Here is a 71636-nt window from a genome sequence, read left to right as displayed (position 1 = left end):
GAGACTATGGGAGAAAGATTTAAATTTGGAATTGGGGGAGGGAGAGTGGGCTAGGATTTTAAAAAATATAAAAACTGCATCTAGAGACGCAAGGGTGCACCTTATACAATTTAAGATTTTACATCGGTTCTATTGGACCCTCTCTAAATTGTATAGGCTCGGTCTTAAAGACACACCCACCTGCTGGCGATGCCATTCAGAAGATGGAGACACTACCCATGTTTTTTGGGGGTGTCATAAGATCCAAGAATTTTGGTGGAAGGTGCAGAGCTTTGTATGTGAGGTGTTGAACACTCAGATCTCGTTCTGCCTTAGACTCTGTATTTTGGGAGATGGGAGGTCACAAAATTGGTGGATAGGTACAAAAAAGATTGGGTTTTGACCAGTGTGATGATTGGTAGACAGGTTATTTTAAGGGGATGGAAATCAGATGGAGCGCCCTTGTTTCCAGAGTGGTGTGTGGAGATGGGGAGGGTGGCTGCCTTTGAGGAGGGGTCGAGCAGAAGGATTGGAGTTGGGAATTCCTTCAGTAAGAAATGGAGCAGTTATTTGGCGTTTTTGGGGGACTCTCGAAGAGAGTATAATTTAGAGTTTAGTCTATGATTATACTTGATTATTGTATTTTCCTCTTTTTTTTAAATTGTGTGTATTTTTATTTATTTTTATTTATTTATTTATTTATTTAGGATATGTGAGTTTATATTCTATTGACCACAGGGGTGTTCGTGGGGGGACCAGGGTGGGGTGGGAGGTTGATAGGGGGAGGGGTTATAGTGAGGATTTATGTTAAAATAGTTTGATTCATTATATATGTTGTTTGTCTATTTGTGTTAACTTGTGAATCAATAAAAGTGTTAATTACAAAAATTATCATTTTTAAACCAATGACACAATACCCTGTAATACCTTTTAACCCTTTGCGTGTCGTTCATCGTAATAAATTTAATAAAAAGATATTACAATAGAGAGAATTTATTATGACATCGATTTTATATCGTCACATCACCCAGCCCAATGACATTTTTATTTTATTGCATATTTCTGCATATGCATAAAGATGAAATCTTTAACGCTAATCTTCCATTGGTTACTAGATAGGTAAAAATGTGTAATCTAAAGTAACATGAAGCTTTTGTACGCTCAAATCCAGGTCATATCATGTATATGATACAAAGCACCACATCATCTTTACCCAACTATACAAACTGTAAACACAAGTCTCAACACATTTCATGAAGGAAATACAACACAATAATAGTCTCATGATCCCTAAGTATTTACAAACTCGTGTTCCATTACTTACGGTTAACACCCATTGAACCTGCCATAAACGCTAAACATACAAAAAACAAAAACAGGAGGTTAGATTCCTTATGTGCTCTGTATGGTGTGTTTATGCATAAAAACACTAAAACCATGTATGCTAATCGTAATAATCCTCATATTATTAGATGACAGGTTGAGTAAAAGTGAAAAGAATACTGACTGTGGGTAGGAATTCTCCTCTTCACCAGTGGACCTTTCACAGCTTGTCCGCTGCCCTTATGGACAGCTATGAAGGCTGTGTGAGAGCTGCTCACTCCAGACTGCTTACTCAGTTCCACCACTCTGGCCTTCAGAGCCTCTTTATCAGCTCCATCATCCTGCTCGTCCCTTTCCAGAGAGCGGATCAGAGAGCGAGCGCCCAGCCTGTGGATGGCCAGTCTGCACACACACACACACACACACACACACACACACGCACGCACGCACACACACAAAGCAGGGTAACAATTAAATGTTTTACTATTCTGTCTTGTTGTAATTAGTTAGGATTTACACGATAAACTTGACCACGTGTCTTCCATCATCTGAAGTGTTTCTGTTTCAGATTTATCAGTTTCCAATCGTCTACGTGAAATTCAACAACATATTTAAGTTAATACCACAAATCCACATGTTTTAACTACATATTGTTCATTTAATTTCCAGATAACTCTGAATGACTCAAATCCTCCTTAAACTGCTAGCTGGTTCCGCTTATCGCACTAAACTGCCAGAGACTTTGTTACTATAAGATATAGTAGCTCTGACTAATTTTGAGTGCTGTAACCAAGCTGATATTTATGACTGTGTATGAAAGCTAAAGCCACCCAAGCTAGGGTTTATTATAAGATTACATCAGAAATGAGACAATCAAAAAGACAAAAATGCTTCCTTTAAACATTACAGAGTACTTGTAGCAGTTACCCGCTCTCCTCAGCCGGCTTCAGGGAGAAGTGGACGGTGTTCGTTACCTCTTGATCTCCTAGGCGGTACCGCACTGATATTTTCCCCTTAGAGTCTGGGTTCTGACATTCCTAGGGACAGAGAAAGAGAACGGTGATAAGTAGAGCAATTAAACAATTGCAAACTCACAATTTAAACAATTAGTTTTTTTTAAATGCATTAAATTATGCATAAATAATGGAAACTTCATGGCCTGATGAAGATAAAAATGAAGGGAAAGCATGCAAATCAATTTCCCTTCAGCATTATCAGATTCAGAATCTGAAAAAAAAAGTTTTCATATAAAACAGTGTGATAAACGTCTCACCTCTCCTTTCAACTGGGCATAAATCAGTGCTCTTTGACCATGGAAAAGTGAATTAATCGGGGGGCTCAGACGGGTGAAAGACAAACCAGTCCAATCCTCAGTGATATCAATCACTGCTGGTTGCAAAGCATAGCGAAGGGACTGCATTACCTAGCATTGGGAATTAAAGATAAAGAATATTCATGGAAATTTCAAATTTATCTCTCAAGGACAGGTATAATTATTTGATGTACATGCTGTTAATGAACCACCAAATCATTTCAATCAAATTGTGATTACAAAAGTGAGAAAATATTCATTAGTTGACGCCACTAGGCTAAGGTATAAATTCCTTTTATTTCTATTTGTTTCTTTGTTGCTGTTTGAGAAGAACCCGGTCTTACTAGTGCCTGCATGCGCTCTTTTCCTGAGATGAACTGGGCGTGGCCAGAGCTGTTCTCAGCCAATCCTGTGATGAGTGCAGAACTTGTACCTTCACCAATCCCAAATGAGAAGCATCTGTTTAAACAAAGAGGTGGATTATAAATCCTTTATGAGCCTTCTACATATAGAAAATTATCAGAAAAAAACTCATTATAAAACACGCTAAGTCCGGAATAAATAACAATTGGGCATACTGCTTTATCCATAAATGTTAAATAAACCTTTTTTATTACAGAAAGCATCACCGTAGCAACTGTTACACGGGTTACTTTGTTAAACAATTTTTTTCTCTTTTAAAATACATTTATTGTTAGGGTTGAATAATATTTGCTTCTGCTACACAAGTCCCTGTGAGTAAGTTACTCTAGAAAAGATCAACTCCACTCTCACATGCACATACATACACACATACAAGTGGGGAGAGGAAAACAGATACCAGGCATTACTAACAGTCCCAACACTGCATAACTGTGCTAAAATTAGGTGTTAAAAATTAACACCTTCTGAGTAATTGGAATGAAGAAGTCAACAGTGTTGTGGTATGATACATTTTCCTTTTTTATATGGGAATCTGGTCCACTTTAGGGGATTATTGTTTACAATTCTGAAAATGTCATGCTAATTCTCCCAAAGTAATCAAATATTTGTACCTCTCAGTTAGCTACATGTATTAGGAATAATTTAAATGCTTTGAACATTTATACTTCTAGTTCTAGCTACTCAATTTTTCCGAAAATAAACTGTATACATCATGAATGTTTTAAGAGAATGCTTTAATGCTTTAAAGAGCACATGCCTGTGGACATCAGCATTGCTCTTCACGCAGTGAAGAACATCTTTGGTGTTTCCTACTTCACCATCTGTAAATATGAACAACTGGAAAGAGAACATCCAGGGAAATTGAACATCCAGAGGAAAAAAATACTAAAGATGAGCAACAGTTGTTTACTTTTTTCCTTCAATAATCCTAATCCTTACATTTTTAGCAAGATTCGTTTGTCCCAATCTGAGGGAACCCTACAACAGTGCTTCTGATACTTAATTAAGAACACTTAATTATCCAACGAACCCTTAAATAACCCTCAAAACACCTTTTTCCCTCTAAGAATGTAGAAAGCGTACCCTTCAGATTTCTCACTGTGAAGCATGGGACTTTGGAGAGAGTGGTGATCTATTGGCCTTGACTAGAAATATAAATCTAAACAGGACATGTTAAACAGGTAAATATACATATTCTGCTCATCACTGATAAATCACTGCAGGTTTGGATGTAGAATAATGTTACCTGTCTTGGGTGGTTGGGGATACAAGGCTGTTTGTAAATGTGCTCCAGAGGTTGCAGAATCTCCGTGCCCCCCATGTCTGCTTGCATCTCATTTACTTTCTTCACAGCCTGCTCCATAGTGTCCTGACTGTACTGCACACTTTTCCTAAAGCCGGGGAATCACACAACACAACAAAAACAACACAGCACATCTAACATCCCTCGATCACTCTCACACACTCACTTTCAGTAATCACTTGATTCAGGTCAGCTATCCCAAAAATAATGGGCATGAGGTGGGAACACACCCTGGATGGAACACCAATCCTACACCGATCAACATGCACACATTCATTCACACATTCTAGGGGCTTTAGTTTAGCCAATCCAGCAACTGGCATGTTTTTTGGGAGGTTGGAGTAAACCAGAGAACCCAGAGAAAACCCACATGGACATGACATGAAGCTCAAAATCTGGACCTGTAAGAAGCAATGCTACTAGTTGCTACCACCCAGACCTGTATCATTTCATTTCATCCATGTTTGTGTCTGCATAATGAACTGAGTGACAGAACTACTCCTTATTCACTGGTTCATGTTCGGGTTACTCACGGGAAGAAGGATTCATAGTGAGAGCCAAAGCCATAGATGTTGAAGTAACAGTCCATGGGGAGACTCTTCAGCAGCAGGAGCAGAGTGTCCTAAACACATCATTATTCACATAGTCAATATTATTATTCTTTTTAGTATTATAATTCATTTTTTAATTCAAGCTTAATTCATACGAAAAGAAAAAATCTTAAAATTTTTTACATGGCAAAAAGTTGTTATGGTGAAAAAAAGAAAAAATATCTACAGAACAGTTAAGTGTTGAGTCTTACCCTGGCACACTCGATGCGTTTTTGTACACCTCGTCCATTATGCATGGCGCGGATCATACTGCCAGATCTGTCCATAACAAACACAAACTCGCCACATGACGACATGGAGGACATCACTGACTCAGGAAACTCTGGATAGAAACTGACCATGACCACAGGGTCTCCCAGGAGAGTCCCTAAAAAGAAAGATAAATGAACAGAAGTGTAATGAAAAGAAGGCAAGAAAAGAAATAATACACTTCCATTTTGTTAAATTTGCGTTATTCAAACTATATTACAAACATGAAATTAACACCCGCAACCAATATTAGCTTATCTTTTGTTCTTGTTTTTAATAGTAATTTTCAAAAGGGCTCAATGATTAGTTTGTTTGTTTTTTCAAATAAGTGTTTTATTTGAAAAAAATGATTTGTGACATTCTGAAAAACATGGTTTTCTTTGTTTAATTGATATTGTGGTTGAAACGCTGTCTTTTGGGAAGGTTTTATTTTATTAAACAGAAATATTGTACCTGGCTGTGCTGCGGGAGATCCAGCTTCCACTATAGCAGTGAGCTGATGAGGATTCTGATAATATAGATACAGCTCGACATCTCGATCAAACATATGACCTGCACAAAGGCTTACCTAAACACACACACACACACTATACAAAATGTTCTGATAAGAATTTCCATTTAAAAAGAATCCTATTAAAGATTACATGCAGGTGAATGGCTTTTTAAGGCAAAATAAATAAATACAAATTTTAGTTAAAAACATTCTGCAAATTTTAATGCGCAGTTACTTTATATTTCATGGACTTAAATTAGAGAAAAGTAAAAGTACTAAGCAAGACCTGTTTGGTGTGTATGATATATGTCAGTGTGTAAGACTGTGAGGGACATTTCAAAAGTCTCATCTTGCGTTTCTTGAAGGTGTTCCTGGTGGATTTAGGTCCCAAAGCCAGTCTCATTTCAGTTTTGATTTCTTGACTGATTTGTTTCCTGAATTTGATGATATTAAGTGGAATCCATTCTTCCATCTACCTGTGCAATGTTTCATGTGCAACTGGCTGGCACACAATTTTAAAGCACAACAGATCCATTCTCATGAGTAACAGTTGGCAAATTGTTCTTTCTACCAAATGCCCTTTTCTTCTTTGGTGATGATTTTACGCATTGTGCTGCTGCCACATGATTGAATGATTAGATAACTGCATAAATGAGCAGATGTACAGGTGTTCCTATTAAATTAGACGGTGTAAAAGGCCAATTCTATTTTTTTTCCAAAATACACTGAAGACATTTGGGTTTGAGATCAAAAGATGTATATGAGACAACAGATCAGAAGTTCATATTTACATCTAGATGTGTTAAACAACTTAAAACATGGCGGCTTTTGTTTGAACCCACCCATTTTTTCATGTTATCAAAAATATTGGAACATGCAACCTACAGGTGTTTAATGCTGCCCAGGTGTGCCTTGTCAAATTGATTTGCCTTGTCAAATTAAACTGAGCAGCATTTCACCTCCTGAAGAGGAGACTGAAGGGAAAACCCCCCGAATCAAACAACAACTGAAAGACGCTGCGGTACAAGCCTGGAAAAGCATCACAGAAAAAGAATGCAACAGTTTGGTGATGTCAGTGGGTCACTAGTTTGATGCAGTTATTGCAACCAAGGGATGTGCAACTTGATGTTACCTAGTGTTATTAACTTTAAGACTATCTGTTCCAATACTTTTGCTCAACTAAAAACTGCCACCAAAAGTGTCAAGTTCTAAGTTGTTTAATACATATAGATGTAAATATCTGGAAATTAATGCTGAAATTCCAATTCATCTTTTGATCTTAAACCCAAATGTCTTCAATTTATAACAAAAACAATAGAATTGGCCTTGCTGTTCCAATACTTTCAGAGGGGACTGTATACATATACACAGATACAGCAGTAGATCCTATAAGTTTTGAGGTGGGGCCTCCATGGGTCAGACTTGTTTGTCCAGCACATCCCACAAATGCTCGACTGGATTGAGATCTGGGGAATTTGGAGGCCAAGTCACACATTGAACTCTTTGTCATGTTCCTCAAACCATTCCTGAACAATTTCTGCAGTGTGGCAGGGCACAATACCCTGCTGAAAGAGTCCACTACCATAAGGGAATACCGTTGCCATGAGTGTAATTGGTCTGCAACAATGTTTAGGTAGGTGGTACGTGTCGAAGTAACATCCACATGCCAGGACCCAAGCTTTCCCAGCAGAACATTGCCCAGAGCCTCACACTGCCTCTGCCGGCTTGCCTTCTTCCCATAGTGCATCCTGGTGCCATCTGTTCCCCAGGTAAGCAATGCAAATGTACCCGGCCATCCACATGATTTATCACACCAAGCCACCTTTTTTCCATTGCTCAGTGGTCCAGTTTTGATGCTCACATGCCCATTGAGGGTGCTTCCGGCTGTGGACAAGGGTTAGCATGGGCACTATGACTGGTCTTCTACTAGGCAGCCCCATAGGCAGCAATCTGTGATGCGCTGGGTGTTCCGACACCTTTCTATTGTAACCAACATTAACTTTTATAGCAATTTGTGCTACAGTAGCTCTTCTGTGGGAGAGGAACAGACAGGCTAACCTTCACTCCCCATGCTGATCAATGAGCATTGGGTGCCCATGACCCTGTTGCGCTTTCTTGAACCACTTTTGGTAAGTGCTAACCACTGCTTACCGGGAATACCCCACAAGGCCAATTTGGAAATGCTCTGACCCAGTCGTCTAACCATCACAATTTGCAAGTAAACACTCTGTACTCATAGTCATGTGTTGGATGCAGGGAAAATAGGCAGGCATTAAGATCTGAGCTACTTAGACAAGGGCTAGATGTTATGGCCAGATGACTGGTTTGGACCATGGGAGCACCCAGCAAGCCTTGCCAAAAAGTTTCTAAACAATTGTATGCTAGTCATGCAAAAGTGATATGATAGATGCCTGTATTTGCTTGCCTAATACACCCAATGCTAAATCACTGAATCAGTAAAGTTGAAATTGATCTGGTTCAGTTAATCATTACACCTCTAAGATGTACAGCTCCATATGGACACGTACATGCTACCTCATATCTCTCTCGCTCTCACACACACACACACCTTTGCCTTTGTGTGGTCTGTGTTGAGGAACATCAGGGGCTCTAAAGGACATTTGGACTCCACTTTAGTGATGGGGTTTGGAGAGCTCACGTGTGCAGTAAAAGAGAGAGAGTAGGGAATACCAGAGGAACTTGATGTTATCTCTGAAACTATACCACCACCTGAACCTGAAAATAAATAATAGGAAAACAGATTATAGGATTCATTTACCTGATGGATTATACATTTAGCGAAGTGCATGCCTGATCAGCAGGAATACTTACATTGAGATGTAACAGTGAGGTGTGTCAGATATTTTTTCAATAACGTATGTTTAGTATGTGACAGTATGGTGTGTGGTGGTGGATGTGTGTGTTTAGTACCGGCTGGTGTGTAACGGGGGTTGAGCACTGCAGGCAGGCTGAATTGCAGTGAATGGTCAGCCTGTACACTCAGCTCAGCGATATAGATGAAGGTGACGGCGGCGCTCTGGCCTGGCGGCAGAGAGCCTACACTCATCTTGAACACGTCCACAGACTCCTCACTCTCCTCCAGCAGAAAGGCCTGTTGACCTGAACTCACTGCATCATCGTACTGCTCCCGCGCCTGACACACAGACAAAATACATGTGTTAATGTTACATTCCCTCTCAGTGTGAAACATGCGGATTACCTACAATCTACAATCCATGCTGCACTGACATTCCTGTTAACTAGTCTACAGAATACTGCAGGTAAGATCATTAGTTTATCATTTTCAGGAAAGCACAGCTTCACTCACCTCCTGTTTCTCCTGCACCTCAGCCACTATCTCCTGGTCTGCAATCTTGGCGCTGAAATGGCAGAGAGCAGCTCCTGAAGGCATGGGGAAGACAAACACAGCCTCCAGGTGGTTCTCTTCCTCATTTATATACTGCAGGGTGGAGGTCACCGTCGCTACATGCCCCTGAACCTGCAGATCCACCTCGATGTGCTTCAGTGGAACTGAGTCAAAAACATACAAAGATGGCAGGAGTTATGATTTATATCATATTTGGAGTTTTTTACTGAAAAGTTTACAATGCCTGATAACATGTCCGCAATCCACCTGCACCATCACATCATCATCAAAATACAGAAGGGTGCCCTGTATAGATGACAACGTTTTTAAACGTTTAAATGAAGACATTAACAACAACAAAAAAAATCAGCCAACAGAACAAAACTCTCTGGATAAAATCAGTGATTATTTCCCCACTGATGGTCAGTGAAGTGAAGGAGCAACCTGGCTCCAGTAAGTCAAATGTGACTTATACCCAAACTGATGAGACAGAGACTCATGATGATCCAGATCATCAAAATGATTTCCTATTGTAAACTGACCTTATTAAAAAAAAATGTCATTAATGATAATGATGACATTAATGATTTCCATAAGTAGGTTATAGGCAGGGAGTCTTTAAATATCAAGTATCTACTTTTTTTTTCCTTCTGGGGAACTTTATAATGCTGGATCTTTATTTCTGGTTGAGATTTATGCAAAAGAGAAATGTAAAAGATAAATGCCTGTAGTTTTCAGAACAGAACAGCAGAACAGTAATCGTCAGTATTTGAACATGTGAAGGATTTTCCACACAAATTTAAATTTATTTGGCTTTGTGTTTGTGTCCACATGGTATCATTTTCATTTATCCAGGTCTTTAACATGTATTTAACCACAACAGACTGTTTTGCAGCCAGAGAGCCCCAGAGCTGCCTTTACGTAGCATTTTTTAATTTTGACCCCTTTTTGCCACCATGACAAATAACGAACTGTACTTGAAGCTTTCGTAAAAATTAAAAGTGTAACACCCAAAGCTGTATACGGTACCATAACAAATACGAGCTGTAGCTTGATACGTGAAATTCTGGCGAGAACGTCGGACGGCGTGGCGTGGGGACGTAATGACGTGAGCCGTTAATCGATCCATGTTCTATAACACGTAAAATGGGAACATGAAAGGAATATTCTAAAAGCAACTCATGTAAAAGCAACTCTAAAAGCAACTCACAATATTGTCTTATTCAGAATAAGGTAATTAATTAGATTACTGCTGTCCATGTAAATGTAGTCATTTTCAGAATTGACGACTGCTTGAAGCCATGGGCTGCGTCCAAAACCGCATATTTACCTACTATATAGTAACTGAAATACATGTATTTCGCCTACTATATAGTAGCGAAGTACGCGGTTATTTATTTTAATCATAATAGAACATAGGAAACATTTTAAGTGAAAAAATAAGGTAATTTTGAATTTGATGGCAACAACACATCTAAAAAAAAAATTGTTGGAACGAGACCATGTGTACCACCGTGTAGCATCCCGTCTTCTTTTAACAACAGTCCGTATACGTCAGGTAAATGAGGACACCAGTTGCTGGAGTTTTGAGAGAGGAAGGTTGTCCTATTCGAGTCTGATACAGGATTCTAGTTGCTCAACAGTCCTGGGTCTTCTTTGTTGTATCTTTCGTTTCATGATGCGCCAAATGTTTTCAATTGGTGAAAGGTCTGGACTATCAAAACTCTAAAAGGTGTGTGTTATAGCTGACACCTAGATGAACACTTTACAGTTGGTTTTGTGACTGCAAGTCATTCCCTTCAAATGCTATTGAGCTTTAAATGATGGTATATTTTGTGTATGAGTCCAGTTGGTAGTGAAATATATGGCAATATTTACACATGATTTGATAGTTTATTTTATTAAGTATCAAAAATCTAAAAAGTGTGCGTCATAGCCGACACCTTCGTGAATACATTACAGTTGGTTTTGTGACCGTAAGTCAGGGGTGTCCAATCTTATCCGCAAAGGGCCTGTGTGGGTGCAGGTTTCAGTTGATCCTGGCTTTCAATAGACTCAGGCGTGGTTTCTGATTGGTTGGAATGAACACCTGCACCCACACCGGTCCTTTCCATATAAGATTGGACACGCCTGCTGTAAGTCATTCCCTTCAACTGCTATTGAAGATAGAAACGTGTATATCAATGTCGTCTGTAACTTTAGAGACGGTCCCTTAATTTCTGCGAATATCGACTTTACAACGTCAAGCCGACTTTACTCCAGTGTTTGGTCATCCTTCGGGGTGTTTACATGTCGCATATCCAACCAATAACATCTGATAAAATGTGCGTTCATGTGTGAAGGAGGATTTTGCAACACAAACACTTGTGTCTGCTGCAGCTGAAGGTACCAAAAGCAAGCAGGAAGTTTACAAGGAATATAAGCTTCCATATTATTAATACAGAAACCTATATTAACATTTTGCTCTGCTGAATGACTCAGTGCTTCCGGGATAGTTTCTGGATGCACCTCAGTGCTGTCTGGATAAAGCTGTTACTGAAAGTGGGTGTGAGTGTGTGTGTGTGTGTGTGTGTGTGTGTGTGAGAGAGAGAGAGAGAGAGAGAGAGATGTTTAATAAAAAACAACACACACCCCTCTAAATCCTACCTGGCTCATTCTTGTTTGTCAGCAGGCCACAGTTCATTTTGTCCTCCTTTTGTAGGTAATCCTAACACACTGTTGATGTGAAATCCTGGAAATAAAACTGTAATTACACACTGAGTGTCTGACACACACATGAAGAACGGATAAACACAAGACTGATAGTAAAAGAGGAGGAAAAACACCCTACCGTTTGCAGTCAGTAGACACCTGCAGCAGGGTTAAATTAAAGCTCTGGTCCGTCAGACTCTTGAAGAATGTTTGGAACAACAACACTGTCTCACTGCGGGAATCAGACAATGATTTCTTATTTACGACGCGAAAGCGAGGCGCCGCTGTGACTATGGTAAGCCAAAGGGTTCATGAAGATTCGAAATGCAGTTTTTTTGTTTTTGTTTTTTTTTGCATTTAAAGGGTCATGAAACATTGAACATTATTAAGTTCACAGATGACACGACTGTGGTGGGTCTCATGAGCAAGAACTACAAGTCAGCATACAGAAAGGGGGTCTAGCGGCTAACGGACTGGTGCAGAGCCAACAACCTGTCTCTGAATGTGGACAAAACAAAAGAGATAGTTGTTGACTTCAGGAGAGCACAGAGCGAACACTCTCTGCTGAACATCGACGGTTCGTCCATGGAGATTGTCAAGAGTAGCAAATTCCTCGGTGTTCACCTGGCAGAGAACCTCACCTGGTCCTGAAACACCAGCTCAGAACAGCAGCGTCTCTACTTTTTGAGAAGCCCATCTCCCACCAACCATCCTCACAACATTCTACAGAGGAACTGTTGAGAGCATCCTGAGCAACTGTATCACTGCGTGGTTCGGAAATTGCACCGTATCGGATCACACACCCATCACACAAACTCTTCATCCTCCTGCCGTCTGGAAAAAGATACTGAAGCATTCAGGCCTTCACAGCCAGACTGTGTAACCGTTTCTTCCCCTCAAGCCATCAGACTCCTCAGTACTCAGAGACTGGACTGACAACACACACACACTGAACTGAACACCATCCTACTCCCCTTGCAATTTTTGCCCATCTCTGTACTGACAACCTGCATTTTTGCTGCTAATGTACTCATAAAAAATATCATATTTAATTTCTTGTGACTATCATACTCTTTACCTGGCTGCTACTGCAATAACTGCTACGTCCATATATGTTATAAGCTAATCTGCTGAATACTATGTCATGATATGTTATGTTTACATTCACAGCATTTTTTTTTATTATATTGTTACTCTTTTGTACTATCTGTTGCACTACCTGTTATATCTGTCACTTCCACAATAGAACTGTGTACTGGTCAGCGCTACACTGTCACTGTGCCTATTGTCCTGTTTTAGTAGTACTGTAGTGTCTTGTGTTGTTTGCACACGTTTGCATTATAGGCCTTATTTAGTTCTGTGTCGTCTCATGTGGTTGGTGTGTCTTTTTATGTAGCACCATCGTACTGGACGAAAGTTGTTTTGTTTCACTGTGTAATGTACCACTGTGCACTGTGTAGAAATGACAGTAAAGACACTTGACTTGTTTACATGCACATCAATATTCCGATATTAATAGGAATTTGGTAATATTCTGATTAGTATTGCGTCGTCTAAATACCACAAACCGATTGCCCCGGGTCAGATTAAGACAACATTCTGATTCCCCGAATTGTGATTCTCACCCCTGGAATACGCCCGTTTTAATCAGAAATTTGTTCATGCAAACACCTTATTCAGAAAATCCACTGAAAGGAGATATGTGCCCACACCCAGTCCACAAGGAATTGTGGGTGCTAACAGATGCTTAGCTGTAGCCTAGGTATTTAGGAATGGCAACTCAGGCATACTTACAACAACCATGTATACAGGAATATTCCAATGTCAGTATGCATATAAACATCATATTTAGAAAATGGCTGCAACCCAAATATAGACGTTAATCAGAATTTGATGTGCATATAAACATATCCAATGATTGCTTAGTTGTGCCTCCTCTTGGCTAGAGACACCAAACTAGCCTTGTCTCATGTTAGATAGCCAAAAGTTTTTATATTTGATCAGTCTGGTAGTCCTACAAACAGTGATAACACCCGAGGCAAATTTTATGATAAATCCAACTTTTTGTCCAATTTTCAAATTCTTTAAAGCAATTAGCCCTCACATGCAAGAAAAAAATGCCTGGACACGAAAAAAAGTTTTTTGATGCAGAAGAATTTGGGATAATTAACATTCTAGATAACGCCCCTGGGCAGGCTCAGAAAAGTAGAGGACAGGGAGTCAGAAAACATTTGCAGTTGCCAAAGTTTATTTTCTGGGACCTCTAAATAGAGACCAATATCTTACAATTATTTGAGGCATTTAATTTACATTTCTGATTTCTGAGCTCCTTCAGAAATTCCGTAGTGCTCAGTGAGAGCAGCAACATGCTGTATGCTGCTGTAACTCTTCTATATGTGTAAGTAGGAGTTTGTGATGGTTGAGACAGTGGTTGTGGTTGAAGAGAACACTTCTGTCATAGGCTCATGGTGGTGGCTATAGCCAAAAATTCTGTTTTAACATATGTAGGAGGTGCAGAGGATAGAGGAGTCAATTTTGGATAAAGTAGCAGACACATGCTCGTGAAAACTTACATATTTAGATAGGCTGCATCCTCCTTCCAACAATAAACAATGTGTATTACAAGCCCACAACTTTGAGCAGCCCACTGCATTAGCTGCAAGGGCTGTAACCCTACTGTAACTGTAAGGGTTTTTATTATTATTTTTAAAACAATAATAATTATTATTATTATGCCCTAAAACTGGTCGTGTTTCCAGTGTTTTATGGCCATGCAAGTAATTCCACTGACAACATCATCTTATATGTAAAGGCATGCTAATGTAAGTAAAAATAAGTAAAGTAAAGAAAGAGAAATTATGCCAAGGTTTTTGTGTGGATGCTGTAAGAGGGTGAAGTCTTCAGATCCCAAGAGCATCTTCTTTAACCTGACAGCCCAGTAGAGCATTACCTACCCGTACACACTCTGAGTGGTTGACCACTGAAACACACACACACACAATCATCATCATTCTCATCATCATCGCCAAGACAATGTAAAAGTATTAGTGTTAAATTTGGTAATGTGCTGGTTAGGCATTCTTTTTCATCAGAAAACTGCTTAATCAAAATGTGGAATTTTCTGAGCAGGAAAAAGTCAGTTGTGTTGTTTAATATGTTTCATTCTACAGTTCACTGACTGATTGCAGAAATGTAGAGTTTACCTTTCTGAGTGCGGATCCATGCCACTGCTTTCATGGCCAAAAACTGCCACTCAACCTGTACATCGATCTTAAAGCCATGTAACCAAATCAGAGCCAGAAGTGTAGCCCAGACATCTGGCTTCACCTGCACACAAAACCAAACAGGAAACTTACATACTGTACATACCAATGATGGATAAAATCAACTATTTATAAGAATGATCTTAAACTATCACTCCTATACTTACTAGATGCTTTTACTTACAGTAATTAATGCAGAATACAAGCGTATAACTAGAGCAGTTGAGGCTTTGGGGCCTTGTTCAAGGCCATATGGCAGTCCGAGGATTATATTATTCTATGTGTATTTCTACATAAGTGTTACGTACATTGTCTTATGTGTATATGCCTTAATATATACGGTACGGTTAAAAAGAAACAAAAATATTTAACAAAAGTGCTAGGTGTATGAGTAACAGGTTGGTGTCAGACTACCGAAAAGCATTTATGGAACATCCAACCTGGACACTTCCCCTCCAGACTGCCAGAGGGTGCCTTCCCTGAATTTTGAACTGCTTCTTCAGTTACACTGCTCATTTGGACTATTTACAAACCACATTAACTTGTCTGTTGTTAAAGCTTTATGGTTTGTCAGTTATCTATGTGATTATATTGAGCCATATTTATTTTGTCTATTTGCATCTTGTGTATTGCCTTGTCTTGTTTTTGCATTTGCCTAGGCCTTTTGCCTTGGTGGTTTTTCCTGATATCTGGTATTTTAACCCTGCACTCTTGTTTGAGCACATTTTGGATATTGTCTTGGATTTGTTTATCTCTTGAATTTTTTGGTAATGACTCAGACTGATTTAACTGTCAATAAACTTCATGCGTATGGGTCCTTACTCTGCCTCTGTAAGTTACATTACTAAGTATTAGATAACCTTTTAAACATAATTTAGGCTTTATGGGTAAAATTGCATCGGGGTCACACATGTTATATAGACATATTTAGTGTGTATTAACCTGTGCAGGAATCTGCTCGAGCAGCTCTTTTTCTGTCCTCCCGAACACCTGTGCCAACATGGACTCCATTTCCCAGCAACCCAAAGCCTTCTGGAGGGAGACGAGTTGCAACAACGGGTCCTTTGGAGACTCAGAAACTTCTACAGAGATGTAAATATAGATGTACAAACATATGTCGATCTTACTATTTAGTCATTTAGTTTAAATTTCATCAGTAATTTGTAATAAAAATGAGAAGTTAATTAAACCACATCTTTTTTTTTTCATTATAATGTCTGAACATTACCTGGGATAATGCCAATACTTCCTTCACCTAAAGCAATGAAAATTGTTTTACCACAAGCATTTGAGAATTGAGTTAAGCATTTGAACTGTTGCACTACATTAACTGCAAGTATTTTTCAAGTATCACTTAAATAATTTTCCACTACCCAAGTGGACACATTGCAGATAATATTTTTAATGAATTCTTTTTTTAATGATCCAGTCCTGTCTATGATCTAAATGCTCTCTTCAATAAAATTAGAACAGGGTTGTTGGTACTGTGAGGAAAATGCTGCTAAGACTGAAGAAAAGAGAACAAGGTATCTGTTGTGTCATTTTATATGACAGAGCTGTTGAATTCACAAATCTTCAGAAAGTGTTTAAATTTCTTTGTACCACAGCATCGCTGAATGCTCGAATCTGATTGGTCAGAATGTGTGCATAATTTAGCAAAACAGCACAGGTAGTCCAGGCTATAACATGAACAAAAGGTTCATATTAATGCATTTGTTCTAAAATGTTTGTTTCTATAATCTACAACAATCTAAAAACAATCTACAAGACTTGGGTGTCAGTACTTTGTAATGGTCAAAGTTTTTGAACATGGGAAGTCTTCAAGATAGAGGACTTTCGGCTTTCCTGTTTCTCAGTAACATGACAAGCTGCATTTTTTTTCTTTTGTCTAACTAACTTCGAGAAAAAAGAAGGTGATGAGGGAACATTATAGGAATGGACTCTTGGGGAACTATAACAACATTAAATATAACTCTAAATGGTAAAAAAAAAATCCTTTTGCTCAATAATAAATGAAAAACTGTAATTGTAGGCAAATTACTGTGGTATATAAGGAATAATACATGTCGGGGCATGCTGTTACAGGAAAATTATCTCCACTTTGGAATTGTAACGCCTCTCCATTTTGTGTTGGGCCACGTCACACCACCAATAATTTCCTATAACAGCACATCCTCTCGTGTTTTATTCTTTACCTAATTTGAGATGAAAAAATAAATAAATAAATAAAATTACTTCACTACAGTGAGAATTTAACAACTCATCAATCGAACTTGGTTAAACAGTCACACTTACTATAATCTCTTTATTCTATTCAACTTCACTAACAAAGTCAGAGAAAAACACGATGTGTATACTTACTTTCTGCTACTGGATGATATTGTCCAAGAAAGAGAGAAGGTCAATTAAATAGGAAAAAAAACAGAAAAGAAAGAATGTAAAATATTAGTTTCGTATTCTACAAGTGTTTGAAACTTCCAGAAACTAAAAGACATCATTGTTGCAGTTTCCTGTAGGTTCTGTAGATTTTGTATTAATTCATAATACTTTTTACTGTAATTTTGTGGTTATATATGATGTACGAATAACAAATTCCCATAATCAGTAACTTACTAGCTGGAATTACAGCACATCGTAACACTGAACAGGTTTCATCCTGATTAATCATGTCCTCTGGATATATTATGTGATAAATCATTGTCTCATCATGCATTTTATTGTACATTGGTGGATCTCAATGATATTTCAAAGCTGTGCTCCTATACTTTTCTTAATGGTTTTGTACTTCACAACAAGAAAATCATACCAGTGCACTGACAAATGTTTATTCAATCCATGAATAAAAATTAGTCTACATACATTATAGCATGTTCCTAAATATTTACTTGCTCATTTGTAATTACTTATGCTGTAATGGGATTGGTTTTTGTTAATGAATGTGTTAAATATAGTTAAGGGAACCTCAATTTAAAGTGTTACCTGTTTTATAATCACAGCTGCAGTCTTGACACAGTAGACCCTGACTCATTACAAAATGGTTAGAAAGCTTGCAGATCATGCAGCCTTTAACACGGTGTAAACATTTTCTAAACCTTTACCAAACATTTCTTATAAACATTTCTATATAAGAAATAAACATTTCTTATTTTTTATAATTTCTTATAAGCTTTTACTGTAAAAGTTCCACTCCACATGAAGATACTTTACTTAAATATAATCTTCTTTAATTCCAGTATATTAAAGATTGTCACTGAGATTTTTTCAGGGTCAGAGAATAGTGCTAATAATAATTTAGTCACTTTATAAATTTTTTCCAGCTTTTCATTAAATCACATATATGTAGTTATAGTTGTATGCAAAAGTTTGTGCACCCCTGGTCAACTCTGATATTTTGTTGTATATGATGTATTTTGTCTGATATTACATAAAAGCTGCAGCAAATTATATATTCTAAAAAATTCTGTAAATGTACAGTTATTATATTTGTTTAAGATTTTAAAAGTAAATAAATAAATAAATAAAAGTCATTGTGACGTGCAAAAGTTTGGACACCCCACTAAGTAAATTCTTAGCGCCTCCTGTTGCAGATATCATAGCTTGTCTTTCTGTTCTTGTTTTAGGTATTTTCACCAACTAATCCTTCCAGGATGCTTCTAGATTTGAGATGTTCTTGGGCTGTCTTGTATGCACACTATCACGAATCGTGACGGTGCAGAGATAGGACGGATGCAAGTGCAGGATGAACAGTTGTTTATTAGAAAGAGAGACAGGCAGACAAATCCAAAACGTGATCCAAAACGTAATCCACAAACATGCAAGAGGTCAGGCGATTGGCAAACAGGCATACACGGGGCAAGGCAGGAATCTAGGTCGATAAACAAAACAAGAAACGAACTATGTCGAGGGACTGGAAGCGGATAATCCAGCGCGAACTAACTCCAACCATGGACCGTAACTGACTATGATACGAGCTAAACCAACTCCAAACATTTAATCTTCTGCGTTGTGTGCTGGGAGGCGCGCGGTATATATGCGGACATAGTCAGCGTCTAAACTGCTAGCAGCTGAGAGCAATACAGACCCACGTGAAATCCCAGCCAATGACAGAACAGGGAGGAGACATGACAGAAACATAAACAAAACACATGTGTCCAGATGTCACTATGGTCAACAACGGGAAAGCAGGTGCTCGCGCATTCGCGCTTAGAGCACGCTGCTTCAAGGGGGAATCGTGACAGAACCCCCCCCCCCAAAGGCACTCCTCCTGGAGTGCCATGAGTCATCCCATTTAATTGGCGGACCCGGCCCCCTGGACTGAATGTCCCAGGCAGAGCCAGGAAACTGCACGGTGTTCTTGGCGGCGCAGGGAAGTGGAGCGACGTCCTCGGCGTAGCAGGGAAGCAGAGCGACATCCACAGCCGGGCAGGCGGGCTGAGCAAAGTCCTCGGCGGAGCATGAAGGCAGAGCGACGTCCTCGGCGGAGCATGAAGGCAGAGCGACGTCCTCGGCGGAGCATGAAGGCAGAGCGACGTCCACAGCCGGGCAGGCAGGCTGAGCGAAGTCCTCGGCGGAGCATGAAGGCAGAGCGACGACCACAGCAGGGCAGGCAGACTGAGCGAAGTCCTCGGCGGAGCACGAAAGCAGAGCGACGACCCCAGCTGAACTGGAAGGCAGAGCGAAGTCCCCTGTAAGGCCAGGGAGAGAAGCGTGGGTCTCCTTGAAGCAGTAGGGGGGAACGACGTTTGCCTTGGAGCCGGAAGGCTGAGCGACGTCCACAGCTGAACAGGCGGGCTGAGCGACGTCCACAGCTGAACAGGCGGGCTGAGCGACGTCCACAGCTGAACAGGCGGGCTGAGCGACGTCCACAGCTGAACAGGCGGGCTGAGCGACGTCCACAGCTGAACAGGCGGGCTGAGCGACGTCCACAGCTGAACAGGCGGGCTGAGCGACGTCCACAGCTGAACAGGCGGGCTGAGGCTCTGAGGTCGCCGGGTCAGCAGACTCAGGCGCGGGCGGAGCTTGGCTGGCCGGGTCAGCAGACTCGGGCGCGGGCGGAGCTTGGCTGGCCGCGTCAGCAGACTCGGGCGCGGGCGGAGCTTGGCTGGCCGCGTCAGCAGACTGGGGCGCGGGCGGAGCTTGGCTGGCCGCGTCAGCAGACTGGGGCGCGGGCGGAGCTTGGCTGTGCGCGTCAGCAGACTGGGGCGCGGGCGGAGCTTGGCTGTGCGCGTCAGCAGACTGGGGCGCGGGCGGAGCTTGGCTGTGCGCGTCAGCAGACTGGGGCGCGGGCGGAGCTTGGCTGTGCGCGTCAGCAGACTGGGGCGCGGGCGGAGCTTGGCTGTGCGCGTCAGCAGACTGGGGCGCGGGCGGAGCTTGGCTGTGCGTGTCAGTAGTCTTGGGCGTAGGCTGAACTTGGGCGACCGGGTCGGTAGACTTGGGCGTGAGCAGCATTTGGTCATTAGGCTGAGATATTAGCAGAGCTTGGTCAACTGGATCTGCAGGCTTGGACGTGAGCTCAGAGACTGGAGGCTTGGCTCGGACGTCAGAGACTGGAGACTTGGCTGGGACCTCGGGGACTGGAGACTTGGCTGGGACCTCGGGGACTGGAGGCTTGACTTGGACCTCGGGGACTGGAGGCTTGACTTGGACTTCAGAGACTGGAGGCTTGACTTGGACTTGGACCTCAGGGACTGGAGGCTTGACTTGGACTTGGACCTCAGGGACTGGAGGCTTGACTTGGACTTGGACCTCAGGGACTGGAGGCTTGACTTGGACTTGGACCTCAGGGACTGGAGGCTTGACTTGGACTTGGACCTCAGGGACTGGAGGCTTGACTTGGACCTCAGGGACTGGAGGCTTGACTTGGACCTCAGGGACTGGAGGCTTGACTTGGATCTCAGGGACTGGAGGCTTGACTTGGATCTCAGGGACTGGAGGCTTGACTTGGACCTTAGGGTCTTGAGACTTAACTTGGATTTCAGAGTTGAGCTCTGCATGAAGTTGCCTATAGTAGTGGGTAAACGGCAGGGCAGGTTCGCCTGCCAGACTTACCCCCCTGAGAAGTTGTTCTAGCTCATCCTTCGCCTCCGGACTCCCGAATCGCATCATGAATTCCCCCACAAACTGTTCTACACTGTCCAGGTTCCTACAGTGCGTATCCAGTTTGAGCTGCACCCATTGACAGGCCGGTCCAAAGAACCGGGACCACATGAATCGGAGCCATTGCTTCTCCTCTGGTTTAGGGTCTAACAGGCTGGCGAAATAGTATTGACAGTCTACCAGAAAATATTCAGGGGCACCGAAAAATCCATCAAATGGATCAGGAAGCTCCATAAATGTCCATTGTGGGAAGTGGACGGAGTCCATAGCGGGGACGGTTGGCGTCGACTTCCGGGTTCTGCGTCTCCTCCGTTCTCCTGCTGCATCCATGTTTTGGCGGAAGATTCTGTCACGAATCGTGACGGTGCAGAGATAGGACGGATGCAAGTGCAGGATGAACAGTTGTTTATTAGAAAGAGAGACAGGCAGACAAATCCAAAACGTGATCCAAAACGTAATCCAAAACGTAATCCACAAACATGCAAGAGGTCAGGCGATTGGCAAACAGGCATACACGGGGCAAGGCAGGAATCTAGGTCGATAAACAAAACAAGAAACGAACTATGTCGAGGGACTGGAAGCGGATAATCCAGCGCGAACTAACTCTAACTATGGACCGTAACTATGCCTATGATACGCACTAAACCAACTCCAAACATTTACTCTTCCGCGTTGTGTGCTGGGAGGCGCGCGGTATATATGCGGACATAATCAGCGTCTAAACTGCTAGCAGCTGAGAGCAATACAGACCCACGTGAAATCCCAGCCAATGACAGAACAGGGAGGAGACATGACAGAAACATAAACAAAACACACGTGCCAGATGTCACTATGGTCAACAACGGGAAAGCAGGTGCTCGCGCATTCGCGCTTAGAGCACGCTGCTTCAAGGGGGAATCGTGACACACTGCTGCTTTAAAGTTTCTGAACCCTTAACGATTTTCTATACTTCTGCATAAATATGACCTAAAACATCATAAAAGTCACACAATGATAAAAGTCCTAAAAGTATATAAAGAGAACCCAATTAAATAAATGTGACAAAAATATTATACTTGGTCATTTATCTACTGAGGGAAATGATCCAATATGACATATCTGTAAGTGGCAAAAGTATGTAAACCTTTGTTTTCAGTATCTGTTGTGACCCCCTTGTGCAGCAATAACTGCAACTAAATGTTTGCAGTATCTGTTGATCAGTCCTGCACATCAGCTTGGAGGAATTTTAGCCCATTCCTCAGTACAGAACAGCTTCAACTCTGGGATGGTGGTGGGATTCCTCACATGAACTGCTTGCTTCAGGTCCTTCCACAACATTTCTGTTGGATTAAGGTCAGGACTTTGACTTGACAGGATTTTCCTTTCTCCAAACATAACCCTTCTTATTTAAGCCAAAAACTCTATGTTGGGCTCATCTATCTACAAAACATGTTTATTAGCCTTCTAGTTATTCACGTGATGTTTAGCAACTGCAGATGGGCAACAATGTTCTTTTTGGAGAGCAGTGGCTTTCTCCTTGTAACCCTGCCATGCACGTTACCCTGGGTTCCAATGTGACCTCACAGACTATTACACGTCTTGCTCTTGGAGTGGTCTTTGATGGTCAGCCATTCCTGGGGAGGATAACAGTCATCTTGAATTTCCTCCATTTGTACATAGTCTGTGTGACTGTGGATGGGTGGAGTCCAAACTCTTTAGAGATAGTAATCTTTTCCATCCTGATGAACATCTGAGGTCCTCAGAAATCTCCTTTTGTTCATGCTATGATAGATACACTTCCATAATCATGTGTTGTGAAGATCACATTCTGAGCAGGATACCAGAGTTTTTCCACTCCAATCTTGGCAAAATATGTCTTCATGGACCTCGCTTTGTGCACGGGGCACAGGCCCCTTAGCTCCAGCGATGGGAAATTTTAATGTTACAGCATACAAAGGCATTCTAAACAACTGTGTTTCCGACTTTGTGGCTACAGTTTGGGGAAGGAACACATTTGGGTGTGACAGTCAGATGTCCACATATTTTTTGGCCATATAGTGTATAATCAATGATCAAGTCAGGGAGTGGACAGTGAGGGCCATTTCAAAAGCTTAAGCTTGCATTTGCTGAAGTAGTTCATGGTGGATTTCGATGATAGGTTTGGATCATTGTGCTGTGGCTGTGTTGATGCTTTGTTGCTTCAGGGCCTGGGCAACTTGCAATAATTGAGGGAAATATGAATTTTGCTCTCTACCAGAAAATCCTAAAGGAGAATGTCCGGTCTTCAGTCTGTAAATTGAAACTGAGGTGCAACTGGATTATGCAGCAAGACAACGATCCAAAGCATAGGAGTAAATCCTAGTCCTAGAATTAGGTGAAAGACTGATCTCCATTTATCGGAAGTGTTTGGATGCAATTATTGCTGCTAAAGTTGGTAGCCAGATTTCAAGTTTATGGGGGTAATTAGTTTTTCACATTGGTGATGGGTGTTGTATAACTTTTTTTGCTTCAATAAAATAAATAAATAAAAATTCTATTCTGTGTTTACTTTTTTAAAGAACGTTTGCCAGAAAGGTTCATAGGGCATCTGGTTGGGATGGGAGTGTGCATTGCATGGTTTTTACTTTCATGGAGGTGTAAGCAAGTAGTCAGATGTGAAGCTCATGGGACAAAGAAAGACTGTGTTCATTAACATTAAATTATGTGTCACGTAACAGGGCTGAAGACAGAAGCAGGTGCAGATCAAAGTCTTTATTATACACGTAAATCAATAAACAAGGAAAACGCAGTCTCAACAGGAAAACGAGAAACTGGATGCGAGGCAGGAAACTGAACAGGACATGAAAACCCGACCGCTTAGCACAATGAACGTCTTCACCATTCAAACACTCAATCAACATAAATACTGCGCGAAGTGCGCAGCCACACGAGGGGTTTAAATAACAAACACAATCAATCTGAAACATAGACACTTGGCTCAAATCAAGACACACCCTCGCATATCAGCCAATGTCTAAACAGAAGGAGGAACGAAACCAAAAGCCAAGGAGCGTGTCCATTTTACAGTTCAGTCACATGCACGCGCGCACTCAGAAGCTGCACCGCAGTGCCATCTGCTGGCGAGGGCGTAACATTATGCAACTAGTTTGTTTATATTTTGAGAAATATGAATAGAACTAACTAAATTCATTACAAAATATATCATGGGCAGGTGTTAAAATAATAACTGCACAAGTTTTCCAGTGTTTACAGGGACATAGTGTATGGTTCATCCATCCATCCATCTATCCATTTTGCGTTCAAACAAATTTACTTGATATCATGCAAACTCCACAATATTCGGAGAAGCTTGCAATTTTTCAAAATTGGCCCACAGATTTGGGCTAAGACATGTCATGTGATATAACGCGCATACAGCCAAAGCCACCTTCAAGTCATATATATCGAACATAAGTACAGCTAAAGCAAAGTAAAGTAGTTTCCCACAAAAAAAACAACAAAAAATAGCTAAATCAAGAATTTATGGCCACAACAATCACAAAAAAAACCTCAGTGAAGTCCCCTGTTAAAGGGTGAGGTATTTTATGCAGCAGGTGCACAGTCAGTTTTCAAAGTTGATGTGTTGGAAGCAGGAAAAATGGGCAAGCTGATGAAAGGATCTGAGAGACTTTGACAAGGGCCAAATTGTGATGGCTAGATGACTGGGTCAGAGCATCTCCAAAACGGCAGGTATTGTGGGGTGTTCCTGCTTTGCAGTGGTTAGTACCTACCAAAAGTGGTCCAAGAAAGGACAACCGGTGGCATGGGGCATGGGTGCCCAAGGCTCATTGATGCACGTGGGGAGTGAAGGTTAGCCTGTCTGGTCCAATCCCACAGAAGAGCTACTGTAGCATAAATTGCTCAAAAAGTTAATGATGGTATGATAGGAAGGTGTCAGAACACACAGTGCATCATAGCTTTCTGCGTATGGAACTGCGCAGCTGCAGACCAATCAGAGTGTCCATGCTGACCTTTGTCCACCACTGAAAGCACCTACAATGTGCATGTAAGCATCAGAACTGGACCATGGAGCAGTGGAAGAAGGTGGCCTGATCTAATGAATCCCATTCATCACATTTTCTGATGAATCACACCCTGCCACACTGCAAAAATTGTTCAGGAATCATTTGAAGAGCATGGCAAAGAGTTCAAGGTGTTAATTTGGCCTCCTAATTCCCCAGATCTCAGTCCGTTCGACCATCTGTGGGATGTTCTGAACAAACAAGTCTGATCCAAGGAGGCCCCACCTCACAGCTTACAGGACTTAAAGGATCTGCTGCTAACGTCTTGTTGCCAGATACCACAGCATACCTTCAGAGGTCATGTTGAGTCCATGCCTCAATGGGTCAGAGCTGTTTTGGTGGCACAAGCGGGACCTACACAATATTAGGCAGGTGGTTTTAATGTTATGGCCGATCGGTGCATGTAGATACAGAGAAAAAAGTTAAGAATTACTCTTTGCCTTTGTAAAAAGACAGTTTACACTAACACTGGGAAGATCAGTTTTTTTAAGAAAAGTAAGAAATAATACATTTAGAATATGTTTATGGCTATAAACTTTTCTCTTTTTTTTTTTACTACAAAACAACTCAAATAAATCTTATTCATAAGAAAATTATACAGTAACAAAAAGATATTAGTATGATATTAGTCTCATGTTAAACAATAAATCTTTAGGAAGTATAATGTTCTTACAACTAATGAAGGAAACAAAAAGGTTAGATATGACCAACCCCAACAAAAGGCTCGAAAAGTAATTGTTACTAAAAAAAATAGGGGGAGGTTAATTGGCAATAGGTCAGTAACATGATTGGGTATAAAAAGAGTATCTTAGGGAGTCTTTCAGAAGTAAAGATGGGCAGAGGTTCACCAATCTGCAAAAAACTGCATCTACAATTTGTCGAATAATTTCAGAATAATGTTCCTCAATGTGAAATTGCAAAGATTATGAATATCTGATCATCTACAGTACATAATATTATCAAAAGATTCTGAGAATCTGGAGAATTCTGTGTGCAAGAGACAAGGGTGAAAATCAATATTGCATGCCCGTGATCTTCAGGCCCTCACTGCATAAAAAACAGGCATGATTCTGTAATGGAAATCACTGCATGGGATCAGAAACACCTCCAGAACTCATTGTCTATGAACACAGTTCACCCTGCCATCCACAAATGCTGGTTAAAGCTCTATCATGCAAAGAAGAAGCCATATGTGAACATGATCCAGAAACACCACTGTCTTCTCTGGGCCAAAGTTCATTTAATGAGATTTGCAAATCATTTTATGAGATTTGCAAATCATTGCATTCTGTTTTTATTCACATTTTACACAGTGTCCCAACTTTTTTGGAATGGGGTTGTATTTCCAATCTTCCTCTGTCCAGTTCCGATGAGCCTGTGCCTACTGCAGCCTCAATTTCCTGTTCTTGGCTGACAGGAGTGGAACTTCAGCATTAATGCATTTAGTTTAACCAAGTAAGTTAATTGACTTTGTAAATTAAATTATTTAAATGTTAATGAAGTATAGTGTCCATTGACTAATGTTTATTCAATCCATGTCTCCAATCCACACCAATTAGCAAAAGTTACATTATTGGATGTTCCTAAATGTTGATAAATTGAAGTTGAAATTTAGTATTAAGTCTTGATTCTGAATTTTGGCACTTAATAACGTAGTGGGCTTCATGTTTCCACATTGGTGGGATAAAGAACAATTCATTTTTGTAAGGCTTTTTTGTAAAGCTGCTTTATGACAATGGCCATTGTTAAAAGTGCTATACAAATAAAATTGAATTGAATTAATGTAGGTGTTGACTGTTTGGCTTATTTGGTTTATTATTTTAGACAAATCAATCCATAAGTTATTTTGTTAATGATTGTTGTGGTGTAAAGCTGAAGTTTATTGTTTCTCAGGTTAATTAATGTGTTGATGTCAGCTAAGGAAAACTTAATATAAATCATTACAGAGATACTTTTTTTTAATATATACATTTTAAAATTAATATAGTTGGAAAGTTACTGGCTCTGAGCATTTACTCTACAAAAGTAATTTAAATAAGCCTTTATCATTTGATAAGTAAACAATTCCAGGCCTCTCGATCTGACAAGCACCATATTATATCATAAATTATTGCCTGGGTAGTTCGAAGTCTGAATCAAAAAATACTGGAGACCTCTTTAAAAGTCCCAACAGTAGGTGCATTTTACAGATGAAAGGAAGTACACAATGATTTTTAAGAAGTATTTAGTCTAGCATTCACTTACAGAAACTAGGAAGACTCATTTGTGCAGCCACCTGACTCATCTCTATACAGAGGCAAACAAAAACAGCATGTTAAATGATTCATGTGCTTTTTATAATGTATATATATAGAAAAGCTCAATTTTTGTAATAATCTTATTTGAACATTTGTTTGTGTAGAAATATGTTCAAGTATTTTGAAACTAAAATTTGCTATTTGTATTTAGGAACTAAACAGAATCAAACAAGGAGGTTAGATTCTCAATGAGCTCAGTGAAAGTACAGCAAACCAGCTATGAGGTTCCTGTAGAATTTTTTTTTTTTTTAAAATTTCATTTATTATACATGTTTGCATATATTAATGACTAAACCAAGATAGGAATGACATATCATTTCTTTTATTTTACATTCAGACATAGACAGTGGCTTTCCAACATACAAGGATATGCAATACAATTAGTCTCATTACTAATTGTCTATCATGAAAATAATTGTATTGCATATATTTGTATGTTTGAAATTTGAGGGTACAGTTTTAAGACAATGATTAAAATAAGTATTAACAAACTCCTGTGTTCAGTTACTTACGGGTAAATGCCCCTGCAGGTTGTCTCTTGCTCGGCACTAAACCTATACAGGCAAAAACAGGAGGTTAGATACTTTATTGGTGCTGTATGCTGTTTAAAGTTATTGTTATCTTAGCTGTATACCACAGTATATTAGAGATGAAATTTAATATGAATATGAGCTTAAAGTGCAGACTTAAAACTTTTAATTTATTAAAAAATGACACACTGCACATTTGAATGGTTTATAGTTAGATTTTACATTGTGGCACATCCAAGAGACAAGTTAGTTCCTGCCATTTTACCAAGAAATGAGAGATTGAGAGTGCTTACAACAGACTCCTTCAGTAAATGTTAAATAAATGTCTCATAACTAAACTCCACCACATCAAGGATTATAATTTTGTTAAACAACCTGTTTTTAAATCAATTTATTATTAACTTTAGACTGTGTGGAGCATCCACTGAACAAGTGCCAGCATAAAATCTGTTACTATTGTAACAATTACTATTCGAACCAGTCCATTAAAATATAAACCTATCGCTCATGTTATAGCCAGAACTACCCATGCTGTTATACAAAAATAATGCACACCTTCTAACCAATCAGATTTGAGCATTTATCAATGCTGTAGCATAAAAAATGTACATACTGTATTTCCTGTTATAAATAAGTATTGAAACAGTACAAACATTTAACTTACACATAATGTCAGAGCACAAACAGTTATGTACACTTACCCAGGTCTGCTACATGCCGAATTCCACCACATTTTAGACAAGGTTTTTTAAAAGAAAAAGAAAATATGTTAGTAAATATTTAGAAGAGGTATGCAGGTATGGATGGAGGAGGTTAGATTCTCAATGAGCTCAGTGGAAGTACAGAAAACCAGCTTCCTGTAGCACTTTTCTTTAAATTAAGTTTTTAATTTATTATGCATGATTGCATATTTTTCATGACTAAACAATGAAAAGAATGATATATCATATCTTTTATTTTACTCTGAGACCTAGACAGTGGCTTTCCAACATACAAGGATATGCAATACAATTAGTCTCATGACAAATTATCAATCATGATACTAGTTTTATTGCATATCCATGTCTGTTTTAAATTTGAGTGTACAGTTTAAAATAATGATTAAAATAAATATTAAGAAACGCCTGTGTTCAGTTACTTACGGGTACACGTCCATGCAAGTGGTCTCTTTTTCTGTGCTAAACCAATACAGACAAAAACAGGAGGTTAGATACTTTATTGGCACTGTATGCTCTTTATGAATAAAAGCACTAAAACCATGAATTCTCTTTCTCTCTCTCTCTCTCTCTCTCTCTCTCTCTCTCTCTCTGTCTGTCTCTGTGTGTGTGTACAGTGTTGGTGAGATTGGAAAAAGACCAGGTGACATATTTCCAAGCTTCCTCTGTCCAGTTTCGATGAGCCTGTGCCCACTATAGCCTCAATTCCCTGTTCTTGCTGACAGGAGTGGAACCTCGTGTGGTTTTCTGCTGTTGTAGTCCATCCATCTAAAGGTTTGACTGTATTTTGAGATGCTTTTCTGTGCACCATGGTGGTAACAAATGTTTATTTTAGATATAGTAGTATTCTTGTCAACTTGAACCAGTCTGGACATTCTCTTTAATCAGCAAAGTATGAACTGTCACTCACAGGATGGTTTTTGTTTGTTTTTTGCAACATTCTGTGTAAACTTAAGAGACTGTTGTGTGTGAAAATCCTAGGAGATCAGCAGATTCTGAAATACTCAAAGCAGCACAACTGGCACCAACAACCACGCCACGGTCAAAGTCATTGAGACACATTTTCCTCATTCTGATGTTTAGTGTGAAGATCAACAGGAGCCCTGACCAAGTATTGAGTGCATAAATTAACATAATTTCCATCAGGTCCACATTTCTGTATTATAAATTCTTTATTCTAATATTTTGAGATACTGGATTTTTGATTTCCATGAGCTATAAGCTGTAGTCATCAAGATTAAAACAAAGGCTTGAAATATTTCTCTTTATGTGTAACAAATCTAGAAAATATGAAAGTTCCACTTTTTGAATTAAATTACGGATAAAAAATGAACCATTCCACAATATTAAAATTTTTTGAGATGCTCCTGTATTAGAGTTTAAATTTAATATGAATATGAGCTCAAAGTGCAGACTTACAACATTTAATTCATTAAAGAATGACACATTGCACATTTTAATGGTTTATAGTTAGATTTTACATTGTGGCACATCCAAGAGGCAAGTTAGTTCCTGCCATTTTACCAAGAAGTGAGAGATTGAGAGTGCTTACAACAGACTCCTTCCATAAATGTTAAATGTCTCATAACAAAAATCTCCACCACATCAAGGATTATAATTTTGTTAAACAACCTGTTTTTAAATCCATTTATTATTAGTCAGATTATGTGGAGCATCCACTGTACAAGTCCCAGCATAAAAGCTGTTACTATAGTAACAATTACTATTAGAACCAGTCCATTAATATCAGGTCACTCATGTTATAGCCAGAACTACCCGTGCTGTTATACAAAAATAATGCACACCTTCTAACCAATCAGATTTGAGCATTCAACAATGTTGTGGTATAAGAAATGTACATACTGTATTTCCTATTATAAACATGTATTGAAACACTACAAATATTTAACTTGCACATAATGTCAGGACGCAAACAGTTATGTACACTTACCCTGGTATGCTACATGCCGAATTCCAGCACATTTTAGACAAAGTTTTTTAAAAGAAAAAGAACATGTTAGTAAATTTTTAGAACAGGTATGCAGGTATGGATAAAACATTAAAGTTCCCTTAACTAACATTAATTACTACATTAGTTAATATTATTGCAATGGTTAATACTGACAAATTATAAACTTCAGCATTAATACATTTAGTTTAACCAAGTAAGTTAATTGACTTTGTAAATTAAATTATTTAAATGTTAATGAAGTATAATGTCCATTGATTAATGTTTATTCAATCCATGTCTCCAATCCACACCAATTAGCAAAAGTTACGTTAGTGCATGTTCCTAAATGTTGATAAATCGAAGTTGAAATTTAGTATTAAGCCTTGATTCTGAATTTTGGCACTTAATAACTTAAAAATGAAGATGTTGGTTCATATTTGTCATAGTGGGATTCATTTTTCCTCATTAGTGGGTTGAAGAACAGTTAATTAGTGATATTGTCACAAAGCTGCTGTGTGACGATGTCCATTGTTAAAAGTGTTATACAAATAAAATTGAATTGAATTAATGCAGGTGTTGACTGTTTGGCTTATTTGGTTTATTATTTTAGACAAATCAATCCATAAGTTATTTTGTTAATGATTGTTGTGGTGTAAAGCTGAAGTTTATTGTTTCTCAGGTTAATTAATGTGTTGGTGTCAGCTAACGAAAACTTAATGTAAATCATTACAGAGATACTTTATGTTCACATTTTTGTTGAAAAAAATTATATATATATTTTAAAATTAATATAGTTGGAAAGTTACTGGCTCTGAGCATTTACTCTACAAAAGTAATTTAAATAAGCCTTTATCATTTGATAAGTAAACAATTCCAGGCCTCTCGATCTGACAAGCGCCATATTATATCATAAATTATTGCCTGGGTAGTTCGAAGTCTGAATAAAAAATACTGGAGACCTCTTTAAAAGTCCCAACAGTAGGTGCATTTTACAGATGAAAGGAAGTACACAATGATTTTTAAGAAGTATTTATTGTAGCATTCACTTACAGAGACTAGGACGACTCATTTGTGCAGCCTGCTGCTGCTGTATCCCTATACAGAGGCAAACAAAAACAGGATGTTAAATGATTCATGTGCTTTTTATAATGTATATATACAGAAAAGCTCAATTTTTGTAATAATCTTATTTGAAGATTTCTTTGTGTAGAAATATGTTCAAGTATTTTGAAACTAAAATTTGCAGTTTGCATTTAGGAACTAAACAGAATGCACATCCAAGAGGCAAGTTAGTTCCTGCCATTTTACCAAGAAATGAGAGATTGAGAGTGCTTACAACAGACTCCTTCCATAAATGTTAAATGTCTCATAACAAAAATCTCCACCACATCAAGGATTATAATTTTGTTAAACAACCTGTTTTTAAATCCATTTATTATTAGTCTTAGATTATGTGGAGCATCCACTGTACAAGTCCCAGCATAAAAGCTGTTACTATAGTAACAATTACTATTAGAACCAGTCCATTAATATAAACAGGTCGCTCATGTTATAGCCAGAACTACCCGTGCTGTTATACAGAAATAATGCACACCTTCTAACCAATCAGATTTGAGCATTCAACAATGCTGTGGCATACAAAATGTACATACTGTATTTCCTATTATAAACATGTATTGAAACACTACAAATATTTAACTTGCACATAATGTCAGGACACAAACAGTTATGTACACTTACCCTGGTATGCTACATGCCGAATTCCAGCACATTTTAGACAAAGTTTTTTAAAAGAAAAAGAACATGTTAGTAAATTTTTAGAACAGGTATGCAGGTATGGATAAAACATTAAAGTTCCCTTAACTAACATTAATTACTACATTAGTTAATATTATTGCAATGGTTAATACTGACAAATTATAAACTTCAGCATTAATACATTTAGTTTAACCAAGTAAGTTAATTGACTTTGTAAATTAAATTATTTAAATGTTAATGAAGTATAATGTCCATTGATTAATGTTTATTCAATCCATGTCTCCAATCCACACCAATTAGCAAAAGTTACATTAGTGCATGTTCCTAAATGTTGATAAATCGAAGTTGAAATTTAGTATTAAGCCTTGATTCTGAATTTTGGCACTTAATAACTTAAAAATGAAGATGTTGGTTCATATTTGTCATAGTGGGATTCATTTTTCCTCATTAGTGGGTTGAAGAACAGTTAATTAGTGATATTGTCACAAAGCTGCTGTGTGACGATGTCCATTGTTAAAAGTGCTATACAAATAAAATTGAATTGAATTAATGTAGGTGTTGACTGTTTGGCTTATTTGGTTTATTATTTTAGACAAATCAATCCATAAGTTATTTTGTTAATGATTGTTGTGGTGTAAAGCTGAAGTTTGTTGTTTCTCAGGTTAATTAATGTGTTGGTGTCAGCTAACGAAAACTTAATGTAAATCATTACAGAGATACTGTATGTTCACATTTTTGTTGAAAAAAATTATATATATTTTTTTTAATTAATATAGTTGGAAAGTTACTGGCTCTGAGCATTTACTCTACAAAAGTAATTTAAATAAGCCTTTATCATTTGATAAGTAAACAATTCCAGGCCTCTCAATCTGACAAACACCATATTATATCATAAATTATTGCCTGGGTACTTCGAAGTCTGAATAAAAAATACTGGAGACCTCTTTAAAAGTCCCAACAGTAGGTGCATTTTACAGATGAAAGGAAGTACACAATGATTTTTAAGAATTTTTAAGTCTAGCATTCACTTACATAAACTACAAAGATGCCTTTTTACAGCATGCTGTTGCTGTATCCCTATACAGAGGTAAACAAAAACAGGATGTTAAATGATTCGTGTGCTTTTTATAATGTATATATACAGAAAGGCTCAATTTTTGTAATAATCTTATTTGAAGATTTCTTTGTGTAGAAATATGTTCAAGTATTTTGAAACTAAAATTTGCAATTTGTATTTAGGAACTAAACAGAATCAAACAAGGAGGTTAGATTCTCCATGAGCTCAGTGAAAGTACAGCAAACCAGGTATGAGTTTCCTGTAGCACTTTTTTTAATTAAGTTTTCAATTTATTATACATGTTTGCATATATTAATGACTAAACAAAGACAGGAATGACATATCATATCTTTTATTTGACTCTGAGACCTAGTTAGTGGCTTTCCAACATACAAGGATATGCAATACAATTAGTCTCATGACAAATTGTCAATCATGAAACTAGTTGTATTGCATATCCTTGTGTGTTTTAAATTTGAGGGTACAGTTTTAAATTAATGATTAAAATAAGTATTAACAAACTCCTGTGTTCAGTTACGGGTAAATGCCCCTGCAGGTGGTATGTTTCTCACCGCTATACCTATACAGACTCCTTATGTGCTCTGTATGGTGTGTTTATGCTTAAAGGCACTAAAACCATGTATGCTAATCGTAATAATCCTCATATTATTAGATGACAGGTTGAGTAAAAGTGAAAAGAATACTGACTAGGGGTAGGAATTCTCCTCTTCACCAGTGGACCTTTCACAGCTTGTCCGCTGCCCTTATGGACAGCTATGAAGGCTGTGTGAGAGCTGCTCACTCCAGACTGCTTACTCAGTTCCACCACTCTGGCCTTCAGAGCCTCTTTATCAGCTCCATCATCCTGCTCGTCCCTTTCCAGAGAGCGGATCAGAGAGCGAGCGCCCAGCCTGTGGATGGCCAGTCTGCACACACACACACACACACACACACACACACACATACTCACAAAGCTGAATGAATAACAATTAAGCAGATACATCTAACTGCTATTCTGTCATTTTGAAATTAATTAAGATTTGCGCTATACTATAATCTTGACCATGTGTCTTCCATCATTTGAGATGCTTCTGTTTCAAATTTCATAGTTCTCAGTTATCTTAGAGTAGTTCAGCAAAACCTAACAAGTTAATACTACACATCCACACATCTCGAGTAAATATAACATTTCATTTTGAATGACCCCATGACCCAAATCCTTCATAAATTTCTAGCTGCTTCAGCTTATCCCACTAAACTGTCAGGGACTTTGGTACTATGCATGGATACTATCAGATATAGTAGCTTTGATTAATATTTGAGTATTGTAAGCTGAGTACTGAGTACTGTAAGCTAGTATGACCGCTAAAGCCACCCAGCCAGGGGTTATTATCTGATTACACACATCATAAGTCACATCTTAATAAGATGAGATACTGGTTGCTTGTACTATTTGTAGCAGTTACCCGCTATTCTCAGCAGCCTTGAGGGAGAAGTGGACAATGTTTGAGACCTCTTGGTCTCCTAGGCGGTACTGTACTGATATTTTCCCCTTAGCATCTGGTTTCTGACATTCCTAGGGACAGAGAAAGAGGCTATATGATTATGAGTAGATCCAGTCATTTCCTTGAACGAGACTTGCAATTTAAATAAATGTTTGAGCTGAATTTTCTCTCACTCATGTTGTACTTTTTCCATTATGAAATGTGCATAAATAATTGGACTAAAATATAGAAATAAGGGAACGCATGCAAAACAGTTTCCAAACAGTACATTCAGATTCAGAATCTGGAAGAACAAAAAAGTTTCCTGTAAAACAGTGTGAAAAATCTCTCACCTCTCCTTTCAACTGGGCATAAATCAGTGCTCTTTGACCATGGAAAAGTGAATTAATTGGGGGGCTCAGACGGGTGAAAGACAAACCAGTCCAATCCTCAGTGATATCAATCACTGCTGGTTGCAAAGCATAGCGAAGAGACTGCATTACCTAGCATTGGGAATTAAAGACAACGAATGTTCAATAATAAGTGTGAAAATGTAGAAATATTTCTCAATAAAGCCCTCTTCTGTTTGTTAGTGGGAAAGTGAGAGACAGAAAACAGGCATAATTATCTGTACATACACTCTAAAAAATTTTTTTCTATCCAAACACTGGGTTGAGCCTTTTGGGTCATTTAATTGGGTTATTTTCTCAGTCTTGGGTAGTTTTTGGGTAGTGTTGTGTAACCCAACTGCTGGTTTAGCTGCTGGGTCATTTTCACTGACAGTTGAATCAACCCACCCCTCCCCCACCCTGACGCCTCAGCCCAGCTCCTTGGGTCAAATTAACTCTGTTTGAATACACCTCAGATGGAGGTAGTGGTTTTCACACAGAGAGACTGTTAGATTTATTTTCAGAAACAATATATTTATCCATGAAACCATTACTGAACACTAGAAAAAGCAAAAATGTGCAATAACTGTCCAGTTTACATGACACTAAATGCACCGCTATCTTCATTAGCTTTGGATTACTTGTTTGTAACACTCACTGGATCATAAGTTGGTTACTCAGTTTTTGGGAGGTTTTAATCAAAATCTGAAGTTATTTGATCAAAATCTGAAGTTTTCATCTTAAATATACAATTCATTCGAGTCATTTTAGTCAAAGTCTATATATAAACACCACTTTAGCAGATCTAGCAATATATTTCTAAACACCTTCTTGTGTATAAATAAAGGAGACACCATGTTGGCATATTTGTTTATAATGTGGTAGATTTTACATTTTCAAAAGGTAAATATAAGTGAAAATATTAACCCATTTATGAAATAAATTTAACCCAGCGTTTTTGTAAAAATGAAGCTATCCTTTGGGTTGAAAAACAACCCATTCACTGGGTTAAAATGAACAACCTAACTTGATGGGTTAGTTTAGCCCAAAATGTGTTCTATCCTATATTTACCCAGACGTTGGGCTAAAAATGAAGAGTGTACTGTAAATGACCATAAATTACAAACATCAAATAATTAAAATGAAATTGTGACTACTAAAGTGAGAAGTGATTCATTATTTGACACCATTATATTGTAGTACAAGTTACTGTTACTTCTATTTGTTTCTTTGTTGCTGTTTGAAGAACCCGGTCTTACTTTGGCCTGCATGCGCTCATTTCCTGTGATGAACTGGGCGTGGCCAGAGCTGTTCTCAGCCAATCCTGTTATGAGTGCCGAACTTGCACCTTCACCAATCCCAAAAGAGAAGCATCTGTTTAAACAAAGGAGAGGATTATAAATCCTTTATGAGCCTTCTAGATATAGAAATTTATCAGAAGAAAACTGAAACACACTAACTAAGAAGTAAACAGAGTGAGGCATGCTCTTAAATAATTAATAATTTTTTAAAATAAATAATTTTCCTATAATCTTCTTTCTCTCTCTTAAATTTAGTAATAAAAAAGCAACACAGTGGAAAACTACAAGCTAAAGCTTTACCTCTGACTGTTACATCGCATTACCAGAGTCTCCCGTCATAAATGTTAAACTTTATGCTTACAGAAAGATTTACCATAGCAATTGTTACACTATTTACTTTGTAAATTAACAAATCGTTTCACTTTTAAAATACATTTATTGTTAGGCTTGAATAAAGAGTGTCTGCCGTACAAGTCCCTGTAATCTGTTATTGTAGAAAATAAACAGATGACTGAACTCTCACATGCAGCAGTGGTGTGGTACAATACATTTTCTTTTTTGATGTGGGTATCCGGTTTGCTATAGTTATTTGCTTTTGCTTTTGTTATTTAAACCAGTTTGCTCTTTAGTGCAATTCTGAAAATATAACACTAATTCTCTCAAGGTAATAAAATTAGAAATAAGAAATTGTTTAAATGCTTTAAATATTTATCCTTTTAGTTACTCAGTTTTACTCAGAAAATAAATTGTGTATATCATGAATGCTTTAAATCGCACATGCCTGTGGAAATCAGCATTGCTCCTCACACAATGAAGAACATCTTTGGTGTTTCCTACTTCACCATCTGTAAATATGAACAGCTGGAAAGAGAGAGAAGACATTGGAAAACATCCAGGGGAAAAAATATCCGCAAAGATGAAAAAAAGTCTTTTGCAACATGTACTTTTACAGCTCTCCCCGGAATTGTGTGTTGACACTGTATGATACTTCATTGTCTAGTCGAGCTGGCCTGTGTCAAAGCCAAACCTCTAGCATTTGCTATAGATTCTGTAGTCAGTTATGAACCCTACACAGGGCGCATCAAAGGTGGAGTGTCCATGGCAGCCGTTTATATGGTCTTTCCAAACTAAAGTGAAAAAGATTTGATTTGATTTTCTGTTGAATGAAATTATGACAACAATGACAGGGCAGCTTAAATATAGGTCTAATATGTTAGAAACCTTCTGTTTAATGGTGTGTGGAAACGGGGGCATGCATGCTCCAGCACCAGTTTGTGAATGGAGGCGAGGGTCGGAGAAGGTGAGTGGTAAGGAATGCACACCTGTGGAGAATTCAATTAATGAATGTTCAGTGTTGCAGTGAGTGGTGGCGACGATAAAAGAGGAGAGAAAGCAGAGAGAGAGAGAGAGAGAGAGAGAGAGAGAGAGAGAGAGAGAGAGCGCTGGAAAGAAGAGGGCTCTGTGTGGGCCTGTGTGTGTTCACGACATACAATTAAACTGCACCACTGATAAACAAGTAATAGAAAGTGAAAGTAAATAAATGAAAGCTGCTTCCTGTGTCCTCGTTTCCCCAGGTAGGGATCTTTAACATAGTGTTAAAATGTAAAATGTAGTGTTAGTAGGGTCAGCAAATGAGCTCTTCGATGCAAATTTCATGGTTTTATAGCTACTTCAGGTTTAAAAAGAGTCAGGAACTCTTTGTTTCTTTGTCCATTTACATTCATAACTAAATTGCAATAGTTGTTGTGGTTTAAATCATCAGTGATGGTATGGCGATAAAATACTGTGAAGGGTGGGACTTTGAGAGAGATAATATGGCGTACTGGTGAGCTACTGGCCTTGACTAGCAATATAAATCAGGAAATGCTAAACAGGTCAATTAAAAAAAAGTTCCATTTGTCACTGATAAATCAGTGCAGGTTTGGATGTAGAATAATGTTACCTGTCTTGGGTGGTTGGGGATACAAGGCTGTTTATATATGTTTTTCAGAGGTCGCAGAATCTCCGTGCCCCCCATGTCTGCTTGTATCTCCTTTACCTTCTTCACGGCCTGCTCCATAGTGTCCTGACTGTACTGCACACTTTTCCTAAAGCCAGGGAAACACACAGCAAACAAAAAAACTGACACAGCACATCTAACCATCTCTGCATCACTCTCACTCATTCGCTTTCAGTAACCACTTTATCCTGGTCAGGGCCACAAGCCTATCCCGGGAATAGTGGTTATGAGGCAGGGACACACCCTGGATGGGACACTAGTGCAGTGTAGATCAACATATACCTAGGCAATTTATCTTAGCCAATTTATTTGGGAGGTCGAAAGAAACCAGACATCCCAAAGGAAACCCAAGCTGACACGAGGAGAACATGCACAGAAAAGCCACACAGACAGTAACCCGAGTTCAAAATCTGGACCTGTGAAGCAGCAATGCTAGTTGTTGCTTCCACCCAGACCTGTATCGTTTCATCTCATTTCATCCATGCTTGTGTCTGATTAATGAACTGAGTGACAGCAATACTCCATATTTACTGGTTCATGTGAGGGTTACTCACGGGAAAAAAGATTCATAGTGAGAGCCAAATCCATAGATGTTGAAGTAACAGTCCATGGGGAGACTCTTCAGCAGCAGGAGCAGAGTGTCCTAAACACATCATTATTCACATAGTCAGTATATATATGTATGTATGTATGTGTGTATATATGTATGTATGTGTATATTATATATATATTTTTGTTATGATGAAAAGAGAAAAAATATCTACAGAACAGTTAAGTGTTTAGTCTTACCCTGGCACACTCGATGCGTTTTTGTGCACCTCGTCCATTATGCATGCTGCAACTCATACTGCCAGATCTGTCCATAACAAACACAAACTCACCACACGACGACATGGAGGACATCACTGACTCAGGAAACTCTGGATAGAAACTGACCATGACCACAGGGTCTCCCAGGAGAGTCCCTAACAGGATAAAAAAATTAAACAGAAAGGTAATGAAAGGAAAGCAAGAAAAGAAGACATGACCAACCAAAATTAGCTTAGCTTTTGTTTTTGTTTTATTAATAGTAATTTTCCAAAGGTTCTCAAACTTCTCTGAAAACCATAAATAGTATGCAGTTCAGGGTTTTTTCCCTTTCTTTTACCATAATTTAGTAAAGAGATTTGTGAAATTGTACCTGGATGTGCTGAGGGAGATCCAGCCTCCACTATAGCAGTGAGCTGATGGGGATTCTGATAATATAGATACAGCTCGACATCTCGATCAAACATATGACCTGCACAAAGACTTACCTAAACACACACACACACACACACAGTATACTCAGTATTCATAGAAAAAATATCTCTGCTTACGTAGAATCCTATTAAAAGTTATATGCAGATAAGAGGCTGTGTTTACTGCCAGTGTTAAATGTTGCCATAACAACAAGAAGGATGTGAGTCCTGAAATAAGTATTTGGACAATTTTGAATGTTATTTAAAATATAGTACTTCCAGTGCATATATCCACTTCACATTTCAAAAACACTTATATCCACTTCACGCTCATGCAAATTGCCCCTTGTGTCATTATAAATGACGTTGCCATTTTTTAGTCAGATTTCAACAAGTATCACTCATGGTAAAGGTAAAGGAGCTTCCTAATGTTCTCAGGGACAAAATTATTAAACACTTGAGTGGAAAATGCTACAGAGCAATTGCAAAGACCTTGAACATTATTTAATCTGTTCAATAATGTGCAGGTGAACGTTCAAGGAACAACAAATCATCCCAAGACAACCTGAACCCAAATACAAATATATTATTCATAATGAATAGATGCATCCTAAATGAATACAGATCCCAAAATTAAGCAGACAGAACATTTTTGAGAGAACAGAAGAGTTTTGTTGTTGTTGTTGTTGTTGTTGTTTTGCTTTTTCAGAAAGCTTGCTGATAAAATGATATAGCCAGTTTCTTGATCTGGGAAAGACGTCACAGCTTTGAAACAGTTGGCTTGCTTACTCAGTCACATTAGATAAAAAATATAAAATAGCCAGAAAGTTCCCAGAGTAAATTGTGTAGATTAATGGGTGAACTGTACTTTTACACCCATTAATCAATACACAATAATCCATAATGACAAGTCAAAAACACGATTTTTAAATTTGGAAAAACTGAATTCTCTCATTTAGTTAATGAGTGCCTAATGGGTTCTTGATCACCTCTCTGACCAAAACCCTTCTAGCCTATTTACTGAGTTTGGATACTCAGCCAGCTCTGGGAAAAGTCATGGTGGTTCCAAACTTCTTTTGTTTCACGATAATGGTTACACAATAATGTTTCACAATAATAACTGTGCTCCTTGGAACATTCAAAGCTTTAGAAAGGTTTCACACCCTTGCCAAGACCCTTGAAGCATACAAATTTTATCGCTAAGAGTTCCTTGAACTTCATGACTTGGATTTTGGTCTGACATGCACTAAATTGAGGGACCTTATACACACCAATCAAGATCAGATTTACTTTCTCAGATTAACTTGCTTTTTTTCATATAAAACACTTAGATTTTATTATACAAACATAGAAAACACTGGATAAAACTATTGGCTTTTCAGTGGGCCCAAGTTTAAGTCATGATCATTAAAAATGAAAGATTTCTCTCTTTACAACTAGGGTGAGCAGAAAAGAATCCCAGAGCACACTACATGTAAAACCCTGAGGCAGATAGGCTACAACTTTTACATTTACAGCCAAAAACACATCTTTATGCTAGTTCACTAAACTAAGAGTAATGTCAGGGAAGAAGAGTACTATCCATCTAAAATGTTGGGGAAAGAAACGAAAATACAAGACAGCCAGTGACTCTGCTCTTTGGACAGCTATGGGGAATTCATTCCACCATCTGGGTGCCAGGACAAAGAAGAGCCTTGATGCATGTCTTCCTTGTACCTTAATAGATAGTGGGTCCATTCAAGCCATGCTAAAGCCTTGGTGGGAGAGTGGTGCAGAGCGGATGTGATGGGCAGAGCGGATGTGATGTGATAGGCCCTTAACTCTCTCTGCTCCAGGGGCGCCGTATCATGGCTGACCCTGCGCTCTGACCCCAGCTTCCTGACAGGCTTGGGTATGCGAAGAAAACAATTTCACTGTGCTCTACTGTATATGTGACCAATAAAGACTCATAATCATTACTTGAAGGTAGGCAGGCACTGGTGCATAGGGAATCATCATTGTTTTAAATGTGATGCGGGCAGCTACAGGAAACCACTGGAGGGTAATGGGGTGGTGTGGGAGCACTTGGGTCGAGTTGCAGTAGTCCAGTGTTGAACTGACAAGGGACTTAACAAGCACCTGGGTGGCCTTTGTTGATAGAAATGTCCAGATTTTCTTGATGTTATAAAGGTTAAGCATGCATGACCAAGCCAGTTTAGCCATGTGATGTGAAAAGGATAGTTGGCTGTGCAGGACTACCCCAAGGTTGTGTGCAGTGACAGATGGAAAGATCTGAGAGTTGTCCAGGGAAATCACAAGATCTTGATATGGGAATGTATCTTCAGGGATGTACAGCAGCTTGGACTTGCTGGGATGCTGGAGTCCATGCAGAAACATGAATGTCTGAGTGAGGAAAGGAGAGGATGAGTTGAGTGTCATCAGCATAGCAGTGGTATGAAAACCCATGTGAGGATATGGCCTCATTGAGAGTGTGGGTATAAAAGAGGGAACAGATAGGAACCCAGCACTAAACCATGTGGGATACCAGTGGAAAGTCTGCATGGAGCATATGTGAATCTCTTTAATATCACCTCATACGACAAAGCATCACTATGCTGTGCCACAAATTCCAAGACTTATGAGGATGCACAAAAGAGTTTTGTGATTTGAGGAGGATGAGGACTAATAACAGTTTGACAGCATGAAACTTCACAGTAATAACCAAAAGAGCAGTGTCTGTGGAGTGTGCCACTTTGAAGCAAGAATGGTTAGAATGGAGGTCATTCTGGGTTCTCTAGAGTGGGTTCTTCAGCATGGGAATAATCCTTGCTTTCTTGAATGCAGATGTTATGGAGTCATTAGTGATGGAAGTATTAATGATGAAGGGAGGATGTCCTGGGTATGATTGCTGGACAGAATAATCTGAGGGATGTCTAGAAAGTGGAGAATAATGGGTTAAAGGAAAAGGAGAGGAAGACTGAACACATAGTGTAGGAGTTGGGGTAGGAAGGAAAAGACTGGCAGATTTTACCGATCTTCTCATTAAAGATGGTACTGTATATAAAAATACTAACAAAAGAAGCATGTATAATGTACTGTGTACTCACTAAGGAAATGGACAGATTTTCTTTTTGCAGTTTTCAAAAGTGCATAAAGAGTGAGAGAAATAGAACATATTGAGAAACACTATGTCAAGAGATAATGTGTTAAAAAAAAAAAAAAATTGTATGCTAGTCATGAAGGAGAGATATGAAATATAAATGCCTGGATTGATTTAAATGATCCAATTCTGAATAAGTGAATCAGTAAAAATTCATGAATTCATCAATCTGATGCAGTTAATCGTTACACACCTACTGGCAAGTGACATAAACTTTTCACATAAGTCACATTCACAAAAATCCCCCCCCCCTCTCACACATACACACACACCTTTGCCTTTGTGTGGTCTGTGTTGAGGAACATCAGGGGCTCTAGAGGACATTTGGACTCCACTTTAGTGATGGGGTTTGGAGAGCTTACGTGTGCAGTAAATGAGAGAGAGTAGGGAATACCAGAAGAACTTGATGTTATCTCTGACACTATACCACCACCTGAACCTGAAAATAAAACGGAAAACAGATTATAGGATTCATTTACCAATAAGATTACCCATTAATCTAAGTGCATGTTTGATCAGCAGGATTACTTAAATTGAGATGAGTATGTGACAGTAAAGTGTCACGTCTAATAATGTATGTTTAGCATGTGACAGTACCATGTGTGGTGGTGGATGTGTGTGTTTAGTACCGGCTGGTGTGTAACGGGGGTTGAGCACTGCAGGCAGGCAGAATTGCAGTGAATGGTCAGCCTGTACACTCAGCTCAGCGATATAGATGAAGGTGACGGCGGCGCTCTGGCCTGGCGGCAGAGAGCCTACACTCATCTTGAACACGTCCACAGACTCCTCACTCTCCTCCAGCAGAAAGGCCTGTTGACCTGAACTCACTGCATCATCGTACTGCTCCCGCGCCTGACACACAGACAAAATACATGTGTTAATGTTACATTCCCTCTCAGTGTGAGACATGCGGATTACCTACAATCTACAATCCATGCTGCACTGACATTCCTGTTAACTAGTCTACAGAATACTGCAGGTAAGATCATTAGTTTATCATTTTCAGGAAAGCACAGCTTCACTCACCTCCTGTTTCTCCTGCACCTCAGCCACTATCTCCTGGTCTGCAATCTTGGCGCTGAAATGGCAGAGAGCAGCTCCTGAAGGCATGGGGAAGACAAACACAGCCTCCAGCGGGTGCGCTTCCTCATTTATATACTGCAGGGTGGAGGTCACCGTCGCTACATGCCCCTGAACCTGCAGATCCACCTCGATGTGCTTCAGTGGAACTGAGTAGGAAACATACAGAAGCCATAACATGCTGAGAAGAGTGTGTAGGGAACACAAATGTTGCAGGAATTAAACTTTACATCTCATTTGACGCTTTTCCTAAAAGATTTTTCACAGCATGTGTTAATATGAAAAAGGGGCACACAGTAATTGTTGCCATGGATCCTTAAATATCCTTAAAATGTATTACAACAGATTTTAGAAATAAAAGGTCTTAAAATTTGATGTCTTTAAAAATGATGACTGGAGATACACTGATGTATTGGCCGATAAAGGCAATTTTTCCATGCTATTGGCTGACAGTTTAGAAACATCCGATGATCAGGCCGATTATAGCCTGTCAATCAAAAGAGGGCGGGAAAACACATGGATTTCGTGCTGTGTGTAAAGAAGATGTCTCTTGTGTGGAATGATGACAAAACTGCAGTTTGCAAGCTCTGTAAAAAATTTTACACCGGACACTGCAGCAGTGAAGTGGGAGTTTCAGCGTCGAGTCTTTTTTTTTTTTTTGCTGTGCTGCTCGAGCTGAATTAAAGCTCCTGTACACTGCTGAAAGATTTAAATGAAGATGAGTTGACAAAAAAGTATATTTTGCACAGAAAAATATATTTGTAGAGTAGGATATTTCATATCCAGTTAATATTAATATATAAAAAAAGGTGATATTATATATTACCAGTTTGATATTAATGATGATGTAGAAATGCTTTTGTTTGTAGAGAGTGAACGTGAGACTAACAGGAGGTTTTTGTTTGTTTGTTTTTTTACAATTCAGTCAGTTATTTCTGTTAATATAACATTAATAACATTCAATAAGTTAAGAAATCTTACTTTAATCTTCAGAATTGAGTTCATGTGTTAATGTTAATTCGAGTAATGTGTTTTCTGTTTATGAGACCAGTTACTGTGAAGCAGGTTGTTGAAATGGAGAGAATAAAGTTTTTATTTGCATTCCTTCAGAATTGTGGAATTAATTATTATTAATTTAAAAGAAGGCATAAAACGCTGAACTATCTGTATCGGTTATCGGTATCAGCCGATATCAATCTGAATAATGAGCTATCGGTATCAGCTGAGAAATTTAGTATTGGTGCATCTCTAATTATGACCTTATAATTTAGGGCCAATTTGAAATAATTTTTGGACATGTGGTGATATCTTTGAGAAATGAAAATGTGACTAATTTTTAACTTATTTTACTTTAAATGAAAACTTACTTAACCAGTGCTGGGTCACATACCTTTTGTTAAAAAAAAAAAAAAAAAACTCAGAAAGTCTGCCTAAAGCCATCTAAAACCTTGATAACTAAGTGTGATTTTCTTGTGATTTGATCAGGCTTTTGGATAGTTATACACTGTGGCAAAATAGAATTAATCCAGAGAAGAGAGAGAAGAGTGCATATACACTCTCTAGAGACAACAAAGTTTTAAAATGTCCAAATTAAAATGAACAACTTTTTTGTTTTGGTGAATAAATTCATTTTTGGTGTAACTATTTTATTTACTGCCTTTTTGTGTGTGCAATGGTTCACTTATAAACTGTTGATTATTTCCTTATTGTTTTGCATATTGGTGAAATGTTCTGTTTATCAGAATATTCTTTTCCATGATATGAGCTGTGGGAACGCTTCTGTATTGGTTAGCCTATTTCATTTGGAGTGAGTAAAAGAGATCTGTATTTTCTTACGGTTATTGCATGAACAGAAATAATAATCTTTCTTTTTGAGAATTTTGTTTGTTTGTTTGTTTTGCTGAGTGCGGTCAAACTGATGTGGCGGTTATTTAGGCTGAACTAACAAACACCTGAACACCTGAACTAACAAACAACTGAGGTGACCATGCTACCATGCTAGCAGATATAAAGACAGAAATTTTACTTTGAATACATGCTCCAGACATATAATATTTTCACCAGCATATAATAAATGTGTAGCTTCCTCTTATTGTAACTAGAATAACAATCCTAGAAACAGAGATTTTGCTTTTCCGTGCAGGACCTTGTGATTATTTTATTTATTATTTATTATCAAAAGCAAGACATGTACAGTACAGCTTTCTTTCTTTTTTTCTTTTCTCTATACACAAAATCTTACCTGGAGCATTCTGGTTTGTCAACAGGCCACAGTTCACCATTTTGCTCTCCTTTTGTGGCAATCTTTGTGAAATCCTGAAAAGAAAACACTGTTTGTCAGTGCGAGGTTAAATTTAATAACACTGAGTATATCACACACACACACAACACTGACAAACAGAAAGTGAAAGGGGGAAATCCCCTTGTACAGTTTCCAGCCTGCAGTAAGCCATAGATAAAGGTTTTCCATTACACTGTCGTGGTGCTGAATATATCCTGAAAAAACTCTCTCTACAATGCATGGTTATTTTTTCCTACCCAAACACCAGGTTGAACACATTGCTTTATTTTATATTTGCACAGTTTTGGACAGTCGAGTGTAACTTGAAGCATTGGCAGACTTTTGGGCTTATAACTTGTGGAGTATCTTAAACGAACACTGCAAGTGTTTAACCTTTCAGCTTGTGCTTGTGTTATCATGTTAAATTTGTCTATATGTATCTTTTCATGTTTTTTTTTTTTTTTCTCTGGAGGAAACCTCTGTGAACCTTGGTGCTCTACTGCCACCTACTGGTGTGGCTTAGTGCTTAAACAACCTAGAGGACGGGCAAACTAATTAAAAAGTTCAAATTATTTTAGAGTAATATTCTGAACAATGACCTTTGGGGGCAAATTTAAACAATTCTTCGTTAGCACAAATACAACCCAAATACCGTAAAAGATGGGACAGTATAGAAAATGCAAAAAACAAACAAACAAAAAGTCATTTGAAAATTCATTTCACCCTGTATTATATTGAAAACATTATTAACACATTATTTGATGTTTTAGTTAGTGAATTAAGTAAAACACTTTGTGGTTCAGCAACTGCTGTCCACCTAATAGGAAAGAAAACTATGTTGAAGTGGACAGGAATTAAATTATAAAGTGTTACAATAGACAAAAGCTCATTTAACATGAAATTCAACTTTTGTTTCTTATCTGTCCACTCTTTTGGATTACCAGAAGGGTTCCCAATCATGGGAAGAATTTCTTTCTCAAGCCACTCAAGGATCAGTTTGAAGCACAAAGTTGAGTGATGCGTGTACTGCAGACAAAATTCTCTAATATGCACTTTACTAATTTCCCGCGAAAGAATACTATTTTCATATCTACCTTTTTCCCTTTTCCAAGTTCCACAAAAGTGTTTATCTTGCAGTAACTTTTCTGGATGTCAAGGTGCAGTCCACACTAATAAGCTTATGATCAGAATATGGTGTATAGCTGTATTTGCTACTCTATTTCTCAAATTATCTGATAAGTACATTCTATCTAACTGTGCTGCTGAAATCCTGCCCTCATTCACCTTTACCCATGTATATTACTGAAGGATTTTTTTGCTCTCCATATGTCTGTTAGATTAAAAGTTTCAGTGATATTAACTAAAACTGCAGATGATTGAACATGCGGTTCCTCTCCATTTCTGTCAAGAGACGAATCAAGTGTACAATTCCAATCGCCCCCCAAAATCAATAAATCACCATTCTGTTGTCTTAGAAACACTTTCAATTTGATAAAGATATTTATCCTATCATACCCTCTGTTAGGTGCATCGATATTGACACAAACAAAAGACAGACCATTAATCTCAGCTCTAACTGCGACTAGTCTCCCTTTAGGAGATGGGGGGGAAAGAACTGCAATTCCTGCACTCAGGTTAGTCCCATGACTGAGAACACACTCATCCTCCACCACCATCCCTAGTCAGCCTCATCACTGTAGGTTCCTTGCACGTCTAGATTGTTTTACCCTGAAATATTCTAGGATTGTGTGAGCCTTCCTCCTATCCGTCATCCCATCAACACTGAGGGAACCTACTCGTAAGGAAAAGAGAGATTAGAAAGACAAGTCAGGAAGAATGTTAGCCATAGTGTTTAGTTACGCACTCCCCTCTTTGGCCTCTTTTCCAGTTTTATGTCTCTGCCGAATTGCAGTTATGTACTTCATTAATAAAAAAAAACATTTCTGCTGTGATAGCTCCTAATAACTTCTCTAGATCTGGGAGAAAAAAAACCCCACTTACTTCAACACTTTTACCCTTAGTTTCATCAAGAAATTCATTCATTTGAGCCACAGTTTAAAAGTTTGTTACTTTTGTCACCTCTGGCCATTGTTCATCATCTCTCATGCTGTCATCAGTACATCTAGCTCATCTCCTGAATCTTCCTCTACTGCCTGTGCAGTTGTCTGAATCAATTTCTCAACTTTATCAGGAACATCACTTGAGTGCATAACAACAGCAGAGCTACAGCAAGCTTGCTCACTACTCTCCACATTAGCATCACTTTCACTCACCTCATCATACCACTTTGCCTCCTCTGAAGGCCTTTCTACTTGCCTCTTCGTCGCTTTGTTTGCTGTAACTTCCATGGTATCGGTGCTATTGTTAGACAATCCGTTTTCAGCTGCATCAACAGGCAACTGTTGTTCATTGTCTACCTGTTTATGTGGACAGAAGGACAGTTTGTGTCCTAAATCGCCACATTCAAAACAAGTTATTGGTGTTTGCATACAGCATATAGGAGCTCTCTCCGTGACTGACGACTGACGCGCTCAGGTGAAGTCAAGAACATAAATACCTGCCGTCTAAATGAGAGAACGTGTTTTTAACGCTGTATTTTTACATCCTAGTGGAATCATTTTTATGGGATTTTTCCGTATCGTGCCAATTCTTTAAGAATGGCATCTTTTTAAATGAAAGGCGGTACATTTGAAATGATTTTACAAAAAAGTGATTTTTGTAGCTGGAGTCGCTAAAGGAGTCACAGTCACATAACTTCCCCTAACCCAAAGGTTCCCAAACTTTTCCAGGGCAAGGCCCCCCAAATAGCATTAACATTTGACCGAGGACCCCCTTTTGCAAGATGTCTTTAAAACACATTAAAAAATACAGACTTTTCAATATATCCCCCTTTTTTATTAATAATTACATCTTACATCTTTACATTACATTATATTAGGAATTTATTGTGCATATGTGTGTGTGTGTGTGTGTTGTGTGTGTGTGTGTGTGTGTGTGTGGTTGTCTGAGAGTGAGAAAGAGAAAACATACTAGTGGGAGGGATGGGCATACCAAATTGTTGAGGCCCCCCGGGCGCCCCCTGGTGGCCCCCAAGGGGGCATGGCCCCCACTTTGAAAACCACTGCTCTAACCCATATTTCATTCTCGGTCAATTGATTAACAAGCTGCTCTCTTTTCAAAAACACTACGATTGCTTTATTCATTCACGATGCTGAGAGGATATTATCAAAACCGACTATCTTTCCTACCACCACCAGCAATTCCTCCATGCTCACACCGAGCTCAGGCACACACCTGCACCCATTAAGCCGGGGACAAGTGTGGGAGTCCCTGTACAGGGTCAGCCTCCATACCGACACACAAAAAGGCCGCGGTCAGCTTAAGATATACGGTACTTTCTGACTCTGTTAAAATTCTGCCACAAAGAAGGGAAAAGTAAGAGAAAGAAACCGAAAAAACAGTCTTTCATGTACGCTCTCACCAACATGCTTCACTTGCTCCACTACACTCGAGCATGCACACACAAGCGAGAGAGAGTTGGGGTTTTTTTGTTTTTGGTTTTTTTTTTTACATTTTTAACAGTCCTTTATTTTAACCATTCATGAAGTGTCTATCGTTCTTACATCAAATAAATAGTATTTCTAAATACCTGAATGCTTAAATAAATAGATAGATAAAACAAAATAAATAGTTAAATGAATTAATGAGCGGTAAATACATACACAAGCATGTGCTTTGAAATTAATAATAATTTTGTTTAAAAAGTCAAATAAAACCTTATTTGTACAACACGTTTCACATAAGGACATAAATATTACCTTTTAAAGCATTCAATTTAAGAGCAAGTGCTTCTGTTAAAAAATTTTAATTAGTTTAGATTAATGATTCACAACATAAAACCTTGCCCTGCCTCCAAACCTTACAGAAGTCCGGCAGCCTGTGTGTCATTTTCGAGTAAACAAATTCAATCAAAAGGGTTTTTAGTATCAGTTCTGGGTTCAGTGGTCCACTGACTTTCATTTAATTTAATTTTGTGTGAGCCAGATAGCTAGTTTGGCCTGGCCTATTATAAAATTAAGCACGCAGATATTTTCTTTCTGTGCAACTGCATATTTAGGACAAAAAATATACAGGCTCTCTGTTAGTATTTGACCCAACCTCCCCATCCATAATCCCAGTGTATTAAACTCTGCTGCTAGTATGTCACATCATAAGAAAGGGTAGTCTATTGTTTCCTCTCCATCACAAAATGGGCATGTTGTAGCTATGGTGGAGTCATGCGCCATGTGTCAGCCCCATGCACAACCCTTCACTGTAGATCAGCTGTATGCTTCTCTATGGGGGACTTGTACAGGGACCTCCAGCAGCCTTGTGGGGAAGAGCCTGGCACCAGTAGATCCGACTACCTCGACTCCTTCACTCCAGCCAGAGAGTTGGATGACGTTCACACTGACCGCATACAAGGTCTTTTTGGAAGCGTTTTCAATGTCCGTGAGCTGTGGTGTGCTAAAAGAGAGTAGTTTTCCGTGTTCTCCCTCCTGCTGTTCAACCGCTGCAGAAATGGATAGGGAGGGGAAAGCATTGCCAGTCTCCTCCAGATCCCTGCTCTAGAGCCACCCTAAACACTGGAGGCAGTGCTAGGATCACCTCTCCCAGCATCTCCTGCAGCAGACAACTAGGGCTGCAACTAACAATTATTTTTATAATCGATTAGTTTCTTCAATTATTTTGTTTTATTAATCGGATAGGGCAAACTTTCAGTACCGTTTATTTCGTATATTTAAAATAAAATCCACAAACTGAGTATTACAAATATAAACTTCAGACTAAAACTTTACGCAACTGTTTGTCCAATTATATAAGACTGAAAAGAACCCAATACGCGGAGACACACAACAGAATATATATTATTCATTTAGAACTGTAGTTTAATTCAGTGCTTTTTGTGCATCCATGAAAATAATGCAGAAATACAAATAATATCTTTATATATATATATATATATAATATAAACATAAGTTTGTGCTCGTGCATCATGGTTTGATCCTCGTGGTGCTTAATATAAAATGTCCCCTGCCTTAGAGGACTTGGAGGTCGAACACTTTCTTCCTCAGTCACTTGACGATTTCAGCTCCGTCTGATGGTGATCAGAGCAATGGGAGTAAAAAGTGAAGGCCACACAGGGGTTAGCATCAACATTGAATCAAGGAAAACATGTTTAACCATCTCTGGGAACACGCACAATGACAATGCATCCAGGATAATGACAAAGTCATTAAGGACATGTGAAAGCTATACTTAACATATTAATTTTAAGTTAATAATTTGCTTTCAGTCTATAATGTGGGTACCATGGTTGCTGTATACACTATAATTGTGTTTTAGCACATAAAAAAACCAATAATAACATGAACAAGTGCATTACAAAGTGAAAATACAATATATTACATTTGCAGTTTTAAACAGATATAGGACAAGTTTCATTTTCACCTGGAAGGGTTTAGCATCTTCATCTCCCGAGTGACATCAGCAGAGTTTATTTAAAGCACAGGTGTAAGGAAGCAGTAAGGAGACACTGACCTAACACACACACACACACACACACACACACACACACACACACACCTTCTCATCTGAAGATTGCAGGTTATCAGACTAGATTTCCATATTTGTTGTCTTAGCTCTAAAACAGACCTCATAATAAGGCATTTATATTTATGTCTACAGACAACTGACAAAAAAAAAAAAAAAGAATGTGGCCAGGGTTGTCTGTGATACTGCACATTCTCTTGACTCCATTTTCTTCCTTCAAGGGTGAGACATTTCAGGGGATGAGAAGCAGTAAAATTCATTATAGTGCTCCTGCTGTAATACAGTCAATAATACAACTGTTATAAACAATTACTTTTAAGTTATCAATATGATAAGCTCTCTGTATCATGTACATACTGTGTTAAATTGGGATTTCATGTCTGCAAACAATGTGGAAACACTACCTTTGAATTTCTGTTATTATGTTTTACTTAAGGTTGTGTTTGATAATTGCACTGGTATCTACTAAGTGAATAACCACACTTTATGCATTATCACTTAATTCTTCTTCTACCTCCAAGTGCTTTTCAGAAAAAAAAGAAAACATTAATGGCTGAAGGAACACATTTAATTAAGGAATAGCAATCAGCTTTTTCAGTCCTGAGCTGTTTCTCATTACACAGATGAAGAGTACAGTGCAATACACATAGCATAAACCTAGAGTGTATGCCAACAAGGAGGGTGTGCCTGTTTAAAAAAAAAAAAAAATTTTAAAGTGTACACAGTGTTTACAAAGACAGGCAGTATAAAGCAAACCCCCAATGTACATAGGAGAGTGGGGCAGTGACTTGATTATACAGAGGAGAGTGGGGCAGTGACTGAACTGTACAGAGGAGAATGGGGCAGTGACGGGACTGTACAGAGGAAATTGGGGTAGTGAGGGGACTGCATAGAGGAGTGTGTGAATGCTGGGCAGTGTGGGGACTGCACAGCTGAGAGTGGGGCAATAAGGGGACTGGACAGAGGAGAGTGGGGCAGTGAGGGGACTGTACAGAGGAGAGTGGGGCAGTGAGGGGACTGTACTAAGGAGAGTGCGGCAGTGAGGGGACTGTACTGAGAAGAGTGGGGCAGTGAGGGGACTGTACAGAAGAGAGTGGGGCAGTGAGGGGACTGGACAGAGGAGAGTGTGGCAATGAGGAGACTGGACAGAGGAGAGTGGGAATGCTGGGCAGTGGGGGGACTGCTCAGAGGAGAGTGGGGAACTGAAGGGACTGTAGAGAGGAGAGTGGGGCAGAGAAGGGACTGCATAGAGGTGTGTGAATGCTGGGCGGTGCGGTGACTGCACAGCAGAGAGTGGGGCAGTGAAGGGACTGGACAGATGAGAGTGGGGCCGTTTAGGGGACTGGACAGAGGAGAGTGTGGCCTTGAGGGGACTGGACCGAGGGAAGTGCTGCAGTTAGGGGACTGGACCGAAGAGAATGTGGCAGTGAGGGGACTGGACCGAGGAGAGTGTGGCAGTAAGGGGACTGGACAGAGGTGAGTGTGGCCGTGAGGGGACTGGAGCGAGGAAAGTGCAGCCATGAGGGGACTGGACAAAGGAGAGTGGGAATGCTGGGCAGGGGGGACTGCACAGAGGAGAGTGGGGCAGTGAAGGAACTTTACAGAGGAGAGTGGGGCAGTGAAGGGACTGTAGAGAGGAGAGTGGGGTAGTGAAGGGACTGTAGAGAGGAGGGTGGGGCTGCTGGGCAGTGAGGGGACTGGACAGAGGAGAGTGGGAATGCTGGGCAGTGGGGGGACTGCACAGAGGAGAGTGGGGAAGTGAAGGGACTGTAGAGAGGAGAGTGGGGCAGAGAAGGGACTGTAGAGAGCAGAATAGGGCTGCTGGGCAGTGTGGTGTTTGGACAGATGAGAGTGGGGCTGCTGGGCAGAGCGGGGACTGTATAGAGGAGAGTGGGGCTGCTGGGCAGTGTGGGGACAGAGGAGAGTGGGGCAGTGAGGGCACTGGACAGAGGAGAGTGGGGCAGTGAGGGGACTGGACAGAGGACAGTGGGGCCAGTCAGGGGACTATCCAGAGGAGAGTGGGGCCAGTCAATGGACTGGACAGAGGAGAGTGGGGCTGCTGTGTAGTGAGAGGTTTGGACCGAGGAGACTGTGAATGCTGGGCAGTGGGGGTACTTCACAGAGGAGAGTAGGGCAGTGAAGGGACTGCAGAGAGGAGAGTGGGGCAGTGAAGGGACTGCAGAGTGGAGAGTGGGGCAGTGAAGGGACTGTAGAGAGGAGAGTGGGGCAGAAGGGACTGTTCAGAGGAGAGTGGGGCAGTGAGGGGTTTGCACAGAATAGCGTCGTAATGCTGTGGTGTGAGGGGAGTACACAGAGGAGAGTGGGGCAGTAAAGGGACTGTACAGAAGAGAGTGGGGTTGCTGTGCAGTGAGGGTTTTGGACAGAGGACAATGGGAATGCTGGGCAGTGGGGGTATTTCACAGAGGAGAGTAGGGCAGTGAAGGGACTGCAGAGAGGAGAGTGGGGCAGTGAAGGGACTGTAGAGAGGAGAGTGGGGCAGTGAGGGGACTGTACAGAGGAGATTGGGGCAGTGAGGGGACTGTACAGAGGAGAGTGGGAATGCGGGGCAGTAGGGGGACTGTAGAGAGGAGAATGGGGCAGTGAGGGGACTGTACAGAGGAGAGAGGGGCAGTGAAGGGACTGTAGAGAGGAGAGTGGGTCAGTGAGGGGTTTGCACAGGATAGAGTCGGAATGCTGTGCTGTGAAGGGACTGCACAGAGTAGAATGGGGCAGTGAAGGAGGAAGAGAAAAGTGGGGCAGTGAAGGAGAGAGGAGAGTGGGGCTGCTGGGTAGTGTGGGGACTGTACAGAGGAGAGTAGGAATGCTGGGCAGTGGGGGGACTGCACAGAGGAGAGTGGGAATGCTGGGCAGTGGGGGGACTGCACAGAGGAGAGTGGGGCAGACAAAGGACTGTAGAGAGGAGATTGGGGCAGTTAGGGGACTGTACAGAGGAGAGTGGGGCAGTGAGGGGACTGTACAGAGGAGAGTGGGGCAGGGTGGGGACTGTACAGAGGAGAGTGGGGCCAGTCAGGGGACTGTCCAGAGGAGAGTGGGGCCAGTCACAGGACTGCCCAGTGGAGGGTGGGGCCAGTCAGGGGACTGTACAAAGGAGATTGGGGCAGTGAGGGGACTGTACAGAGGAGAGTCGGGGCAGTGAGAGGTTTTCAACGGATAGAGTCAGAACGCTGTGCTGTGATGGAAGTGCACAGATTAGAGTGGGGCAGTGTGGGGACTGTATAGAGTAGAGTGGGGCAGTGCGGGGACTGCCCAGAGTAGAGTGGGGCAGTGCGCGGACTGCCCAGAGTAGAGTGGGGCCAGTTTGGGGACTGCCCAGATGAGAGTGTGGCCAGTCAGGGGACTGTCCAGAGGAGAGTGGGGCCAGTCAGAGGACTGCCCAGAGGAGAGTGGAGCCAGTTAGGGGACTGGACAGAGGAGAGTGGGGCTGCTGTGTGGTGAGGGGTTTGGACGGTAGAGACTGTGAATGCTGGGCAGTGGGGCTACTGCACAGAGGAGAGTGGGGAAGTGAGGCGACTGTACAGAGTAGAGTGGGGCAGTGAGGGAACTGTACAGAGTAGAGTGGGGCAGTGTGGGGACTGTACAGGGGAGAGTGGGGCAGTGAGGGGTTTGCACAGAGTAGAGTGGGACTGCATGGCAGTGAGGGGACTGCAGAGAGGAGAGTGGTAATGCTGGGCAGTGATGGGACTGTACAGAGGAGACAGGCTGCTGGGCAGTGAAGGGATTGTAGAGGGGGGGCAGTGAGGGGACTGCACAGAACAGAGTGGGGCAGTGAATGGACTGCACCGAGAAGAGTGGGGCTGCTGGTCAGTGAGGGGATTGTAGAGAGGGGGGCAGTGAGGCGACTGCACAGAAGAGAGTGGGGCAGTGTGGAGACTGCACACAGGAGAGTGGGGCAGTGAGGAGATTGGGAATACTAGACAATGAGGGGACTGTACTGAGGAGAGTGGGGCTGCTGTGCAGTGGGGGAATTGCACAGAGAAGAGTGTGGCATTGAGGGAACTGCACTCTCCCTCCACTCTCCTCTGTGTAGTTCCCTCACTGCCACCTTTCTCCTCTTTAAAGTCCCCTCACTGCCTCACATCCCCACTCTCCTCTGTGCTTTTCCCCTCACTGCCCACCATCCCCACAACCCTCTGTGCAGTCCCGTCACTGCCCGACCTCTCCACTTTCCTCTGTGAAGTCCCCTCTCTGACCAGCTTTCCCACTCTCCTCTGTGCCGTCCCCTCACTGCACCACTCTCTGTGCAGTCCCCTCACTGCCCCACTCTCCTCTGTGCAGTCTCTTCAGTGCCCCACTCACCTGTGTGCAGTCCCCTCACTGCCCAGCATTCTTACGCTCCTCTGTACAGTCCCCTCACTGCTCCACTCTCCTCTGTGCAGTCCCCTCACTGCCCCACTGTTTTCTGTACAGTCCCCTCAATGCCCCACACTCCTCTATACAGTCCCCTCACTGCCCATCATCCACACTCTCCTCTTTGCAGTCCCCTCACTCCCCAGCATACTCACTCTCCTCTGTGCAGTCCCCTCACTGCCCCACTCTCCTCTCTGCAGTCTCCTCACTGCCAAGCATCCACACTATCCTCGGTGCAGTCCTCTCACTGCCCCATTCTCCTCTGTGCAGTCCCCTTAATGCCCCACTCTCCTCTTTGCAGTCCCCTCACTGCCCAGCATTCCCACTTTCCTCTGTGCAGTCCACTCACTGCCCCTCTCTCCTCTGTGCAATTCGCTCACTGCCCAGCATTCCCACTTTCCTCTGTGTAGTCTCCTCACTGCCCAGCATCCCCACTCTCCTTTAAGCAGTCCCCTCACTGTCCAGCATCCTACCTTTCCATTGTGCAGTCTCCACAATGCCTAACATCCCCACTCTCATCTGTGCAGTACCCTCACTGCCCCACTTTCTTCTGTGCAGTCTTATCACTGCCCAGCATTCTCACTCTCCTCTGTACAGTCCGCTCACTGTCCCACTCTCCTGTGTGCAGTCCCCTCACTGCACATCATTCTCACTGTCCTCTGTACAGTCCCCTTACTGCCCAGTAGCTCCACTCTCCTGTGTACAGTCCCCTCACTGCCCAGCATCCACACAGTTCTCTGTGCAGTCCCTCACTGCCCACTATCTCCGCTCTCCTCGGGGCAGTTCCCTCATTGCCTAGCATCCCTGCTCACCTTTCTGCAGTCCCCTCACTTCCCACCATCCCCACTCTCCTCTGTGCAGTCCCCTCACTCCCCAGCATCCCCTCTCTCCTCTGAACTGTACAGGGGAGAGTGGGGCAGTGAGGAGAGTGGGGGCAGAGAGGTGACTGGACAGAGTAGAGTGGGGCAGTGAGGGGACTTTAGAGAGGAAAGTTGGGCAGTGAGCGGACTGCACAGAGGAGAGGAGAGCAGTGAGAGGACTGTAAAAAGGAGAGTGGGGCAGTGAGAGGACTGTATGGAGGAGAGTGGGGCTTCTGGGCAGTGAGGGTACTGCTCAGAGGAGAGTGGCATTGCTTGGCAGTGAGGGGACTGTACAGAGGATAGTTCGGCAGTGAGGGGACTGCACAGAGGAGAGTGGGGCAGTGAGGGGACTGCACAGAGGAGAGGAGAGCAGTGAGAGGACTGTAAAAAGTAGAGTGGGCCAGTGAGGGGACTGTATATAGGAGAGTTGAGTAGTGAGAGGACTGTACAGAGGAGAGTGTGAATGCTGGCTTGTGACTGGACTATACAGAGGAGAGTTGGGCTGCTGGGCAGTGACGTGACTGTGCAGAGTAGAGTGGGAATGCTGCGCCTTGAGAGGACTGTACAGAGGAGTGTGGGAATGCTGGGCAGTGAGGAGAATGTACTGAGGAGAGTGGGGCTGCTTGGCAGTCAGAGGACTGTACGGAGGAGAGTGGAGTAGAGAGGTGACTGAGACTAGGACAGTTGTGGGACTGTTCAGAGGAGCGTGTGAATGCTGGGCAGTGCGAGGACTGCACAGAGGAGAGTGGGGCAGTGTGGAGACTGCACACAGGAGAGTGGGGCAGTGAGGAGAGTGGGGCAGTGAGGCAACTGTACAGAGGAGACTGGGCAGTGAGGAGACTGTACAGAGGAGAGTGGGGCAGTGAAGGGTTTGCTCAGAGTTGAGTGGGGCTTTTGGGCAGTGAGGCGACTGCACAGAGGAGAGAGGGGCTGCTGTCCAGTAGGGGGACTGTACAGAAAATTATGGTAATGCTGGGCAGTGCAAAGACTGCACAGAGGAGAGTGGGCTGCTGGGCAGTGTGGGGACTGTACAGAGGAGAGTGGGGCAGTGAGTGGACTGTATGGAGTAGAGTGGGGCAGTGAGAGGTTTGTATGGAGTAGAGTGGGGCTGTTGGGCAGTGAGGGTACTGCATAGCGGAGAGTGCAGCAGTGAGGAGACTGCACAGAGAGTGTGGCAGTGAGTGAACTGTACGGAGGAGAGTGGCTCTACTCGGCAGTGAGGGGACTGCACAGAAGGGAGTGGTCATTGATAGGACTGCACAGGAGGTTTAGTGGGGTAGTGAGAGGACTGTATAGAGGAGAGTGGGGCAGTGAGCGGACTGTACACAGAGGAGTGTGTAACAGTGAGCAGACTGTACAGAGGAGAATGGGAATGCTGGGCAGTGAAGTGACTGTACAGAGGAGTGTGGGGAAGTGAGGGGACAATATAGATGCGTTGAGACAATATAGAATAGAGCGCTGAGAGTACTGAATAGAGGAGAGTGGGATTGCTAGGCAGTGAAGGCACTGTACAAAAGAGAGTGGGAATGCTGGGCATTGAAGACACTGTAGAGAGGAAAGTGGGGCAGTGAGGGGACTGCACAGAGGAGAGTGGCGCAGTGAGTGGACTGTATGGAGGAGAGTGGCAATGCTTGGCAGTGAGGGGACTGTACAGAGGATAGTTGGGCAGTGAGGGGACTGTATAGAGGAGAGTAGAGCAGTGAGAGGACTGTACATATGAAAGTGGGGCTGCTGGGTAGTGTGGGGACTGTCCAGAGGAGTGTGGGGCAGTCAGGGGACTACAGAGAGGAGGGTAGGTCAATGAGGGACTGTCCAGAGGAGAGTAGGTCAGTGACAGGACTGTACAGAGTAGAGTGGGCTGTTGTGCAGTGATGGATCTGCACAGATGAGAGTGTGGCACTGATGGGACTGTACAGAGGAAAGTGGGAATGCTGTGAACTGAGGGATCTGTACAGAGGAGAGTGATGCTGATGGGCAATGAGGAGAATGTACAAAGGAAAGTCGGGCAGTGAGGGGACTGAATAGATGAGAGGAGAGCAGTGAGAGGACTGTAATGTGGAGGGAGCAGTGAGGGAATGCTGCCCCACTCTCCTCTGTGCATTCCCCTCACTGCCTAGCATTCCCACAAAATTAATCGCGATTCTCATTGTAAGCATATTATTATATATTTATAGTTCACACAAAATTCCATCACAGCATAAAATGACTTTTTGTTTCAGACTGTGGCAGATGTAAATGAGGAGGGGAAATTATACATGTGTCAGATTTTTTGACAAGAAACACTTCTGCATAGGATACACCTATGTATTCTTCGCTCCTAGCTCTTCTGGAAGCTTCCTCACTCCTTGTTCCTCGCCTTCTCGTGGTGCAATTAGAGAACTGATATGCCGTTCAAGATGGTTGATGTTGATCGATTTCCGGGTCACAGGCTGGAGGACGGAGGAGCGAGGAAACAAGGATGCATCAATTTGAGTATTGAGAGGCACCCATATTTTTAATTCACTTAAAGTCCTGTGCGTGTAAAACATGTGACTTCTATTTTATTTAAGCTTTTTTCATGTTATTCATATGAAATTTTCACCAGACATCAGTATTAACTCAAGAAATCCACACATATAATGAAATCCAAACATTAGAGTCCATAAATAAAGATATGTGTAATAAAGAGGAACGGCACAGAAAAAAAGTATTGAACACACTAACTGAAATTTATTTAATACTTAGTGGAGAAGCCTTTGTTTGTAACAACAGCTTCAAGACACTTTCTGTATGAAGAAATTAATGGGCCACAGTATTCAGGTGTAATTTTGGCCCATTCTTCTAAACACATTGTCATTAAATCTTGTTTAATTGGATTCAAGTTAGGTGACTGACTGGGCCATTGTAATGCCTTGATTTTTTTCTCTCAAACCAATTGAGAGTTTCCTTTGCTGTATGCTTTGGATCGTTGTCCTGCTGGAAGGTCCACCCATGTCTCATCTTCATCATCCTGGTCGATGGCAACAGATTCTTCTCAAGAAAGAGCTCCATTCAATGTTCCTTCAATTATATGAAGTCTGCCAGTACCATGCGATGAAAAACAGCCCCACACCATGATGTTCCTACCACCAAACTTCACTGTTGGTATAGTGTTTTTAAGGTGATGTGCAGTGCCATTTCTTCTCCAAACATGGTGTGAGTATGACAACCAAAACATAAAATTTTGCTGTCGTCTGACCAGACTACACTCCCTGTATTTCATAGGCTTGTCCAAATGAGTTGTAGCAAACTTTAAACAAGCTTCGACATGCCTCTTCTTTAGTAATGGAGTCTTGCAGGGTGAGATTGAGCATGATTGAGCAGCTGACAGCTGGTAACAATTAATACACACCCTCGAAAAACAACCAATGACTAAACAAGGAGGAGACAGAACAGAAACCAAAACAAACGCACGTGTCCATTGTAAACAAAGTCCCCATAGTTCTTACGTAATCCACAAGCGTGTGCTCGCTCTGGTTCGTGCACACGCATGCCGCCACACCATCTGCAGGGGAGATCGTGACATTACCCATCATGAGATGTTTCTTGTGTGACACCTTGGTAATGAAAAGCCTTTTTCTAGACCATCAATTTACTAACCCAACTTATATTAATTTGCACAGATAGGAGGTATAATTACTTATGGATTTCAGCTGGTTCATTGAAGAACTATTTTTTCTTAGCATGTTCAATACTTTTTTCCTGTGTCATTCTTTTGTCTTTAATTTATTTATTCATTTACATGTGATTCATTTACATGTGATTCATTTACATGTGATTCATTTTCATGAGATTCATTTTCATGAGATTCATTTTCATGTGATTCATATTCAAGTGATTCATATTCATGTGATTCATTTACGTATGATTCATTTACATGTGATTCATTTACTAATTTGCTTCTCTTTAAATCCAGTTTAAATACAGTTTTAGACTGTAATATTACAAAGGTCTTTCCAGATTATTACTTGCTACACTGTATGAGATAACCCCAGTAAAATTGCCTGAATTCTATAATATAATTTGTTCACCATGTTAGGTTGAAATCCTCAAAAAACAGATTCGCAATGAAATAACATTACTCTGTACCAATTCACATCCTTCAAAGCATTGGCATGTTCTGCTTATTCTCACAATCCTCCAAACACCCACACACCCAAAGTCTCCATAAACAAATGAGACAGCAGTGTATCCTACAAAAACCGAATGTTGTCCACAATGTGAAAACAACTCGGAGAGTAAGCTGAACTAACCAACAAAATTACCAAGACTGATAAACAGTCTGCCCACAATAATAAATATAATGTCCTTACCTTTTAAAGACTTGTAACAAATAATATAACAGTGTAGCACGTAAAGCCGAGGAGATAACACTAATAAAATTAAACAGAAACTCTAACCCGGTCAGACCATCAAAACAGAGAAGCACATTAATACAGAAGTACATTTTAAGAGGAGTAAGTCCACAAAATCTAGGTGGAGTAATGCAATGACAATATCTTCAATAAAAATCCGAATTCTGAAGAACTGGAAGGCCGAGTGCAAAAAAAATAATAATAGAAGAGCGAAAAAGACTCCGCTGTGTAGGTGATGCAGTTCACCCCGATATCAAGAGTTTAACATAGTCTCCTGCTTCCTCCGCTGAAATAAAGTCCTTCTGAACACCGTTATATGTAATGCGAAGCCGAGCTGGGTGAAGTATTCCATAGCGAGCGCCCTCAATACCAGGAAGTTGACACCAAACCTCGTCCCGGTGTCACGTATCGAGGTTGAGCCAGAAGCAAGTGCAGATAATGGCATTTATTGAAACAAATGTACTATGAAACAAAGACACTAAGACAACTTGGAATAACACTGTGGCATGACACAAAACACCGAGACACAAACAACAAGAGTCTAGGACAACGAAAGACATGCAAACAGTGCAGACAAGGACTATATATACACACGAGTGCTCATTAACCAAATGTGAGTCAGGTGCAGGTGGTCATGTGACAGCTAGTGCAGTGCAGTGGCTGATGAGAAGTGGAGTCCAGAGTTTCTTGATACATGACACCCGGGCTGTCTTGGCTGTGTAGTCAGGGAAAACGGAGATGGTCAAACCCCTCACTTTAATCCGCTATCGCACGGCGTAAAATGTCAACCCAGTCACTATGATAGTAGAATCTGCACACAATAGCTCGTGGTCGTTCACCAGGCTTGGGCTTCGGCTGAAGGGTCCGTTGGGAGCGGTCCAAAACCGGCTCCTTCTCCAGACCAAACGCTTCTTTTAACAAGGTCGCTACAGCAGCAGTTGTACATGTGTCTGTGCCCTCTGGAACTCCCACTATCCTAACGTTATTGCGCCGTGACCTCGACTCCAAATCCTCACATTTATTCTCTAATTGAGTCACAGTCAAACTGAGAGACTCAATAGTAGTCTTCATGTGAACTATGTCATCGGTGCAACCGGAGAGAGCGTGCTCCATTTCCCCAACAGTACCTTTCAGTGTTGATATGGTAGCCTCGGTAGCAACTTTATCACTAGCCAGCTGTGTCTTCACAGCCTGCAGGTCAAGCTGGATAGTAGACAGTGCTTCCCCAAGAATCTTCTGGAGCTCCTGGAGCTCCTTTTTAAAAATACCGGTGATGTCCTTCCTCAGTAGAGTCAGCAACTCAAGCCTGAGTGCGGTGAAGTCAGGGTCACCGCTCGGCGACGCGGATACAGGGGGAGAAGGAGCCTCACGACACGCACACTTGGCCTCAGTCGTGTCTGAATGCTACCACGAGTTTTCGTGTTCTTTCCAGACATTTTAACGTACCACAAAGTTAAAATTGCAAACAAGGAAACAGAGTAGAATAAGTCAAAATATATTGTATGACAGAAAAGTGCAAATTAATTACTATTTTAATTGAAATCAGCAGGAGCCTCCAACTTCGTGTCCTACTCCATCGAATTCCGAATTTGCATCCTTCCTGTGTCATTCCACTTAATTACACATAACTTCATTTATAGACTTTAATGTTGTGTATTCTTTATATTTGCAGATTTCCTGAGTTAATACTGATGTCTGGTGAAAATTTCATGTGAGTAACCTAATTGGATATATATTTACTGAAAAACATGTTGACACGTCCAATACTAATTTCCCCCACTGTATATATACTTATCATAATACACACACTGAGACTACTTGCTAAAAGTTGCCGAAGGCAATGACCACATGTGTAGGGTTTTTCAAGCCCACTGTTATGGTAGGGGATGGGATGGATGCTAGCTATCTCATTTAATGCCAATAGTATGAACTGGTTATAATAGATAGTGTTAACATTAGCTGAGACAAAATTTTAAATGCTTCACTGAACCACAAATTATTTATATTTAGGTTCTCATTTTTTGATGCTATGGAAACATTTCACACATGTCTCAAAGTTCAGTTTATCGTTAAAGCTTTACATACTGCCATTACATCGGATTGTCTCTGACTGTCCGCTATCTTTCCAAGTGGTGCTACATGTGCTGCAGAGACAAATGGGTGGAGCTAGAAGTCCAGTGAGGTGGAGCCAGACATCAATCTCCACCTATTTGGCTCTGGAATGAGCACCACTTGGTTAAAGCTGTACACGTGAATTTTGTTTGTCACGATTATGAAACGTCTGTCTCAACTGTTCAGCTCAGACTAATCATCACTGTACAGCTGCTGATGAGGAAACCGTAAAACAACTGTAATGTAAAAGCAAAACCGTTATAACCATAGATAAAGGTTTGTCATTACAATGTCGTGGTGCTGGATATGTCCTGAAAAAACTCTTAACGCTCTAAAATGCATGGTTATTTTTTCCTACCCAAACACCGGGTTGAACACATTGATTCATTTTATATTTGTACAGTGTTGGATAGTAACTTGTGTAACTTGTGTGTAACTTGAAGCATTGCAGATGTGGCAGACTTTGGGGCCTGTAACATTTGGAAGGGACTTCCACTGAAGGGAAATTGTAATGCTACAGCTTACAAAGACATCCTATTCAATTGTGTGCTTCAAACTTTGTGGCAACACTTTGGGGAAGGATGAGATCTTGGCCTTGCATAGACAATATTGCCATGAACGTCTCTCTTTCTCCAATGCAGCCTCGGCTCAGGTGTCTTCACTGGTGCTACTGCCTCCTCTTCCTGCAGCTCACAAAGAAGGTCATCAAGACTTTGGAGCTCATCATTGAGCTCTTGATGAACAATCAAGTTACCATAAGCTGTTCTTGGAGGTCTGAATCATTCATGGTGATGGGCAGAAACACAGACAGACAGTAGGACTCACAGCAAAGAGATGGACATATAAAACAAATATAGATGTAAACAGAGACTAAAAGTGAGAGGGAGGGAGAGAGAGAGAGAGAGCGCTACAGAGAGACTAACAAGTACACTGCAGCACAGACAGTTTAACAAGACGGGTGTGGCTCTTAAAAGTGCCTTTCGTGTGTGTGTGTGTGTGTGTGTGTGAATTGAACACCTTACATTTTACACCAGTATTCTCTTCGTCAGTGTTGCCAGAGTGGTTGTATTCCACCCATTTGGTTGGTTTTGGGTTGCACTGTGTTGTCTTAAATGGGCTTGGGCAGGTGGAATTTTGTTATTTTAAGGCAAAGGACAGAAATGGAAAATAATTAATTTTACAATTGCACTTTATAACGTAGCGTCATATATAGCCTCTGAAAGAGCACTTGAATTATTTATGTCATATTGAAAAATCGTGGTGAGCCACAATAATATTGTTGTAATGAATTCATTTGTATCGTTTATTATAGATAATATTATTATATAATTTTGCGAGGATTTGAACAATTACTGCACTGGAAAACAACCAATCTGGCAACAGTATTCATCATCTGAACATTTATAATGTTGGCTAAAGTGGCTTAATTATTGTGAGCTAATGTAATATAGGTAACTGTAAACACATTATTACTGAAAATCTTACATTCCCTTATGATTGTACACCTTGCATGTTATACGTGACAAAAAATGAACTTGAATTTAACACTGCAGTCAGGCCCACCTCCACTTCGAAAAGCATGGTCAAAATGAGCTAACTTTGTTAGCCTACTGCACATTTAATGCAGCAAGTAATATTTTTATAATGTCTTCTATCATTTACTTTTCTAAGAAATTGCTACCTTACACAACTTCTTGGCCTGATTCAGCAGGTTTTGTCTTGTAAATTTAAGGATTGTCCCATCTCTATTTATTAGCTGTTCTACTTTCATACATATTATAATATATTCACTTTAGCTCCACCCCTTTCTCCACCATTATGTCATTATTCTGTAGAGAACATACAACAGCAAGATCTTATGCCTTGTTTTTGGGATTGATTTTGCTCTCAAGAGAATGATTTACTGTGACACATATTCGTGACTCGGACTCATGTGTGTGTGTGTGTGTGTGTGTGTGCTTCCGGCAGATCCTGGGACGTCTTCGAGCAGTGTGTGAGCAGTTTGCTGTCCAATTGCCGCGGCAGAGCTCCGGGAGTCTCGGAGGATGCAGTTCTCAGGGAACTTTTATGATTTTGTTCCGGCCGCACCTTGGCATCTCCTCAGACCCCGCCCCCTATTGATCAGACCAATCAGGAGTCTCTGAAAGTGAGCGGTGACCACGCCCTGTATTCTGTGTGCTTGCTCCTGGCCTGCGCAGTCCGTGTACTGATTTGGTTTATTTAGGAGACGTCACAATGTCTCATATTTAAAATGACACATTCTAAACGCAGGTGAAAATGTATATGATTTAGAATTGTTTTATTAATTCATTTTGCGCTTCAGTCAGTAGATTCCTTTAAGCTGAAGATTGTGTTTTATTTTTTTTCAAACACAGTGTATTTCATGCGATTCATGGTGATTTGTCATAAGAGAATATTTACTTATTTTAATTTCTACACAAATACAATACAATATAATTAAATATCTCTCATTAAACACTTTATTGAATAAACATCATCAGTTCAGCTCCTCAATCAGGATTTGTTCCTTCGGCACTGTTTCCATGTCGACGGCATCCAGATCGTCCAGATCAGGGACATCCTGAGTAGAAGAAAACTAAATTATAAGCATGTGGACATGATTATGAAACAAACAAGTGATGCGTTGAGGTTCTTGCTGATGGAGATTAATGTTAAGGCAGAGCTACATGAGAAAGCGAACGGTTCGGATCGGATACCGGCCTGATAAAGGTTCTGATCTGACCCGCTTTAATGAATTTGAATTGTCTAATTGAAACCCGCGTTTTGGAAACGAAGTGCTAGTCTCTGTTATTCCACTAGGTGGCAAAACAGAGCAAAAAAACTCACAGGCATGAACTCAGCTACGGACAAAAACATGCTAATGATGTTGAACTGTTCGTTTAGCGAGCTAAAACATTCGACGTCCATTTTGGTTCCAGGTTCTAACAGTAGAAAATGTGGAAAGATTTTTGCCGCAATTTTAAAAGGAGTTTCTTTGGTGCATGAGTGTAATGCAGATGGAGTTTCAGATGAAACGGCTCTTCTCATTCCTCCCTGATGTTACTTTTATTGCGACCTGGATGTCCTCCTCCTCCTCCTCCTCCTCTTCCTCCTCCTCCTGCTCTTGCTCGGTCTGCTCGAGGTCTTCACCGGACACGTTCTGACCTTCTACAGTCTCGGACGTTCCTGAAACACTGACTGTAATATGATTAGAAACAAGAATGAAAAAGGATGTAAAAGGAAATACGTGAGGAATTTATTTGTAGCGGTGCATACCATTCTCCTCCTGCTGCTGCTGCTCTCGAGCTCGTCTTCGCTCCAGTGTGTTTTCTTCAAGGAGTCTCAAGGCATCCAGACTCTCCTCAATCTTCCTCCTTTCTCTTGTTTGCCATAAATCTCTTTCCTTACGTTCTCCTTCCATACCTCCCACGGCCCAAGCCTCTGCAAAGGCCCTGCGCAGATACGTAACGAAACTCATTTTTTTACACTTCATACGTTTACACGTTTCATACCAGCTTTTTTTAAACTACATCAATACTTGTGCTGTCTATATTTAAGGCTTTTATATTGAAGTTACATTTTAATAAAACACTCATTTAGAGTCACATTAGGATATGAGAGCAAGCAGAAAATAAATTCCTTGGTGATGTTTTCCTTATTTAATCACTATTAACACTTTATTTCACAACGCCATCAGTACTCACCTCTCCTTAGGAAACACGGGATGGTCGTCCAGGCACTGCAACTGCTTCAGACGAAGGATTAGCGACTTCCTGTAGTCAGGAATTTTCCTGACGACATCATTACCCATCAGGTTTAACACGCTCTGAAACATATAGGTGTAATTAATTCCAATTTAAGTCAGCATTCTTTAGCTTAGGTAATGTACGTGTACATGAGTGAGTGTGTGTGTATGTGTGTGTGTGTGTGTGTGTGTGTGTGTGTGTACCAGATTGGGCATCTTCTCCAGTACAGTGAGGATTTCTGGGTCATTGAGGCAGTTATTTGACAGGTCCAGAACTCTGATGGAGGGGCAGTGACACAGCTCCTGCAAATCGCTCACACTCTCCAGTAGATTATTTGAAATCTGGAACGTGGACAGCTCGCTCAGGCAGGCTGAAAAACAAGAGTAGGGTAAAAAAATTTTAAAAAATCAATTTCAAATAAAATGCTTATGTAGAGAATAGCAAGGTGCAGTTGGTTCTCAAGCTTGATTGGTCAGAAAGTGTGAGTTTGTGTGTGTGCATGTGCACTCACAGATGTTCTGGATGACCCTGATGTAATTGTTTGACACATTGAGTGTGTTGAGTTTGGTGAGCGGCTCCAGGTTCTCGAGTGTGTGGATGAGGTTCTGGTGGATGAAAAGACATCGCAATTCCGTCTGGTTCTGCAGGTTCTCAAGTTTCCGTATCGCATTGCCCTGGAGATAGAGACAGCGCAGGCCGGTGTACTCCTCCAGACCCTCGATTATGCTGATACCTGTCACACACCATGAGCACAGTTTAATTTCTGTGCACTACACAGCTGCAGGGCTGAGAAATAACTCTTCTCACCTTTATAGTGGAGAGGCAGCATGTCGTTTAAGCTGGGGGTCCGGTACAGCTTGTTCCGCTTGCAGATGTCCCTTAAAAATGCCTTACTGATCCTAAACAAAAAATAATAATAATTATCCGTTATAGAAACTATTTCAGCTGTGTTGATCAATGTGTATTAAGATATTTTAAATACTGTCATATATACATTAGTACATATATTTATTTTATTAACATAAATAGTTACAAAAAAAAGTGTAAATACAGGAGGTCATGTGACCTTCGCACTACACATCTGTAGGCATTTTAGTGTACTTTAAAATAAAGAAGTCGCTACTTTCTAGTTTATCGCTGAAAAAGTGTTGGGAAATTATCATTAAAATGGATTTAGCGTGTGTGTGTGTGGGGGGGGGTTAAAATTCTAATCAGTTTAAAAATAAAAAACAATACAATATTATGAAAATACAGGATTTTTGTCATTGCCATAGTTTTTATGTTTTTTGTGTGAAATATTACAATTCTCACAGATTATTAAAGATAACATTCTATAATATTTACACTTTTTTTGTTATTATACATTTTTATATTTTACATTATTATTTTTGTTTTTGTCTCTCTCTTGCATTCGTATTATGCATATAGTACTATTTTATTTTTTAAACTTAACACTGTAAAGTGCATTAGCTCATTTTATGAGTAATAAATGTGTTATATAAATAAAGTTTATGATTATGATTACTATTAGTAGTAGTATTATAGGATTAATTGTTACTCTAAAACTAAAACCTTTTTCAGAATTTTTCAATACAATATTTTTATTCTGTATAGAAAAATAAGAAGGGCAAGAGAACGTTTTTAACTAAATTTTGACAAATTTTTCTAACATAAAATGCGTAAATATTTAACTTGTTGTTACATTGCTTAATGCAAGACTATTCTCATGTATATTCATTTGATCAGCAAACAACCTGTGAGTCTCAGTTGGCAGGTCCTCCATGTGCTGCACACTCTCTTGCCGTGACTCCACCTGGTTGGTCAGGTCAGGCTTCTCCACCTCCAGTTGAGCGATGGTCTCCTCAGCCTTCTGGTGTTTCTCCTCAGCTTCAGGCAGGGAGACCTAAAAAAAAGTACAACAATTAAGGCTTATTGGATTTATTTACTTCTACACATGTTCAGATACTTTTAGAAATAGGTGCATTGCTCATGAGAATAGTCTAAAATGTATTGGGGGGAAAAGGAGAAAATGTCCCCAAAATGTGAGGAAACAAGTACATACACACACACACACACACACACAATACAATAGCATGGTTTCATGAGAACTATAGTTTACCTTCAGTAACTCCTCTGTGCGTATCAGCCTCTTCTTCATCTCATCATTCATCACCTGAAGCTCCTAAAACACACACGGGGCAAAAGATGTTCAAACTCGAGTGCTTAATGCTCACATCTGCAATGGGCCTGTTAATTAATAAAATCTGTTAATCTGTTAATTAATAAAATCTAACAACTTGAAAATACAATTTTAATTTTGGCTAAATGAAACTCAATGCAGCAGAAACATGAAAATGTCCTCGTATTTATAAAGGAGTTGCTTAATGCAAGACTTTTCTCACTTACATTCATTAGCTTGTCACACTCCCTGTGAATCTCAGTGAGCAGGTTCTCCATGACCTGCACTGTTCCACGCAGTGTCTCCACCTGGTCCTTCAGTTGAGACTTCTCCACCTCAACAACATGGAGCAGGTTCCCCATGTGCTGCACTGTTCCACGCAGTGTCTCCACCTGATCCTTCAGTTCAGACTTCTCCACCTCAACAGCATGGAGCAGGCTCCTCATCTCCTGGACTGTTCCATGCAGTGTCTCCACCTGGTCCTTCAGTTCAGACTTCTCCACCTCAACAACATGGAGCTGGCTCCCCATGTCCTGCACTGTTCCACGCAGTATCTCTACCTGGTCCTTCAGGTCAGACTTCTCCAACTCGACAGCATGGAGCTGGCTCCTCCTGTGCTGCACTATCCCACGCAGTGTCTCCACCTGGTCCTTCAGGTCAGACTTCTCCACCTCAACAGCATGGAGCAGGCTCCTCATGTCCTGCACTGTTCCACGCAGTATCTCCACCTGGTCCTTCAGTTCAGACTTCTCCACCTCGACAACATGGAGCTGGCTCCCCATGTCCTGCACTGTTCCATGCAGTATCTCCACCTGGTCCTTCAGGTCAGACTTCTCCACCTCAACAGCATGGAGAAGGTTCCCCATGACGTGCACTGTTCCACGCAGTATCTCCACCTGGTCCTTCAGTTCAGACTTCTCCACCTCAACAGTATGGAGCAGGCTCCCCATGTCCTGCACTGTTCCACACAGTGTCTCCACCTGGTCCTTCAGGCCAGACTTCTCCACCTCCAGCTGAGCAATGGTCTCCTCAGCCTTCCGGTGTTTCTCCTCAGCTTCAGCCAGGGAGACCTAAAAAAGTACAACAATTAAGGCTTATTGGCTTTATTTACTTCTACACACACTTTTAGATACTTTTATAGTTTGGAGGCAAAAAAATTTTTTCCCAAAATGTGACTGTACACACACACACACATACACACACACTCACTCACTCACTCACACACTCACTCACTCTCTCTCTCTCTCTCTCTCTCTCTCTCTCTCTCTCTCTCTCACTCACACACCTAAAACACAGCCATGGGGCAAAAGAGGTTAAGAATTGAGTACTTAATGTTCATATCTGCAAGTTGGCCCAATATCATTCTTATTATGCCATGATGATAACAGTAATACCTAGACCGGTACATTTCCCGAAGAAAATGTGAGTGGTGCTTGTTGTGGCGAAACCGGGACAGGGCGCCAATACTTTCGAGAACCGCCCGCATAGGGCACCAACACTTTCGAGAGCCGGTCAGACAGACCGTCAATACTGCTTAGAGCCGGCCGTGTAGGGCAGCAATACTTTTTAGAGGCGACGTGTATGGCACTGACACTTTTAGAGCCGACCGTGTAGGGCGCCAATACTTTCACGAGCCGGTCAGACGGGGCACCTATACTGTTTAGAGCCAGCCATGTAGGGCGGCAATACTTATTAGATCCGCCCTTGCGGGGTGCCAATACTTTTTAGTGCAGGACAAAACGGGCGCAAGTACTTTTAGAGTCGGCCCTGTAGTGCAGCAATACTTTTTAGAGCCGACCGTGTTGGGCACCAATACTTTTGAGACCTGGCCAGATAGGCCGCCAACACGTCTGAGAGCCAGACAGATCGGGGCGCCAATACATTTTAGACCCAAACATGTACGGAGGCAATACTTTTAGAGCTGGCTGTGCAGGGTGCCAATACTTTTGAGAGCCGGACAGATATGGCGCCAATACTTTTTAGAGCCGGACGTGTACGGGGGCAATACGTTTAGAGCCGGCCGTGTAAGGCACCAATAACTTCGCAACTCAATG

General features: G+C 40.7%; 4 protein-coding genes across 9 annotated transcripts in view; all 4 read right to left on the bottom strand.

The window, feature by feature from the left end:
- The window catches only part of LOC128617911 (von Willebrand factor A domain-containing protein 5A-like), a 22946-nt gene extending 10956 nt beyond the window's left edge, over window positions 1-11990 (bottom strand). For 2 of the 3 annotated variants that reach the window (XM_053641148.1, XM_053641149.1), the window contains exons 1-15: window positions 11891-11990; window positions 11707-11791; window positions 9022-9224; window positions 8625-8847; window positions 8263-8429; window positions 5654-5768; window positions 5143-5318; window positions 4874-4962; window positions 4284-4428; window positions 3795-3874; window positions 2959-3073; window positions 2576-2725; window positions 2230-2339; window positions 1487-1704; window positions 1304-1333 (exon numbers count right to left, since the gene is read on the bottom strand). In XM_053641148.1, the coding sequence (XP_053497123.1) occupies window positions 1304-1333; window positions 1487-1704; window positions 2230-2339; window positions 2576-2725; window positions 2959-3073; window positions 3795-3874; window positions 4284-4428; window positions 4874-4962; window positions 5143-5318; window positions 5654-5768; window positions 8263-8429; window positions 8625-8847; window positions 9022-9224; window positions 11707-11743 (1858 nt within the window). In that variant the 5' untranslated portion in view covers window positions 11744-11791; window positions 11891-11990. Of the gene's footprint in view, window positions 1-180; window positions 1334-1486; window positions 1705-2229; window positions 2340-2575; window positions 2726-2958; window positions 3074-3794; window positions 3875-4283; window positions 4429-4873; window positions 4963-5142; window positions 5319-5653; window positions 5769-8262; window positions 8430-8624; window positions 8848-9021; window positions 9225-11706; window positions 11792-11890 lie in introns of all 3 variants that reach the window. The other variant, XR_008387639.1, reaches the window with a different exon arrangement.
- Window positions 11991-13864: 1874 nt separating this feature from the next.
- On the bottom strand, window positions 13865-22759 carry LOC128618379 (von Willebrand factor A domain-containing protein 5A-like). The gene is made up of 5 exons (XM_053641951.1): window positions 22684-22759; window positions 16243-16344; window positions 15957-16096; window positions 14955-15078; window positions 13865-14731 (listed from the first exon to the last, which is right to left on the bottom strand). Exons 1-5 carry the CDS (start codon window positions 22757-22759, stop codon window positions 14652-14654), a joined length of 522 nt encoding a protein of 173 aa, XP_053497926.1. The 3' UTR covers window positions 13865-14651.
- Window positions 22760-33374: 10615 nt separating this feature from the next.
- On the bottom strand, window positions 33375-46519 carry LOC128617912 (von Willebrand factor A domain-containing protein 5A-like). Its single transcript, XM_053641150.1, has 14 exons — window positions 46314-46519; window positions 44018-44220; window positions 43621-43843; window positions 43264-43430; window positions 39813-39927; window positions 39422-39597; window positions 39187-39275; window positions 38576-38720; window positions 37415-37494; window positions 36592-36706; window positions 35297-35446; window positions 34926-35035; window positions 34168-34385; window positions 33375-33479 (listed from the first exon to the last, which is right to left on the bottom strand). The coding sequence occupies exons 1-14, from the start codon at window positions 46351-46353 to the stop codon at window positions 33427-33429; spliced, it is 1884 nt and encodes a 627-aa protein (XP_053497125.1). The 5' UTR covers window positions 46354-46519; the 3' UTR covers window positions 33375-33426.
- Window positions 46520-66006: 19487 nt separating this feature from the next.
- Window positions 66007-71636, bottom strand: part of LOC128618639 (dynein axonemal assembly factor 1-like) — an 11876-nt gene continuing 6246 nt past the window's right edge. The window contains exons 3-12 of one of the 4 annotated variants that reach the window (XM_053642363.1): window positions 69810-70652; window positions 69523-69585; window positions 69158-69306; window positions 68211-68302; window positions 67915-68136; window positions 67607-67773; window positions 67362-67483; window positions 66934-67109; window positions 66722-66855; window positions 66007-66238 (exon numbers count right to left, since the gene is read on the bottom strand). In XM_053642363.1, coding sequence (XP_053498338.1) covers window positions 66155-66238; window positions 66722-66855; window positions 66934-67109; window positions 67362-67483; window positions 67607-67773; window positions 67915-68136; window positions 68211-68302; window positions 69158-69306; window positions 69523-69585; window positions 69810-70532 — 1932 coding nt within the window. In that variant the 5' untranslated portion in view covers window positions 70533-70652 and the 3' untranslated portion in view covers window positions 66007-66154. Of the gene's footprint in view, window positions 66239-66504; window positions 66856-66933; window positions 67110-67361; window positions 67484-67606; window positions 67774-67914; window positions 68137-68210; window positions 68303-69157; window positions 69307-69522; window positions 69586-69809; window positions 70653-71636 lie in introns of all 4 variants that reach the window. The other 3 variants (XM_053642361.1, XM_053642362.1, XR_008387766.1) reach the window with 3 other exon arrangements.

This window comes from Ictalurus furcatus, chromosome 14, assembly GCF_023375685.1.
Source record: "Ictalurus furcatus strain D&B chromosome 14, Billie_1.0, whole genome shotgun sequence".
Classification (NCBI taxonomy): domain Eukaryota; kingdom Metazoa; phylum Chordata; class Actinopteri; order Siluriformes; family Ictaluridae; genus Ictalurus; species Ictalurus furcatus.
This window is presented reverse-complemented; position numbering and strand designations above follow the sequence as displayed.

Coding starts and splice junctions, on each gene's coding strand:
- LOC128618379 (XM_053641951.1), bottom strand. CDS start 22,759: ATGGAGGAAATTCAAGATGACTGTTATCCTCCCCAGGAATGGCTGACC. Junction 16,345..22,683: donor CCACTCCAAGAGCAAGACGT/GTAATAGTCTGT, acceptor AAATACTTGCAG/TTAATGTAGTGCAACAGTTC. Junction 16,097..16,242: donor AAGTATTGGCATTATCCCAG/GTAATGTTCAGA, acceptor ACATCTCTGTAG/AAGTTTCTGAGTCTCCAAAG.
- LOC128617912 (XM_053641150.1), bottom strand. CDS start 46,353: ATGGTGAACTGTGGCCTGTTGACAAACCAGAATGCTCCAG. Junction 39,276..39,421: donor AACGCATCGAGTGTGCCAGG/GTAAGACTAAAC, acceptor TGATGTGTTTAG/GACACTCTGCTCCTGCTGCT. Junction 36,707..37,414: donor AGCAATGCTGATTTCCACAG/GCATGTGCGATT, acceptor TTGTTTAAACAG/ATGCTTCTCTTTTGGGATTG.